At 39.2% G+C, this 63,072-nt stretch overlaps 1 protein-coding gene and 1 non-coding gene across 3 annotated transcripts; one reads left to right on the top strand and one right to left on the bottom strand.

Moving 5' to 3' along the window:
* Positions 1 to 2,599: 2,599 nt before the first annotated feature.
* Positions 2,600 to 39,033, bottom strand: CAPRIN1 (cell cycle associated protein 1). Of its 2 annotated transcripts, XM_036257951.1 has the most exons (19): positions 38,792 to 39,033; positions 38,003 to 38,218; positions 23,334 to 23,396; positions 23,138 to 23,224; positions 20,627 to 20,865; positions 20,452 to 20,534; positions 17,523 to 17,660; positions 16,861 to 16,913; positions 16,696 to 16,782; positions 15,040 to 15,195; positions 14,846 to 14,954; positions 12,235 to 12,296; positions 11,680 to 11,790; positions 11,134 to 11,283; positions 10,065 to 10,215; positions 6,374 to 6,568; positions 5,799 to 5,899; positions 5,333 to 5,396; positions 2,600 to 3,797 (listed from the first exon to the last, which is right to left on the bottom strand). In XM_036257951.1, exons 2-19 carry the CDS (start codon positions 38,216 to 38,218, stop codon positions 3,733 to 3,735), a joined length of 2,130 nt encoding a protein of 709 aa, XP_036113844.1. In that variant the 5' UTR covers positions 38,792 to 39,033; the 3' UTR covers positions 2,600 to 3,732. The 2 variants fall into 2 exon arrangements, with proteins under 2 accessions (XP_036113844.1, XP_036113845.1); XM_036257952.1 differs by lacking the exons at positions 2,600 to 3,797; positions 5,333 to 5,396; positions 5,799 to 5,899; positions 6,374 to 6,568 and adding an exon at positions 7,821 to 7,855 and having other exon boundaries at positions 38,792 to 38,920.
* Positions 39,034 to 50,998: 11,965 nt separating this feature from the next.
* On the top strand, positions 50,999 to 51,105 carry LOC118629220. Its single transcript, XR_004959441.1, has one exon. It is a non-coding gene; the product is annotated as a U6 spliceosomal RNA (small nuclear RNA).
* The last annotated feature ends 11,967 nt before the right edge of the window (positions 51,106 to 63,072 follow it).

The raw sequence follows: 63,072 nt of genomic DNA, 5'->3' as shown, positions 1-63,072 counted from the left end.
AATCTGCCATCAACTGTGTTACTCCATCATGGCATTTACTACATTTTAATGCCACCAACATCGTATCTTTAATGAGACCGTTTAGTGAAAGCAGGAGCACAGTAATTTTGTCACCACTGAATGCTCAGTGCTCGGCATGATGCCTAGCAAAGGCTACCCAAATTTTCTGAATGAAGATTTAGTTCAGTGGCTTAATACAATGGCTCCCTAATATAAACACCAGATTTAAAGAAAACTAGTACTTACAAATAATACGACACTAAAAATTGGCTTTAATAGATTAGGTGGCCTTTCACTACCTAAATTCAAAGAGCCAGTCTTCTGCATGGGACTGGATTAGGCTTCAAACCAGCTTGTAAAAGGTATTAAAAACCTGTTGAGAATACTATGGTCCAGCCCTCTTAGAAATCAAGGCTACCAAAGAGATTTTCTTTAAGCTTTTTCCTCTTGTAAGTATAAGGAGCATATCTTCTTTACTTAAAGCTTTGCTGAATGGTATATGCAACTAAAGCAGACTTCACTCAAGGACAATAAGGAACCAGATTTTAATATGATTTAATCTAATGTGATTGAAACATTCACTAATCTTTTCCAGTATTTTTGTAGAATTCAAAATTGGAAAAGGTAGAGATGAGCCTTACAATTTACTTTCATTTTCCTGAGGGTTTTCCTTCCCCGTTACCTCTTTAGAAGGGATAAGCTCAAGGGCAATACCGACTCTTTAAAATATAACTTAGTCAACAAAACTTAAGAGTGCTTAACAAGAACTCAAGTGAGTTGGGAATTCAGGAGCTTAAAGATCAAATGAAGGGTCTGAACTCAGTGCTTATCTGTGTCCCATTCACCCTAATTATATTATTAAAAATAAAATGAACAATACCAATTTCCTAAGACACTTAGAAGGCTGACTACTCAACTACCTTCTACATTTTATAAACTGGTTGTCAACAAAGCACCTCAGTTAATGAGCCTTCTGATAATAAACACATATTCTCATGTCTCCTATAACTGGGAAAGTCTCCCATGTTGCATATATAGGACAAAAGAACTACGGAAGCTAACTGATTGAAAAGTATTTAAAGGATACTTGTTTTAGTATCAAGATACAATGATCAGGAAAAACTCTCCCATATTCTGTAGGGCTATTAAGATGTGAAAATAAAACTGCCCTAACCAAGATAATCCATGACATTCTACCTTAAAGCTTTGTGAGATGACTGATAAATGTGCATTTACAAAAGTTCTTTATGTATGTGGTCTGGCTATACCAAGAAACTACAGTGACGCGTGTGACAATCATTTCCTTGCAACTCTGCTAACATATGCATTTGACCAAACAAAAGGCCTTCTGCAGACAGGACAAGTGTATTAGACAGAACACTTAGGACCAAGACTCAGATCTTAATGGAACTTTTTACAAAGTTCTCTGCCCCACAATGAGGCCCTCCTTTAAAAAATATAGTCTGAATTGAGGCATAAAAGCTTTACATTTACACTGCAATGGTAGAATGCCAAAAAAATATATAGTACTTCAAAAAGAAACAATTCTTTAAAAAACACACAGAAATAATCAAACTAACACCTTTACACATTCACATCTGCACTAATGCATAGAATTTTGAAATCTAGGAAGCATTTCTCCCCATCCCATCTCTGAAATGATTCATAGAGATTAGTGTATAAAGAACCTATTTACTTCAATTTTGATTGTAAATGTCATGAAATTATTTTCTACAAGATAGGATTGTAAGTATACATCTAGGGATTACCCAATAAACCACAAATATTTTATCTAATCCCTCTAAAATACACTTAACATATGGTTGTGGTACATCCCAGGCAGATGTCATTTAAAGCACACAAGGAAAGGTGCCAACAAAAGAAATACTTATTTGCAAATGTAAACAGATAAACCCTCCAATATGATGTACCACAACCACACATGAGAAAAGAACTTACTTTATTTTAAAATAAACATTGAAGATTCCCCCCCCCCCTTCCCCACCACCCTACAAAACTTTTGAATGTGGAATGTTCAACAGCCTATCTATTTTAGTAGGTTACAAAACCAGCAAAAACTCCAGTTGTCTAATGATGAATGTTTGAGAATAGTTTTGTGTTATGTTTTGTTTTTGTTTTGTTTTTAAGTAGCTGAGCACCTACTGGAAATTCCTTAGCTAAAGGCTGAAAACACAACTTAATTTCTACACAGAAAACACTATTAACTCAATAGCCTTTGCTTAATAGGTGGACTAAGTTCTCCATGAAGTCAAAGTGGGATACAACAAGCAGCATTAAGTTCATAGGCACACAGACTAGTGCTCAAACTGCTAGCACATATTCCAACATAGTACATAAATTACTAAACTGTCAATCTCCATCAAATTTGTGACTCTCCCTATGCATCTAAGGGAAGAAATCACCACTTTGAATATAAATACCTCCAGGAGAAAATGATAATTCAATCAAGGTTAGACAAAAGGTAAGTGCAAGTACTATAGTAACCGCTGCTGGAGATGACCATAAAATTTGTTAACACTAACAGTGCATGGGTGAACCACATAAGCTGCTAACTGCTGAACACCAGTGTTTCAAGATACAACTTTTATAAACATGTTTTATTTGTTTTGCTTATACCATCAGAACTGAAACTACTGACTGTCATTTCCCTAAAATAGGGAAATCAATCTAAAACACATACTGGTGCTTTTCAAAAGACAGCAATTTAAAAGGGTGGTAGCAGCAGGCATTTGGTATCTTTATCTTTTAAAAACCTTCAGGCTGCAAGAAAACATGTGACCGACCAAGAATGTTATGATTATTCATTTATAGATTTTCATCAGTACCTATACCAATTTAGGTGACAATACAGCAAGATCCAAGGATTAGTGACAATGATCATCATAAGGAATGATATATACAGTACCAATCCTTATAAAAGTCATTGTCAAAGAAAATGTTATGTGTTCAAAAGGTATCTAAATATTTCACATTAAGTACAGAAGCGGCCATCCAGATTATGTCCCATATTTGTTGCATATTTTTCAAAAAGTGCCAATCAAAGCCTAATTTTGCATTTTGGCTTTGTCTTATGCAGTATCAGCTGTTAAAAAGCAATTTACATGTGTTTTTAACCACAGTCATTTGGCCAGAGAATGAACAGTGCTGTGTCAAAGCTGGTAGCCAGCCTTATACATGTGATTAAGGGCCCATGCATAATTTGGTATGCACCTAAACTTCCAGTGCTCCAATTTAACTGGAAAAGCTGTGAAATGCAGTTTTTCTGCCAAACCACACTCCTCCTTCCATCTTCCTTTCAAGGGAAATATTTTTGTCAGTTACCACTGAATAATGCTAGGGCTGATGTGGAGATTTTATCCAATGTCAAAAGTCAATCTTGCTTTTTCCAAGCCATTTCGATTAACTATAGAGATATTATCACCCTGTAAAGTATATTATGTTTTACTCCTAAGCAAGGGTGAGGAATCTGAGTATCATGTGCAAGACTCAAGATGACGCTTAGGACAGAACATGCAGAGTAAAAATAGTTTCCTTCCATATCCAGGTAATATAAAGCTGACAATTGTAGTCCTGTCTTTATGGGATGAAAACAGTCCCTTTACAATAAGTTTCCTGAAAGGGAGAACAAATAGATAATAACTCTTCTGGTAACATATTATGGTACACTGGCCAGTGTGTTTTTGGCGATTAAACATAATCCTGTGAATCAGATTAATTCACTTGCTGAGTGTTCATTTGCGGCATCCCTCTGTTGGGTCTTGGGGGCCCTCCACGACCTAGAAGACAAAAATGGCATTTGGTTTTTCTTTCAAATACTATTTGTTTTGCCTTCAAGCAGATTTTCATCTGAAGTCAAGAAGCATGTGGGCAGCTTGTCACCACATTATTAGGTTTAAGAGGTCAATTCTTCAGTGTTCAAGTTTCACCTGTCCTGGAAGTTGTCATGCGCAAATTTGCTCATGTTCTCTAGCTAAAAGAAGAGTAGAGCTAATGGAGTATTCCACCAGTACTCATTCATTCATTCATTCAACAAGTATTTATTGAGTGCCTACTATGTGCCAGGCACTATCATCAGGCGTTGGAAATAGATACAGCAGTAAAGACAGACAAGGTACCTGCTCTCATGGAGCTTACATTCTAGTATACACTCTAGCTTACAGTTCAGTAGTAAGTAACATCATACTATCAAAATTAATAAAAGCACCAGAATGAAAAACAGACCTTATTACCTAAACTGTTAAAAAGAAACTACATAACATTGAAAATTGTATAATGACTTGTCACAGATAAAATAACTTTTTACATGCTGTTAAAACAGATTTTTAGCTACCAGTCAACTCAACTTTCATAGAATATGCTACAAGGTGAAAAAGAACATAACCCACATTCACATGCAAATATCCTTTGATATTTCAAGTCAATCATTTCCCAGTGATCCATTAAATTTTTTTTAATGCACCGCTTTGCTGGCCAGTTTCTACTACCATTAAAATCAAAGTACTTTTATTCCTCCTTAACATACATTTAATACATGTGATGGCCAATATCTAGAGGAAACCTATTCAATTTACTTCCTTCAAATAAGAGAACCATTTAGAACTTCAGGTCATATGAAATGCTACCTCTAATTGTTACATGGGCTGACTTCCTGCCCAAATAGTGTGAAATAGTTTTCTTATAGTAATATAGCAAACAAAAAACTCTTAAAACCTGTAATTTTTAAGTATAATTCAATTAGTTAGGAATTTGGAGGTTTTATTTAAAAGTCAGAAATAATGGGGTATCTACATAATAGTGGTCTAAAAGACACTGAAATTTCAATTAGTTCTATGACTTCTAAATGGTTCTCTAAGTGTATCCTATGGCTTATCTGGCCATTAAAGGGTCTCTGGCCCTAAAATATAATATGCATGTTTCAAAAATAAAAGAGGAATAATAAATTTATATAAATGTTCAATCTCATTCCAAAAATGTCTTACAAAATGTTTTAGTAAGTACTTCCTAAAAACATTTAGCAGGTTTTAGGACCTGAAAAATAATTTGCAGTTGGAAAAACATTTTTTTTTTCTGAGGAGGAGAAATGTTCTAGTTTGTGAGACAGTATATAGTAACAGGGAAAGTCATTCAAAAAATTAAATTTGGGTTCAAGATAAATTTTAGAAACAGAGCATTTCATTTAATCCCTAGCAACAAGTCTGGAAATGATAAATGTATTCCTAACATGTAACCTACATGCGGCTTATGAACAGCTCTTCCAAGGCCAGAACAGAAGCTCCACTTAGGAGCTAGGATCACCACCACAAAATATTACCTCGTGGGGCTCCCCGTGGTCCATTCTGCCCAGAGCCTCGCTTGAAATTCTGCTGATATCCATCCTAAAAGACAAGCTAGTTAGTACTGAAGAGAAAAAAAGGTAATTGTTAAATCCTTAGCCATCTATATTCTTAATCTAATACTTGTAAATTATAGAATCCTTATTCTTTTAGACATTTCAATATAACTAAGTATTATTCTGTAACTGTTGTACTCCTATTATTCTTAAGAACATTCAATATTTCTCTGCTCTAAAAAATCATTGTTTTTAACAGAATCTATTACATGAGTACCTATAAGTGAGTGCTAAGAAAAACAGAAGTCATCATTCCCCATAATGAAGTGTCATGTAGAAAGGTATAAAATCAGCCCCAAATTAGTTAATTAAGTCCATAAAGAAACTAATCAATCATTTTCATTGGTATATTTCAGTCAGGCTTATATTTCAAAACTGCTTTACCTACCCGCTGATAGCCAGAGTAGTCCCGGGGAGCACTGAACTGAGACTGTGTGTAACCACTGTTTGGAGTGTTAGAGAATGAAGGGCGGTAACCATCATATCCTCCTAAAATTTAGGAGAAGAAAATAATTTTCTTATCTTCACCAGGAATTTTTACTTTCTTACTACTGACCAAGGGAAGAATCGAAAAATATGAAGTCATGCTAGTTATTCAAATTAATTTCTAATTACCTATCCTGACCCAATCTGTTTATGTATTTCTATGAGCATTAATTTCCTTAGAAGATGACACTTTCACCCATTCATGCACATACACATACGAAAAACAAAAACCAAGAAATCTCCATATGGTCTGATAATATATAGAAAGCAATTATCTCTTAGAGGTCAGTGGTAGACATGGATTTGACACATACAAAAAAGCTCATTGTCAATTGAAATGACGGTATCAAAACATACTAAAAATGTTTCAATTGTACACAAGAGGCTAATGCAGAGAGACACATCTTTCCCAAAAACTATGACATATTTCCATATATTTTACAAATCAGAAAAGTACATGAACTTGTATGTTTTTACCTCTGAATCCATTGGCAGGGCCCCTGTATCCATTCATCAAGCCTCTAGCACCACGAGAGCCTCCACGAGACACACCACGACTGTTGTAATAGGGCTGACTGCTACGAGGAAATCCAGTGTTCTGCTGCGGAGGCTGCTGGTGGTTACCAGTCACTTGATGGGGCTGGTCCTGGGAACCATGATAAGTGCCTACCACTATAACAGAGAGAGAGGAAAAAAAAAACAAAAAACTATTATACACACACCACACACACAGTTCATTACAATTTGTTCTCCCACATGCTTTCTGGTTTAAGAAGTGTCTTATACAATCTCCTCAAAGTTTAATTCTGTCTTTAATTTTCATATTAACAATAGGGGGGTAAGTTCCTGTCTTTCACCTACAGTGGAATAAAAATCTCCAGTAATTACAAACCCTAGAAAGCATGCAATTGTGTGACAGTACACAATTCTATCTTTCCAAATGATTGGAAAGGCTATATTATTAAACATCTTCTGAGAGGCATCTGCCTATTAGCACAAGAGACCAAAATTAATTCAAAGTATCTCACACACTGTAACAGTACAATCACCATTTTATATACCATTTAATTATTTATTTTCATTATAAAGCTCCCTAGTAGTTGAAGCTTTCTTATTCTTTTAAATCTCCCTCAATATTTAGTGACAACACACAAAACCATACTTCCATAGTTAAGCAGCTGTATGGTGCAATATTCAGCCAATTACAAAGATAAATCAGCAGAGGCCTTCAACTTCAACCCCATTGATTCCGGATTCACTTTTGAGTACAGCCAATTTTGAAGACACTTAAATGGTATACTAGCATGCAGCCAGCTAAAGTGAAAGGAAGGTCCTAGAAGGCACATTACCTGTACCCACCCTCCTCCCTTACACGTGGGGAATTTAGAAGCCTTCAAAAATTAAATACCAAGGCACATATCTGGTATTACAACAATGTTCATAATTCATGGGGGGGGGGAGGGGTGGCAAAAAACAGGGTGCTAACAGTACCTTTGGGAGATGAGGAAGGAAGAGACCACAGGAAGGCCTACACCCCAGGAACAAAAACAGCATCCTCTAGCCAGCCCAAATCTCCCATGCTTGGGCAGAGAGAAAAGGTGGTATGACTCTTGAAAATCTTTACCTGATCTACTTTATATCCTCAAGAAACCTCAAGTACATTTTATTAATTCTTAGAGCTATTTTGCAATATAAAAGCTAGAGAACATGTAGGAAGAGAAGGGGTCATGATTCCCTTTTCAAATACATAATGGACCAAATACACTGTTTACAATGTGAGCCTCTCACATTGATTCCCTTTTACTATATTCCCCAAATTTTAAATTATAAGCAAATATCACAGTACAAGTAACATTTTCTATATAAAATGATTCATTTCTATGCATGTAGAAAGTAGTCAAAAGAACCGAATTTTCGACTCACTTTTTATCAATAAGAATTAATGTTGGTCAAATCTCACTGCAAGAAACTCAAAGCAAAACAATTAAAGTTTGATCTTTATTTTAAAATACCAAAATTCCTTTTCTCCTTTAATTCAAATTAAAACAAAATTTCTGGAATGACGGGACACACTGATTTGTTCAGCAATTATCAGAATGCCTTCAACATGACAAGTATGTCGTAGAAATCAGGGATTATATCAGTTACCAACACACAATCCTTGCCCAGATGGACATTTAAATAATAAGTAAATAAAATACATATACGAATGAAAACATCTATATTGTGGGGCACCAGCAGACCAGGCAGTAAATGTTAGCACGTTAAAAAAAAACAACATCTATATTGTACCAGATAATAAGTGATGAGGAATAACTCATAGTAGGATAAATGAATGACCACAAACCTAAAAGTCAAGAAACAAAGCCATGCAAATATTAGTGGAAGAACGTTTGTGGCAAAAAGGAAAAAAGTATAAAGGTCATGAGAGGGCAGGAAACCTGTGTTTGTGTTTGTGGCTGGTATGGAAGAAAATAGGATATAAATAGGATCAAGACAGGGACCAGATCATAAAGGATCTTGTAAAACCAAGTTAAGGACTTTGGATTTCTTTTCTAAATGGGAAGTCACTGGAAGGTTTTGAACAAGAGTGAGACATCTGACTTACATTTGAGAATAATCACTCTGGCTACTGTGTGAAGAACAGACTGGGCTAAAAGTCAAAAGAGCCCAGGCTGGTTTGGCTCAGCAGTCAGAGCGACAGCTCTCGAACTGAAGAGTCCTGGTCAAGGGCACATTAACTTGGTTGCAGGTTCCAGCCCAGGCCCTGGTCAGGGTCCTGCGGGAGGCAGCTGACCATTGTATCACTCTCACATCTATGTTTCTCTACCTCTCCTCTCTCTCTCTTCCACCCACTCTATCTAAAAATCAATGGGAAAATATCCTCAGGTGAAGATTTTAAAAAAAAGTCAAGAGAGACAACTGCAGTGGTCCAAATAAGAGATGATGGCTGCCTAGTTTAAAGTAATAGTGTACAGTTTAAGTTTAAATAAATGGGCTGATTTTGCTTTTTTTATTGAAAATATCTGTGAATGTTATGAAGTTAATCTTTATAAATAATGAATATTTTAAAATGGTAACAAAAGGTTATCTATCTAGCTCAACTGTTTCATAGACAATTAGTAAAATCAAGTAGAATTTAAGAGCAAGACAGTTTGAAATCAACTGGCACAAAGGGCAAAATTAACCAAGTCAAATGGTATATAGTAATCACTTCTAATTTCATCATGCCATCTGAAAAAAAAGGCAAAATAGCAAGCATGTCAGCACAATGTCTAAGGGCCCCAAATTTACCTGCTCCACAACCAACCTATGAGTACATGGCAATGAAATAATTAAAGGAGCCTGAGAGCAAGAAGCCCAGTTATTCAGAAGCTGAACACATACAGCATAACTGATCAATTTCTATCAGATCACAGCTGATTTAGCCTCTCGACTGATTAGTAATGCTGAGTACTACAGGGATATGTAAGAATTTGTTAATGAAAAATCTACAATGTGGATCCAGGTCTATCAAGAAAATTTCATAGTTACTTAAATCAGTATGATAAAATCAAAGTAATAAATCCTATGGTTTTAGCAGGGTTTGCTAGTTTGTTGTAGGAATCCAATTAAACTAGGAATTAAATAACCAAGGACCTAAAAAAGATATTTCATGTGTTATAAATTTAAGAAATCTAAAATATCTCTACTTTACTACTATGACAGGTGTGATAACTGCTCAAATTATGACCATACTTTTTAACAAGGACTTTTGTTTCAACCTAGTCCACCCAATGCAGCCACACCAACTCCTTACTGCTTCCTAACTTTGTATAGCTAAGTGCGGAGTATCGTATCAGCAGGCTTCAATAAATTAGCGATTAAAAGCAAAACTGATCATAATTTGAGTAACAAGTTCAATTCCACTAAAATCATATTTTTAAAAAGGTAGTATGAAAGCTCACTGACCAAAGGAAAATGAGTATAAGGCCACTAATAGCTGCATGTTGTTCACATATACAAAATACATACTCACTTAACTCAGGATCAGGAATGCAATATTTGTAAGGTCTAATACTGAAACAAAAACTCTTGGATATGGCCACTCTAAAATCTAAACTGTCTTAACGCTGTCAATAACTGCATTGGAAGCCAAGTAGCCAAGAAGTGACAGTGGTTATCCTACCTGTTTGAAGCTGTTCTTGCTGAAGTTCTGTTTGTTCTACTTGGTGAGGCTGACTGGAAAAGCTCTGGTTATAACTGGCCTGGTACTGATTTTGCTGTTTTAAAGTTTCTGGTTCATTAACAGGAGGAACTGGGGCATTCATATTAAACACCTGTAAGTAAATAAATGATTAGTACATCCAGTTATGCTAATTATTTCCCTACTTTTAACATGGCAGACTTCAATGCTGGTTTTACCTCAAATATAAAAAAGAGCTTTACAAAAGTCTCAAACATCACACACACACACACACACACTCTCAATTAATGCACTTCAATGTTGAAAAAAAAAACATATGCCATACAGCACTTAAAGCAGAGTATTTGAGTAGGAATTAAAAATATCTAGACACATAATCAGCAACCTTGGAAATACTATTATAAATGAGAAATCTTTATAAAAGATACAAACCCCTGATATAATATCACAGAAATTAATTTTATAAACTTGAACTTTGAGTTGAATATTTACTACAATTATTTATTGATTTTTTAAATCACAAATTAATATTTTTTAAGTATTTAACTCTATGAACTTTCCTGTGACACTGATTTAACTGTATGTATCCCACTGATTACAGTACTTCCTGTATCATAATTTTCTAGAAACTAGCCAATTTAGAGAACCAGGGTAAAGTATCATAATGTCTGAAATTTACTTTGAGATATATTCAGTAAAGTATATGATTAAGCAAACATAGCAAAATGTAAACAATTGTTAAATCTAGATAACAACATTTCTACATGGATATCATATTGGTCTACTTTTCTGTATGTTTAAAATTTTGTTAATCAAAATCAAAAGGGTACACCATAAAGCAAGAATATATGATTCCATAACTCCTAAGACTCGAATCTACCTCTGGAAGCAAAAAACAAACAAACAAGAGTTTAGGTTAAATTAAATATACACTACAGTTAAGGTAGATGCAGACTCAAGCACAAAGTTAAGTGAATACTTTTTGTTCAAACTCTTAGCATGATTATAGTACACACTAGGCACTCAATGTTAGCTGAATTAATTTGCCTACCGTTTGCATGGATTGGAATGGAGCTGCATTTACATTGATTCCACTGCTATGTAAAGGTTTGCTTGTCCCACTCTGGAATACTTGGGGCTGAGAAGCAGCAGGAAGGGATGATGAAGCTGTAGTCTGGTCTGCATTTAAAGAGATTGTTGCCTAAACACAAAGTGAACAGATGCACTTTAGTGATAAACTAAATTTAGTCAAGACTACTACCCACATGTGTATTAACAAACTCAACTATTCCATGAAATAAAAAATACTGCACTGCCCAACCGGTGTGGCTCAGTGGTTGAGCGTCCCAAGAGGTCACAGGCCAAATCCCCGGTGAGGGGCATGCAGGAGGCATCCAACCGATGTTCTCTTTCACTGATGTTTTTAACTCTCTCTCCCTTTCTCTCTCTCTAAAATCAATAAAGAAAAAAAAAAGAATACTGTACTACAATGCATTAGGTCCAAAAAGAAGAGTCACTATACTACCAGTAATTTACCTCTGCCCAATTCATGAATAAGCAACTCATCAAGTTTATATGACCTAGTAACAGAACTTGCCTGAATCTGATCAATTGGTTCCTTCTGTGGTCGTTGCTCTGTAGCATGAGAAGGCTGGTACAAGGGTTGAGATGCTGTATATCCCTCACTTGTGGATGAAACCAAAGGAACCTACACAGAAATAAAGAAATCAAAGCTTCTTTCTGTTATAAATCAACTCTAATACATACATGGCTAAGAATAATAGATGTACCTGTTAAACAGACCACAGAACCTAACTGCAAAAAATACACATTATTAAAGTTCAAAGTTAAATAAACCCTAACCCAGTTATAAAGTTCCCCCAGAATACTTCTAAAGTGATACTATCTGTACTAAATTTTAGACTTATGTCTAAATGCTTCTTCCTTCGATATAAAAAATTATTATAAAACACAAGAATTAAACAAATTTTAAAAACATCATAGGAAAAATACATGTAAACATGGAAATAAAGCTGCACATGCCAGATTTGGACACCAATCAAATCCATACCTAACTTTCATAAGCTAACTAAGAAAGTTACCCAAGAACTGACTAAAAGCAAACCTGCAAAAATATTTATATCACTCTTACCTGGGTAGCTTCTGGTTGTACGGGAACTTGATTAGGTTGAGCAAGTCTAGATTCAGAATGAACTGCAAAATTGACCAAAAAAATATTGTTATACAAACTCAAATTTCCTCAGAGATGTCTAAATACCTCTTACTTGGTAGCAAAAGGCAATTTTCTATAGCCAAATTCTAAATAAACTTTTTAGCAATCATGAAATACACTGCCCTGGCCGGTTTGGCTCAGCGGTTAGAGCGTCCGCCTGCGGTCCGGAGAGACCCGGGTTCGGTTCCCGCTAAGGGCATGTACCTCGGTTGCAGTTTGTCCCCGGCCCTGGTTGGTCGTGCGGGTGGCAGCCACTCGATGTGTCCCTTTCACGTCGATGTTTCCCTCTCTCTCTCTTGCTCTCTCTCCCTCCCACTCTGTCTGTACAAAAAAAGGAAAAGTGTCCTCGGATGAGGATAAAAAAAAAAAAAATCATGAAATACACTCTGAATTTTAGCTTTTAAATGTACATTGTGTTTACTGGTAGCCATTATTAATCAACTCTCACAATGGCTTTCATTTTGTTTTGCAATAGTAAAGTAAGACATTAGTGATAAAGTACTAACAAAGAGGTAGACAACAGAAAAGAATCAATGCCATTGTTATCCATGAAAAAGCCTTGTAAAGCAATAACTATAAAGTAACATTACTCTTCAGACTTTAGACAATATTCAGTAAAATTTTAACATGATCAAGTTTCAATATAATCTCAAATGTTCCCACAAAAAATTAAAAATGTAAATACACTTTTTAAAAGCCTATATTCAGTTCAGTATGTATATTTTTGCCAACTCCCACCATCCTTCCACTCCCCTCCCAACCACGGTTAGGACAATCAAAAATACAGGATCTTGCCCAGCCGGTGTGGCTCAGTGGTTGAGTGTCAACCCATACACCAAGAGGTCACCAGTTTGATTCCTGTTTAGGGCACGTGCCCAGGTTGTGGGCCAAATCCCTAGTAGGGGGCATCCAGGAGGTGGCCAATCGATGTTCTTTCTCATCAATGTTTCTCTCTCTCTCTTGCTCTCTCTCTAAAATCAATAAAGAAAATAAATAAAAATAAAAGCCCCCCACTGCACCCCTCAAATACAGGATCTTGCCCTGGCTGGTGTCACTCAGTTGGCTGAGCTTCATCCATGCACCCAAGATGTCGCTGGTTTGATATCCTGGTCAGGACACATGCCTGGGGCTGTGGGTTAGATCCCCAGGATGGGGTGTGCCGGAGGCAGCCAATCATGTTTCTTTCTCTTTCTCCCTCTCTAAAAAATAAAAACATATTTAAAAATAAGTAAATAATATAAAAAAATAGAGGATCGTTAGTCATTTAGAATTGCTCCTTTTTACTGGAGAGTCTAATGGACTCAACATTTACCTGAGTTACATCAGTGCTTTACCACAGCTTACCAGCTAAAAACACTTTTTATTTTCTTCCTCTGGTAGAGCTCAGAAAATGAATGCTAATTACTCTGATTCCTTTCTAGAAGGCCTAACCCTGATCTGTTTTCTAACTCTTGGTAGAGATGTGACGAAGATGAACTCCCTTTCCTTCAGAAACATCCTAACTACCTTACTAGAATACTGGCATTAAACATGCTTTTACTCAGCAAATCCTTTTATAACATTTAAAATTACACATTAAATATGTTACTTTACATACTTCCACTTTTGTGCCCTTAATGCTGACATGTTGTGGGGGAAAAGACAAGACTCAAAAATCCTAATGATCCACTTAACCCAATACAAGGCACCAACTCTACTTAGTGCTGCTATTTCAAATAATGGTAGAAGGCTAACAAGAATCTGAAACTTCAACTTTCTTCCTGCTTATCTCTTCCCCTTATCCAGTTGACTGCTAAATCTCATTTTTATTTAGGCAATACAGAAATCCTCCTAAAAAGCTGCAAGTATCCTTCAGATTATTTTTATTCCTAGATTAATTTTGACATTTAAAAAGCCAAGCAGGCCGGTGTGACTCAGTGGTTGAGTGTCAACCCATGTATCAAGAGGCCGCTGGTTTGATTCCGGGGTCAAGGCACATGCCCAGGCTGTGGGCCCGATCCCCAGTGGGGGGGCATGCAGGAGGCAGCAATAGATGTTCTCTCTCATCACTGTTTCCATCTCTCTCCCCTTCTGCCTTCATCTCTCTCTAAAATCAATAAAGAAAAAAAAATTTTAATAACTAAATAAAAAGCCAAGCAAAATTTCATTTATATAAATACAGAAACAGGAAAAACTGGTCTACAGTTTTAGAAGTCAGGAAGTAATTACCATGGGGCCAGGGAGAGGGTAAATAGTGACCGAAAGGCAAAAATAGGCTTCTGGGTACTGATAATGTTCCATTTATGAGTGGTGGTGTGTTCCGTTTGCATATACTTTTCTGTGTCTATATACTAATAAAAAGTAACAGAAAATTATAGAACTACAGTCATTTATATTATAGGAAAAGAAAATATTTCTCATCAAATTAAAAGGTAGAAGATCTAAAAGTTAAGCAAGCATTAAAAGGAAAAAATTAGTTTTACAAACTTTACAATACCTGAAAGCATTGATCCTATATGTATTTCTCAAAGAAAAATACACCATTACTAACCTGGAGGGCAAACCAGCTGGGGCATGTCCATGTTTTGTGTTGGATTCATAGGCTGTGCAGATACAATGGCAGGATCAAGTGTCTGGTTTTCAAAATCAAGCATTGAATCCTATAGGTTAGAATATAATAGAGTTAAGATAAATAATGTAAACATTTAAACATTCTGTTACAGTGTTTAATTAAACTGTACATACCTGTATGAAATTATAAGGCCCCTGCATTTGTGCCATAAGGTCCTGGACTCGCTGTCTTCTCACAATGGGATCTGCCTGAGCCACCGGCGGCAAAGAGTGGGGCTCTGGTACCGAGGGAGATGCAGCCTGAGGTTGCTGCTGCAGTGAATTTACCACCTGAAGTGGGAGAAGGGGAGGGGATGGATTGGTAGAATAAAAGAGCTCCATTCACTACATCATGACAGGTCCTCAAACTACATATGCTATTTGTACTATAAACAGAATAGACTTTGACCACAATTATGCCAAATTTAATATTCTGATCAATACTGTAATTCTAAAGTGTTATCAATTCCATGGGATCACCACATAGCATTTCAGAATTACTTTATAAAAGCTTACTCTCCCTCTCCCTATTTTTTCCCTAGCTCTAATAAGTTCTCCTGACAATCGTTTTTAATAACTCCCTGCTCTGCTGGAAAAACTCACCAATTTTTTTTTAATCCTCACCCAAGGATATTTTTCTATTTATCTTCAGATAGTGTGAGGAGGGAGAGAAGCATTGACATGAGAGGGGCACATTGACTGGTTGCCTCCAGCACAACCCTGATCAAGGCCAAGGACAAACAACATCTGAGGTATGTGCCCTTAACCAGAATCAAACCCAAGACTCACTGGTCCATGGGCCACCGCTCTAACCACTGAGCCAAACCGGCCAGGGCTCACCAATTTTTATTACATCAAATTTATATTCTGCCCTGGCCAGGTGACTCAACTGGTTGGAGCATCGTCCCAGGTACCAAAAGGTTGCAGGTTCAATTCCCCATCGAGGTACATACAAGAGGCAACCGATTAATATTTCTCACCTCTCTCTCTCTCTCTGCCCCCCGCCTCTCTTAACAAAAAAAAAAAAAAAAAAAAAAAATCAATATTAACATATACTCAGGTGAAGATAAAAAAAATGTTTTATATTCTTCTATTTGGCTTTTGAAGCCTTGGCAAATAAGTCATACCTGTTAAGCTTGAGCAAGTCATAATCATGTTTCCTTTATAAGGAATACTGAGATAATAGGGCCTGATAACCACACAGCCTCAGGGTAAAGGAGATGAGGAGTCTAAGACAACATTCCAATATAGCCCCTATAAGTGGCTATATTGGTTTTTTCTGAAGGCTATCCATGTGGAAGCCCAGATTTTTATACAGCAACCTAATAACAAATCATATACACTAATACAGTGGTTCTCAACCTTCCTAGTGCGCGACCCTTTACAGTTCCTATGTTGTGTGTGGGTGCATCTGTATGTGGGCAGAACCACCTGGAGACGATAGAGGAGCGGTGTCTCAGTTCCTAAGACCATCGGAAATATGTGTTTTCCGATTGTCTTGGGCGACCCCCAAAGTGGTCACAACCCACAGGTTTGAGAACCGCTGCTTTAATACATTAACCCTAAATTATACATGGTTATAATTTTTTTATTGATCAGCATCAGTGATTCTATTAAATCTCCACAGAAATAAACAAATCACCTTTTAAACCTAACAGTCTTGTGTAATAAGTTTATTATAATAAGTGTACTAATAATACAAAAGACTAACAATCTTAATTTGTTCTTAGGAGACATAAAAATTACTAATTAAAAACAAAAGACATCAACCTTGGAAGAGAGAACTCTTACCTCGACTGTTTCAACTGTCCACTCATCTACCTGTTCCTTTTCACCACTGCTGAACTGTGTTTCGGCCATAAATTGTCTATTTACATACTGCAAAGCAAAGTAAATGTTTGAGACCTCTGTTTGAAAGGAGAAAGGGAAAGCCAGCATTAAATAAAAAAATCATACCTCTGTTGATTCAACTTCACTTTGTTCAGTGTATTCCTCTGCTGGCTCAGGTTCTAAGAGGTTAAAAAACGATACAAAAGAGTGTAAGAAATCTTTTAAAACAGTTACCATCACACAGTCTGAATTATTTACGTTATAGTTAATAGCACGTTTATATATTTTATCATTCTTACAATTATATATTTAGAAAGTTTTCTTTACCATTTATTCCAAAATAAATTACTTCAGTTTCAATAGTTATTCTGGGTCAGGTGTAATGCCAATTAAGAGGTACTATGTTAGCCCTGGCCGGTTTGGCTCAGCGGTTAGAGCGTCCACCTGCGGTCTGGAGAGACCCGGGTTCGGTTCCCGCTAAGGGCATGTACCTTGGTTGCAGTTTGTCCCCGGCCCTGGTTGGTCGTGCGGGTGGCAGCCACTCGATGTGTCCCTTTCACATCGATGTTTCCCTCTCTCTCTCTTCCTCTCTCTCCCTCCCACTCTGTCTCTACAAAAAAATGGAAAAATGTCCTCGAATGAGGATTAAAAAAAAAAAGAGGTAGTATGTTAAAACTTCTCTCTATTCTTACAAATAATATTATAAAGCAGCACACAGATTATGCTGGTGGCAAAGGAAAGTAAAATCAGGACCATAAACTACGGCTTATTTCACCTAGGGTACTCACCAGCTTCAGCGACCTGGTCTTCAACAGTCGGTGCTGAGGCTGCCTCTTCCTCTTCACATAGCCCATTCTGGTGGTTGTGGGTGCTGTCAAAGTAGTTTGACTGGAAAACACGCTCAACAATTTCCTTTAGAGCTTTATCTTAAAACAGAACATGAATTATAATGTTAGACTATCCGAGGATACCTGACTTGAGTAAGATTCAACATCCTACAAAATATTGTAAGAAAAAAACCTCAACAGATACTAAACCATATTAAAAACATTAAATTCCACCAAGAACAGATATTTATTACAGAATAATAGAGAACAAAAAGAACCTATTTGTATTAAACTTTATACCTTTATGTATTTAAAGTAAATTAATTTTAAAAAAAGCGAGCTGACAATTTTCATTTATTCATTCAATATAGTACCTAACTGTTAGGCAATGTGCAATAAGACATGTAAAAGATACAGTATCTGCCCTCCTTAAGCTTACAGTCCAATAAAGAAGAGTTATCAAATACTCACAAAAACAGTAAAATTACATCTGTGAAAAGTACTACACAGAAGTACAATGGATTGGACCTAGTCAGGGAGAGACCACGAGAGGCTTTCCTGGTGTAAGTGCTGCAAGAGCTGAGATCTGGAAGATGAGTAGTAGAGAGAAAGGTTTCAAGGCAGAGGCAACAGCATTTACAAAGCCCTGTACAAAGAAGAAGGATGCCAAATACAAAAAAATGAACGTATGCACTGTGGCTGAAGCACCAGGAGTAAGAAATGGCATAAGGAAATTTGAGTCTGGAGAGGCTGGTAAAGGCTGAACCATGCAAGGTCATCAAATTAAAAACAAATGTATATAAAACATAATTAAAACAAAGCCAATAAAAAATTTTAATGAGGGACAGGTGGATTTAGTTAGAAGACTGCATTAAACAAGAGAAAGGCAGAAAAGTAGAAGAAAAAGAGAAGTAGACAGATACAAGATGTTTAAAAGGCAAATAAAATTGTCAGAATGCAGTACATTAGGGTATAAGGAGGGCAGGGCAGCAGGCAAATGTGTGTGTCAAGAATTACAATCTCAATTTCCTGGCCTTGTATAGTAAATGTAGAGTAAGGCTATTCCTTAATAGGTCACTCTACAGAAATAAAGCTTAAGGGACCATATTATATCAAATTTTATAATAATAAAACCAATCGTATTAACAATAACATTACTAACAACTTCATGAATTCTGAACACTTCATGTTTTCCTTCCCCTACACTTTAGAGAATCGTGACTCAGAACTATTTGTTTTAAATATAAATAAATAGCCCTGCCTGGTTTGATTCAGTTGTTACAGCTTTGGCCCTTAGACTGAAGGGTCTCAGGTTCAATTCTCAGTCAAGGGCATGTAACTGGGTTGCAGGTTCAATACCCAGCCACGGTCGGGGTTGTGCAACAGGCAACCAATCGATGCGTATCTCTCACATCAATGTTTCTCTCCCTCCCTCCCTCACTTCCACTCTATCTAAAAGTCAATGGAGAAATATCCTTGGGTGAAATTTTTTTAAAAAGCAAGAAAAATGAATGCATATAAAAACACGAATCCCTGGCCAGGTGGCTCAGCTGGTTAGAGCATCATCCTGTACACCAAAAGGCTGTGGGGTTTGATTCCCGGTCAGGGCACATACCTAGGTTGCCGGTTCAACCCCTAGGTCACATTTTCTCTCTCTCTCTCTCTCTCTCTCTCTCTCTCTCTCTCTCTCTCTCTCCCCCTTTCTCTCACTCTCACTCTCTCTCCCCCTTTCTCGCTCTAAGAAAAATAAAAAAACATATCCTCCAGTGAGGATTAAAAAAACCCCCACTAATGTTGAGTACATTAGTAGCTTTCAATTAGCTATAGATAAAGAGGGACATTCTTAAGATGCAGGAACAAGACCAGGTTGAAAGTAACACCAAAATAAGCTACAAGGCTAGATGCTTAACCCTTGTCACTCCTTAATAATGCTCATGAAAATTTGATCAGGCTTGACCTAAAACTACTTTTTTAAGCTAACAAGTTTTATGCACATATGTCAATTACTTTCCAAACTTCAAGTGGTCAATTCACAACATACTTATAGCAGAACTAAAGTCAAAAAGCCAAAAAGATTTTTTACAAAGAAATACAGACAACACAAGTTAACAAATCAAGAAAATTATTTCTTACATGAAAAGATATAAAGGGATTGATTCCTCATATATGATTTTACATATTTCCTTAAAGCAAATGCAGACCAAATTGTATCATACTGTTTTGCCAACTAAAACTTATAATCCAATTTAATGTCTTTTCAACCCAAATTAAGTTAGTGAAGCTTAAATGTCCTTAAAAAAAAAAAAAAATCAACATTTAATTGCATATTTCAGGTTAAGGAACTCACATATAGAAAACTGGATTAGATATCAACACCTTTTTTAAAATACAGAAAAAGGCCCTGGCCGGTTTGGTTCAGCGTTTAGAGCATCGGCCTGTAGACCAGAGAGTCCCCGGTTCGGTTCCCGCTAGGGGCACTTACAAGAAAAAAATAAATGTCCCTGAAGTAGCACAAAAGTCTAAGAAAAATTAAAGAGACTAATTAAGGCAATGACCATACAAGGTGCAGTAAATGTTTCTCACAAAATTTCAGCTATAAGGAAAAACGAGTCCCCACCTAATAACCAAAAACTGTAGTCAATTTGGTGTTAATCTGTCCACCTCAAGCAGAGTAAGTTATAAACAAAACATGTGAAGTTAGGACTTCCATCTTTATAGATTTTTGGTTGTTTCGACTTAAGGCACACAGAAAAAGATACAAACACAAAAAGTAAACAGTGGATGTTATTTATATGGTTCTAAAATTTCTTCAATTAACATTACTCTTAAGTAGGTAGCTAATTTTTAAAGATTCTTAGTTACAAAACAATCAAGTATTAGTGATACTCACAGGTTGTGCCACATACAGGTTTTTCTTTGCCTTCCAGCAAGTCCCACAGGTGAATGGAGGCATGTTCATACTGCTCATTCAACCTTACAATAACAATTAAATAGCTAATTAATTACCTTTCAATTGTCAACTTAAGGCAACATTTAGAAGTTTCTATTATCATATACCATTATACCTCAAGCTCATGTCCCGTTCAGGGTCTGCTAACTTGTAGAATTCATCCAACAATGACAATTCCTCTTCAGACAATATAGGCACGCCATTCAAACCCTGTTTCAGGTCAGTTCGCACTTCTTCATCTCCCAATTTGTCCAAAACAAATTGCAGCTCAAGTACAGTTTTTAAACGTTTTTGTTCAGCTTCTTCTCTCATAAGCTGCTCCCGCCGTGCTGTTTTCTTTATTGTTTTCTGAATCTGCATAAGAATATAAACATAAGACATCAAAATACGTTTTAAAAACTCTTCTAGTTCAATCAATTTCAGGTCCAATGTAAATAAAACATATTTTACTCAAATGAGCTAGCTGTGACCCCCAGTACACAAAAGAATGTTTCCCAACTTACAAAAGAGCAGTTGTTAGAAATTCAGGACACATCTTTCCCTAGAAAGTATTTTACTACTGAAATATTACCCATGAAATGATATATTTGGGATTTGCTTCATTACAATCCAACAGACAGGGGGTAGGGAAGTAGGTGTGGGTACACTATATCAAATATGATTACCCATGAAATGGTAAGTATAGAAGATAGATATGGGTACATGGGGGTTCACTATATTTTTGTTTTAAAATTTCCCATAATGAAAAGAAAAATTTAAATTTTTAATTAAGGCCCTGATTCAATTAAAAAACCTAACCACCACAGCAAAACATCTTAACTATATATATATATATATCTTCTGTATGGAAAAATGATTCCAAGTTCTAAGTACCTACTAATGATTCACAATAAATGTCAAAACCCACCACTGTTACCTCAACTCAAACGATCCACTGCTGGTAAAGGCATTTCAACATATTGAAAATAGTTACTAAAACTGACATTTTTATGAATAAGAAGATACTAGTGGGAAAAATGAAGGTGGCAGAAGACAGATAAAAGCTAAATATGAATGTATTTTTCCCACTATTTTCTTTCCACTACTCTTTTTCTTTGCTGAGGAAGTTAAAGGGAGAGCATCAGCCAAACTCAAATATTTCTCTCTTTTCTCATGTATAGCATCAGTATGGTGTCAAAGAAAAGTCATCTTTTCAAGAGCCATGACTGTGTTTTCCTTCCCACATTCTCCCCTTTCTCAAGCCTCACTAGGATAACTTGAAACAGAGAAAACCAAAATAAAGACATATAAAATACATAATAAAGGGAGAAATAGGGTAGACCTGGAAGGAATAATGAAAGTTTCAATAAGATAAATTTTTAATGGCAGCAAAGAGGGTAGTTGATTAAATGATATCTTAGCAATAGGTGGCAAGTATTTTCACTTACACAGTGATAACAGTTTTAGAAATAGATTATTTATTAAATTGTATAGTATCAGAAAAAGAAATTGGGCAGAGTTCGTCAAGCCTGAGGCTCTACCCTAAGCTAAGGGGAACAAATCCCTATTTAAATGTAAATTAAATTTCCTTTATTTTTGAAAGATATCAATATTTTCCTCCTTTAATCAAATTTAATGAGTAACAATATTAAGTGCATGAAATATATTAGTTCTGCACGAAATATATTAAGTTATGCATCAAATACTATTTTAAGAACAACCCTCTGATGAGGTAGGTAGTATTATTATCGCCATTTTACAGTTTAGAAAACAGAAGCAGAGTGATGACAGCCTCCGCCCTCTGCCTTCTGCTTCCCCTTGTCTCATCCTCTTTTTATCCTACTGGCTCTTTTTCTCTGGAAAACCCTGACTGATAAACGATTGAAGAAGTTAAGTAACTCATTCAAAGCCAGGCAATTATTAAGTAAAAATGGCAGAATCAAGATTCAAACCAGGCAGTCTGGTTCCAGAATCAGAACTGCTAATCTCTGGACTGCACTGTCTCTCATCACATAATAAATTGTTTATTCATTTCACCAAATCAGAGGTAATTTTTTATTTTATTGTTGTTAGCCTTTGTCCAAATAAGCTAACACTAATTCAGAAGGATATCGATTTTCTGGTCTCAACTCTGAACAAATTATTTGACTTTGTATTTAATTTTTGTCCTGTTCCCAAAGGTTTTTGTCACATCAAAAGATGTTTGGGAAAACCACTCCACTCTGTTGGATCAAGAGCAATGTATCAGTCTGCCACATCCCTTAAGACCCCTAATGGAAAGAATTGTTACCAATTATATAAACAAGCCTTTTTCTTTATAGTTAACAGAATTTTAAGATGGTCATTAAACATAAAGGAACATATAAAAAATAAATGCCTGCCATGTTTATATATATTTTAAACCAATGAGAACCTTAGAGTAACTACTACACGCTTGTCATATCTGAAAGTCATTCCTTTTAAAAGGCATCTTTGACATGTTCAACTTCACAGAATTAGAAAGCATCTTAGATATAACTGGATCCAAGCTTCTCACCTTGCAGAGCTTGTCAATGGTAATGCAACAGCTAAAATTAGAGAAACAAATAAGCTTTCTGACTTCCTTGTTTTTAATACTTCATAAACTTATATACCACCTCTTACTTACATCTTGACTTAATGCCATGAAACTCCTCTGTAATTCTTTCGCAAACTCCAAGTTATTTGTAACTTCCTGGTATTTAGACACGGCATCCTATTAAAATAACAAAGACAGGACACTATTTTACTGAAAAACACAAACACAAAATTTTCTTGTTAAAAAGAGTGAGCATAAAATCTTAAATAAAATGTAGCATCTTTACCAGCTGATCTTGATTAAGCCTTTCCCCTTTGTTCATTCGCTCCTGGTAATCATCAAGCTTGCCCTATATTTTAAAAAAAAAGAATTATATTCCATACTGAAAGCACGTAACAGTTTAAATAACAAAACCCACATAATCTCTAAGTTTGTCTCAAATCTCATCCTAAATATACTTTATAGATATATTCATTCGAGTTAGTACATAAAATAAGTTATTTTAATAGTGAGCTAAAAAACTAAATACTCCAGCCACTGATAAAGGAAACCAAATATTATAAGCCAATGATACAACATTGTTTACTCTTTAGGTTTCTTTAAAAAAAAGTATAGATCAAAAAACAATCAGAACAGCAAAAAGAAAAAAGAATCCAAAAAAATGAGGATAGTGTAAGGAGCCTCTGGGACAACTTCAAGGGTGCCAACATTCGCATCTTGGGGGTGCCCGAAGAAGAGAGAGAACAAGAAATCGAAAACCTGTTTGAAACAATAATGGCAGAAAACTTCCCTAACTTGGTGAAGGAAACAGACATACAAGTCCAGGAAGCACAGAGAGTCCCAAACAAGATGAACCCCAAGAGGCCCACACCAAGACACATCATCATCAAAATGCAAAAGGTTCAAGACAAGGATAGAATCTTAAAAGCAACAACAACAAAAAAGCAGTTAGTTACCTACAAGGGAGTTCCCATAAGACTGTCAGCTGATTTCTCAAAAGAAACTTTGCAGGCCAGAAGGAAGTGGCAAGAAATATTCAGAGAGATGAAAAGCAAGAACCTACAACCAAGATTACTCTATCCTGCAAAGCTGTCATTTAGAATCAATCAATGGCCATATAAAGTTTCCCAGACAAGAAACGTTAAAGTTCATCAGCACCAAACCATTATTATATGAAATGTTGAAGGGTCTTTTTGAAGAAAAAGATAAAATATATGAACAAACAAAATGGTAATGAATACATATCTATCGACAATGGAATCTACAAACAAAATGAACAGGCAAAACAGAAACATTCTCATAGATACAGAGCATTCTGTTGGTTGCCAGATGGGAGGAGGGTTGGGGGAATGGGTGAAAAAGGTGAAGGTATTAAGAAATACAAATTGGTTGCTAGACTGACAAACCTCAAAGAGAAGGGGGGCTGGGGGTGGGAAGAAATAAACCAAAGAACTTATATGCATAACCAATGGACACAGACAACAGTGTGGGGAAAAGGTGGGAGGGGGTCAATGGGGGAAAAATGAGGAACATCTGTAATACATTCAACAATAAAGATTTTTTAAAAAGATTAAAAAAAAAAAAGTATAGATCAGACAACCCAGGCACATGGTTCTTCCAACCCACATGGGTAAGGGCCACAATTTGGTTAGGATCCACTTATACTCAAGTGAGCCTATCAAACATTTTATTATTTTTTTTTATCCTCACCTGAGGATATTTTTCCATTTTTTGTACAGATAGAGTGGGAGGGAGAGTGAGGAAGAGAGAGAGAGAGATAAACATCGATGTGAAGGGACACATCGAGTGGCTGCCACCCGCACGACCAACCAGGGCCGGGGACAAACTGCAATCGAAGTACGTGCCCCTAGCGGGAACCGAACCCGGGTCTCTCCAGACCACAGGCCGACGCTCTAACCGCTGAGCCAAACTGGCCAGGGCTCAAACATTTTATAAGTGTTAAAAATCTTTGTCCCTCCATCCCCTGCCAAAGAAAATCACATGAATTAGTGATACAAAAGGTATATATTTTCCTGAATAAACCTATGTGCACACTGTCATTGATGTGCCTCATCCATTTCCCTTGAACATGAAATACTTCAAGCCATCACATCACCTATAGGCAGTACACTTGGTCAGTCAGTTTTCCTTTGTTATTTTCTCAAAAATGGAATTAAATGTGCAAGAGCAGGAACAGAAATTAACCTCTGGTCATCTTTTTTCTTTTTTCTAAGATGAGAACTCTGGAGGTTTCCCAGGCTACTACTATTAGATAAGATCCCAAAGAAAAGCTTTGGGTAATGCAACCCAGTCAAAAATTCAGTTATTGTTTTATGGGTCAAAGGAGAGGGAATAAGAAATCTAAATTAAGGGGGTAAATTTTTAAATAATCAAAATTATAAACATATGTAGTTCCTTACCCTTAGCAATAATAAAATTAATCAAGAAATAAAATACAAAGAAAGGTTCTGAAACAATGCATCCAGAGGCACAGAAACAAGTTTGAAAACAATGCTAATAAGTGGTTTTATACCAAATGATCCATTCTTTGTACCAGAAATATTAGTCAACTTGCATAACCATTCTACACCAAATTTAAAAGCCTATCATGATTCCTTAGTTATACTGGATGTAAATTAAACCAAGATAACCATCAAAACATTAAAGGCAGACAAAACTGTCCAATTTTATTATTCTGTGAGCTACTTCACACCATCAATAAGCCACCAGCTAATAAGTATATAAAATTCAAGTCTATTTGTTGAAAAAAATCATATTTTTTACACTGATCTGGCAGGCCTAACCCAAAGTGCAAAAGATATGCTCAACTACCTCAGAATACTCAAACAATTTAATATAAACAATTTAAATAAAAATTATTTTTAAAATTCTCCCCTTTAATCTAGGTTATTCTACTTAATCTAGTTATTCCTTTTCCTCTGACCCCTGAACTGTCTTTGTTCATCTATTTTTTTTTTTTAATCCTCACCTGAGGACATTTTAGCATTTATCTTCAGATAGAGGTGGAGGGAGGAAGAGAGAGAGAGAAACATCAATATGAGAGAGAAACATCAAGTGGCTGCCACCTACTTGACCCCAACCGGGGCCCGGGGACAAACTGCAACAGAGGTACATGCCCTTAGCGGAAACCGAACCCAGGACTCTCTGGTCCGCACGCCAAGGCTCTAACTGCTGAGCCAAACCGGCCAGGGTGTTTATCTACTTTTTTAAAAGGGTAGGCTACTTACTGCCCAGCCAGTGTGGCTCAGTGTTTCAACATCAACCCATGCGCCAAAAGGTCACAGGCTCGATTCTCTGTCAGGGCATATGCCCAGGTTGTGGGCCAAATCCCCAGTGGGGGGCCAATTGATGTTCTCTCTCATTGATGTTTCTCTTTCTCCCTCTCCCTTTCTCTCTCTAAAATCAATTTAAAAACAAAATGTTTTTAATTAAAAAATAATAATAAAAAAGGATAGGCTACTTTTCTTTTAAGAAATAAAAAGCTAGGAGGGAGCGGTCGCCACTTCTCCCCAGAGTCCTGGGAAGGAGTAAGATGACCACCGTCCTGCGTGGCAGCAACTCAGCAAAAGCTCTGAGTTCCCTCCAAATCCCAAGTGTCCCCAGACAGTTCCAGTCCAGTCCACCCTCCCTCTGCCGGAGCCCAAGTTGTAATTTCAGTTTGGTCCTGGGAGATGGTCTGAGTAGCTTCCATTCACTCCACTGCCATTTTGGAATACTCTGTACCTGTGATTTCAGCAGTAGGCAGGAGTTTAAAAAGATTTTCGTCATGAAATGGGGATTAAAGTATGCATCTTGTAGTTCTATCTTGGATCTTGAGATGCAGTAGTGAATAAAACAAATGAAGACCCCTGACCAGCCCATGGCCATGTGGACCCCACACGCAATGGACTAATCATGCTGTACTGGACCTAGCTAAAACAGGGAAGAGGGACAATGGCTCTGATTTAACTCTACTGAAACCCCAGCTATACTTCTTCTATGACTGGACTAAGGGAAATGGGACTTTGGAAATCCAGGGATGTAATTCTATGGAAATAAAGCTTTCTAATCAATCAATCAATAAATGAATAAATAAATAAACAGATTAAGATAATAGTGAGTCCAATAGAATGTAGAAATAAATTATTCTGAATCAAACATATGATATGAATTGTAAACCTAGAAACCATTATATAGCAGCCTAAATTTGGATACATGTTGCTTAAAAGTTCAATTTTAAACACAGAAAACTTGTTGAATGGTGGTTTACTAGACCGGCTTATATAGCTATTTAACCTTACTAATTATTAGCATAATAAAAGATCCATTTATGATCTGAACACTAAAGGGTTACCACCTTCCATGCGTAAGTAATACTTGTATTGAGCCAAAGCTCCAGAAGTTTAGAATACATTATGATTAAACTCAATGGTGAATGCCAAATTTTGTACTAGAAAGAGAGAGCCTCTTAGGACAGTCAATTGGTCTAATTTTCTACTTTTCAAAATAAGGGTAGCTTGTAATCCCAGCTCACTCCTAAGCAGCTTTGAAAGATAAAGGAAAGGATGTGGTATCTACACTGGTCCCAATACTATAATTTGCCAAATCTTTGAAAATGTAGACTACACCATCAAAACTGGATCATTCTGTTGTCACATTCTACTCAAATGGCTTAAATTAAGTCCAAGTAAAAAAATTGTCCATTCAGGGTTAAAATTTACAGTATGAACTAAATCAATATAAGTAAGGTCTTGATTATTACACTGGCTAATCCAAAATTAACTCCAACAAAAACAGGGACAAAGAAATGAGTAAAGTATTCCAAACACACAGCGTTTTTCTTCTCTAACACATAGTTACCTAACACAAAGTAGTATTAGACAAACTGATCAACTATTCATATCATCCATAAAAATATATATTAAGTCCTGGCCTGTTTGGCTCAGCAGTTAGAGCGTGGGCCCACAGACCAGAGAAACCTGGGCTCGGTTCCCACTATGGGCACGTACCTTGGTTGCAGCTTATACCCGGTCCCAGTTGGGGTTATGCGGGTGGCAGCCAGTCGATGTGTCTTTGTCACATCGAAGTTTCTCTCTCTCTCTCTCTCTCTCTCTCTCTCTCTCTCTCTCTTCCTCCCCCTCTATCTGAAGATAAATGCAAAAATGTCCTCAGGTGAGGATAAAAAAAATTAAAATATATATTAAGCATTTTTTCTGGAGAACAGAGCTGTTTTCCTAGCATAAAAAGATGATTTCAGCCCTGGCCGGTTTGGCTCAGCGGTTAGAGCGTCCGCCTGCGGTCCGGAGAGACCCGGGTTCGGTTCCTGCTAAGGGCATGTACCTCGGTTGCAGTTTGTCCCCGGCCCTGGTTGGTCGTGCGGGTGGCAGCCACTCGATGTGTCCCTTTCACATCGATGTTTCCCTCTCTCTCTCTTCCTCTCTCTCCCTCCTACTCTGTCTGTACAAAAAATGGAAAAATGTCCTCGGATGAGGATTAAAAAAAAAAAAAAAAGATGATTTCATCAGAAAAATATTGATAACAAAAACCTGCCCTCTTAGATTCTATCTTGAAATTCAATGTAGGGTTCTTTTTACAACTACTGAGTGCCCAGAGTGTATCAAAATTTCATTTATAGCACACCACATGTGAGCAAGATAAAATCAGGTCATTTCCCAAATTACCCAGAGACTCTGAAGGGGGAACCATTGGACAAAGGTGTGACAATATCCAGTAAATGTCAAAACATTATGTAGTCATGTGAAACTAAGAAATAATCACCCCAACAAGTGCTGCCCAGTCCCATTCTATCTTCCGTCTCTTCGTTAACTTGTAACAGATGACACTATGCGACAGATACTCAAATTTAAAGCACTAGTAGCTAACCCTATCAGGGGGCACGATTATCAATCATATTTCACCTAATTGGAAAGACAGAGCAATTAATTAACTTGCCTCAGGTCATAAATCCCAGAAATATCATTTGTGCTGCCACACTTCACTTCACCTCTATGTTATGCCACTCTGGATTCCAGCCGTTGCTACATTTCATTTGAGCCCTGCTGATGCTCTTTTCCTCCTTTCCCTTCTCTAAGAGGATACTTATGTTGCTGAATCACGGTACACCTAAATCTTCCACTCTTCCCAAAGATTTTTTTTTTCATTACCACCAAAGTTACTTTATTGAAATGTTTTTTAGAAATTCAGTGCCATGAGGCTGGCAAAAGATGAATATCCAAAATAGCTGTCTTCCTCCTGAGCTTTCCTTCCTTACTATTATATCCAACAAATTCCATAAATGAATAATTTAAGAAAACATTTTTTAAATTCTACAAAACAAAGAAATAGCAAAGAGATACCCTTGCCCCCCAAAAAATCATCAACTTGATAACTGTAAACAGTCATAACAAGAAAGATTAGGAGAGATAACTGAAAATTTGGCTATCCAGGAAACTATGTAAATCCTGTTCTCAATTAAGGAAAAGATCTCCAAATTGGAATAAACACCAACTTAAAAATAAAGTCTACAATAACAAAAGTAATAAATGCACTTAGCTATACTTTAAATTGTCTTCAAACAAATCATTTCTATAGTACTGAAAGAACCTATAGAAAGACAAATACAAAAACAAAAGATAGCTCTGGCAGATTTGGCTCAGCAGTTGGATAGAGCATCAGTTAAATAGAGCATCAGCCAGCTGACCCAAGGGTTCTATTCCTGGTCAAGGGCTGGTACCTGGGTTGCAATCAATGTGTATCTCACAATGATGTTTCTCTCTGTCTCTCTCCTTCCCGCATTCCCTCCCTTCCACTCTGTCTAAAAATCAACGGAAAAATATCCTCAGGTGAAGGTTAACAAAAAAAGACAAATAATTCATTTCCTCTCAATTTTCCATGTTCAGTGGCCTTTCTTGATACTGTTTTAAGTCCCCACTTCTTACATTTCCTATTCTTCACCTAGAAACATTAGTTCTGATTTTGCCCGCAAAGTGGTAGACAGCTGACTTCCTGCTAACTCTACACTAATTCAAGTGAGAATCAGTTGCTAGTAAAAATCATTACAAGTCAGGCCCTGGCCAGTTTGGCTCAGAGCTTAGAGCATCAGCCCACGGACCAGGGAGTCCCGGGTTCGGTTCCTGCTAAGGGCATGTACCTGGGTTACAGTTTGTCCCGTGTCCCAGTTGGGGTCATGTGGGTGGCAGCCCGTTGATGTGTCTCTCTCACATCAATGTTTCTCTCTCTCTCTTCCTCCTGCTCTGTCTGAAGATAAATGCAACAATGCCCTCATGTGAGGATTAAAAAGAAGGAAAAAAAAATCATTACAAGCCAGTAAAGATAAGAAGAAACAAATCTTTCCTCAAATTTTAAAAGGACAGTAGAGAGAGCATACAGTACAATCCATAGATGATCCATAATAGCTATTTTCAAATGCAGGAAGCCTTCTCATGTACAAGTCTGAGTTGTTCCAGAAAACAAAGTATATATTAAACAGTGGTGGTGTAATTCAAACATTGAGAACTTGTCCAAAAATGAAAGACTTCCACTGATAAATGAGCATTCTACCAGGCCCTAGAAGGCTGATTATTGCAGAAGCTGAATGAACACCTACCTATCCAGAATGCAGGATTTCTGAACATTAAGAACAGTAAAAGGATGCTAAATAAGATACTATCTGAGGTTCCACTCTAAGATAATTTTTCAAGCAGGTATGTAACAAGGAGTTTAATCTGACAAGACCTTTGCCCAACTGAAAAGGAAAATATGATAAAATATAATCCTGTAAAAATCCTTATTCCCTGTCCATGGCTGTAATTATGCAGTTAAGTCTGAATAAATGGAAGTAGTAGGAAAACAAAAATTATGTTAGAGTTTCAGCATCACTTATTTTGAATTATATTTTTTAAAAGTCTAAAGCTTGTGAATTAAAAAAAAAAAAGATCATTTATCACCTTAACAGGTATCTTTTGAATTATTAGTTGCTTTAACCCGCTACTTACTCATTAGGATAAGTTAGTACAACTGTATGATTTATATACTCTGTTGGGAGTTCAATGTAAAAAGGAGTGAATTAGAATTCATTTTAAAATGGAAAGCAAAAGGTTTTTTTCTTCAATGAATAAAGTATATTTCAGTTATTTCTGTTTGGATAACAGCATTAAGGGGAATACATTAAAATGTCTAATAATTTATAATTGTTCAAATACCAAGAATTGTCAATGTCCTCCTTCCTAAGACTATTTACATGTCTTGCTTACACTACCTTGTTTTTAAAATGTGTGTTCTACTTGCCTACTCATTAACGCTACTCACTTAAAAAAAAAAAAAAAATCCTTAAGGAAAATTTCTATTTTAATAAAAACACAAGTAAATAGCTCTACACAAAAGCATTCCCCTCAAGGATTAATCCACTTATACAGGGTTTTGCAGGTAATGCTACACACGTTTCGATGACTTAGTGAAACTAGCAAATATGTATTTAGCATATACCAAGCAGAACGCATGGTATGTTATTAATAGTTTCTTTCTAGAAGAAGCTTAATACCTATTTTGTTTATAAGAGCATAAGGCAATATAAAAATGTCAAAGTATACAGACAATAGGTAGTACAGGAAGTTAAAGGAAACAGATTACTTTAGCTGAACATGGTCAGGAAGCACACCTTCCCCTTTCCTCAGGAAATATGAAATTCTGAACTCTGCCCAATTAAGTCCTTTCATCTATGTTTTTATACTCATATTCTATCCAACAAAAGCACTGGTACAGCTAGTAGAAAAAATAAAGAAATATGCAGAAGCCCTCCAACTTTGGCTAAATTTCTCTTTGGCTACTCCTCACATTCTTCTCTACAACATACATTCTATTCATTTCCCCAAGAAAAAGGGACCAATGACTAAAATAATCCAGAAGCTTGGAATATAGGAATTAAGACAGAAAGGTTGACATACCTCCTACTCCTTTCTACTGGTAATGCTTTTCCCAAACTTTCTGGTCTACAACATACCACGCTTGAGCAGAGACTGGCAAATGTGCATTTGGGGATTACACATAAAAAGAAACTTCAGAGTTCAAACTTTAAAACTTCATTACAGCCCTGGCCAGTTAGGCTCAGCGGTTAGAGCATCAGCCTGCAGACCAGAGAGTCCTGGGTTTGGTTCCCGCTAAGGGCACGTACCTCGGTTGCAGTTTCTCCCCAGCCCCGGTTGGGGTCATGTGGGTGGTGACCAGTTGATGTGTCTCTCTCATGTCAATGTTTCTCTCTCTCTCTTCCCCCCCTCTCTCCCGCTCTATCTGAAGAGAAATGCAAAAATGTCCTCGGGTGAAGATTAAAAAAATGTCATTACAGCAACACGGATGTCCCAACAATATGGGATGTTACTTGTACCGCTACTCTAAGGACCCCATTATTTGGACAGCATACCAACACAAAATTAACAATGAGCCCTGGTTGGTTTGGTTCAGCGGTTAGAGCATCAGCCTGCGGACCAGTGTGTCCCGGGTTTGGTTCCCGCTGCGGGCACAAGCCTCGGTTGCAGTTTGTCCCTGGCCCCGGTGGGGGTTGAGTGGGTGGCAACCGGTCTGTGTGTTTCTCCAATGTTCCTCTCTCTCTTCCTCCCTCTCTCCCTCCCACTCTATTTGAAGATAAATGCAAAAATGTCCTCGGGTGAGGATTAAAAAAAAAAAAAAAATTAACAATGAGATGTTAATAAAGGTCTAACAATGAAGAAACGAGCTTTCCCTTTTGTTTTCAGCTTTTTAAAAACAAAAGAACTCTAAAATTGAAGGATTTAAAGTAAAAGGCTTTACTTTACTTCATTCTACAGGATCAGCTTAAACATAAAAAATTACACTTACATGTTGCTGAGCATTACAAATTCTAATTAGCCTAATAAAACATTACAAGAGACCTTGGGATTCACCCATTCCAAGCCAGGTCCTTTCACATGAGCATCTTAATTTCCTCTTCTGATTAAATTGTATTTTTTAAGAATTTTTAACAGAAGAAACAGTACTGTCTGGCCAATGTGGCTCAGTGGCTGAGCATCAACCATGCACCAAGAAGTTGCCAGTTCGATTCCTGGTCAAGACACATGCCCAGGTTGTGGGCCTGATCCCCAGTGAGGGGAACGCAGAAGGCAGCCAATCGATGTTCTCTCTCACTGATGTCTCTATCTCTCTCTCCCTCCCTTTCACTTCCTCTCTCTCTAAAATCAATAAAGGAAGAAAAAAAAAAAAACGATGACAGAGCACTAAACTTCATCTAATTCTAAATGTAAACTAAGAAATTATTACATAAAAGTATATGCTTAATCTCTAAATCACACAAAATGTATTTTTATACAAATATTTGTCACATGGTAATTATCCTACAGTAAAACAACTGGCCAGGTTAAAACAATCCATTCTCATTATAATACTTTTCTACCTTCATCCTAGAAAGTCACTCAAACTATCAGGGGAGGGAATTCACCTTTTCCTTTTCAAATTCAAATGTAAATACTTCCCTAACCACACCCAAGCAGGCAGAGAGGAACAAATTAAGCATTATAAACGCTTTTCTTTTCTGTGACAAGGTGAAGGTAAAACAAAGTAATCTTGCCCTCTGCATTGCAGAGGAATAGTTCATGAAATCAATGGAGAAGCTAACACATCAGAGACTTTAACTATCAAGAAAAACTTCAGATGTTAGCTCAAGAAAAGATTTTACTTATAAACTAGTTAAGAATGTTTTTACTTCAGCCCTGGCCCGTTTGCTCAGTGGTTAGAGCATCGGCACGCGGACCAGAGTCCTGGTTCGGTTCCCGCTAAGGGCATGTACCTCGGTCGCAGTTTGTCCCCGGCCCTGGTTAGGGTCGTGTGGATGGCAACCAGTCGATGTGTCTCTCACCATTGATGTTTCTTTTTCTCTCTCTCTCTCCCTCTCTCTCTCCCCCTCCCACTATATCTGAAGATGAATGCAAAAATGTCCTCAGGTGAGGATTTAAAAAAAAAAAAGGTTTTTACTTCAGGGCGGAAGGGGGGGAGGGTGTCTGGGGGGGGGGGAGAAATATCTGTACCAAAAATAAATAAATAAAAACTGAAAAATAAATAAACTTTTAAAAAGGCCCCCCAAAAAAGAATGTTTTTACTTCAAATACTTGAATTCTGTACAACAGTTGCACTGAAAATTCTAAGTAAAGGTACACTGCAATGCTTTGGAAAGAAATGTTATCTCCTCTATAATAACGAAAGCATCCTTTTTCTTAATAATATTAACTGCAGCCCTGACTGGTATGCTCAATGGCTAGAGTGTCAGCCCTTGCACCAAAGGGTCTCAGGTTCGATTCCCAAGCCTGGGTTGCAGGTTCCATCCCCCGCCCCAGTTGGGGTGCAAGGGGGAGGCAACCAATCAATGAGTCTCTCTCACATCAATGTTTCTGTCTCTCCCATCCCTCTTTACACTCTCTAAAATTCAATGGAAAAAATATCCTCAAGTGAGGATTAGCAAATAATAATAATAACTGCAGAAGAAGACTTTAGGGAGTAGTATGAAAAACTACACTTTGGCTAACACATCTGGTCTCATACTGGTTACAAATGTCAGGCTGTCTTGCAAGAGAACACTGGTTAACCTACCCAAGTCACTAATGTCTAAACCTACTATAGTTACAAGTGTATAACAACTGTAAACATCTATTAAAACATCCTTTATTCTATATCAAATCTGATTACATCTTACAATACAAATGTTACAACTCTCTTGTTACAACTAAGACTTAATTCCAAAATATCATCCTGCATAGCCTAGGGCCCAGTTTTACATTAACAAACTGGTAAAAACTAGGCAATCACTCAATTTATCATTATTTTATACTTTAATCAGTTAAAAGATTTATAAATGGAGTTTTATTATAGCTGCATTTCTTCTTTCTGCTAAACACTCATGTAGTCATAAATTTATAAGCCCAAATTTCAAAAACTACTAGGCCATTTGGTTGCATTACATAATAGGATCGTTCTTCATCAATGTTAAGCATGCATTCTCACTGAACAGATGCTTGCTTAGCTTTCTTCTAATGACTGGGCTTACTAGAAAATTAACAAATAACTTTCTTTTTTAAATAAAGTGAAATAAAATTATTACAACTCTACGTCTTAATATAAATGATACTACATATCAAGCAGTAATTTTTGTTAGGATCCTTGATTTTAGAACCCATGGAAAAAGGCACTTATCCAGAAGACAAAAATACAGCTCAAATATAAGTTGCTAAGTGAACTTAAGTAAAAATAAATCCAGTTATACATAGTATCTTATCCCCTAACAGCTTCTAAAAAAGTATCCCCTATCAGTTTCTAAAAAGGCTCAAAACCAATTTGTAAAGTAAATCCTATTTTAACTGTATTAGAAATGTCTACTCACTACTGAAAAATGAATCAAGTCCTTTTATACAACAAATCACCTATATCGAAAAAAAAGTCTTGGGTTTCTCAAAAAGTAAAACTTCAAGTTTTAATAGTAAGTCACATCAGTACTGCCAACTTAACCACTTCACAAATAGTAGCACAGTCTGTGAGTTATCAAAAAGCCTCACTTAACTGTAATCTGACCTTTCCGCTATGTAGCAACTAAAACACTTAAGACAGAAAAGATATGAAATACATTTGTTACTTTGTGTACTTTGTTAAAACTCCATCATTCAAGAGAATTTCTCAGTACTTACTAGCCTAGTCTATAATCTCTGTAATATTTACATTACCTTTTCCTCTGTAACTTGGGGGTTGGGGGCATAGAGGTAGGTAAGGACAGACAGCTAGGCAATGTATAACACATAGTACTATATAAACCTATGCAGGAGTGACCTGTCATGATTCAGGCACTCCTAAGGCTTCTAAACTAGATTTCTATGTTTTACCAATACACTTGAACACTAGACTGTCAGTCACCTCACAACTAAGTAACTGCTTATCTGCGCCTGTCTTTATATCAATACTTTTCAAGAATTATTTTTCAGTCATTAAAATATAAATGTCTATACTTAAAATACTACATCATTAATATTTGTCTTCTGATTCCTATCCTAAAAGAAAACAGATTTCCTAGGAATTCTGAAAATTAAACCATTCAACTATCAACCAGATTGACAGAACTGTTTATTGCTTTAAGAGATTTTTAAAAGATACCTAAGTCTCAATTTCAAATAAAGTATCAAAAACTAAATCGGATGGCAGACTCAGACCTATACTGGCCTTCGCCATGCTTATTCTATTACATATTTGAATGTAGCTACTTTACAATGAAAATACTTTTGTTGCCTTGTTGATATTCATAAACCTATCATTTCAATCATGTATAATAAACCAGTTGTTTAACAAAATAATCAGGAAAAAAGGTAGAAATCCAGAGCATCTCTCAATTGAAAAACTCAAGTCCGAGAAATTCAAGTAAAATACTCAATGCAGAAGATGAGACAGAGAAGTATCAAAACTAAAAATGTTTGTTTTAAAACCAAAAAAGTAATGGATCATTAAATGAGCCATTAAAATAAGACCTAAATATCACTCGTTTTCAAGTCATTTCCCATAGCCCAAATTTTAGCCAGAGATACTACCTCAACATCTTAAGTAACACTATTAGGTAGCCAGCTAAGCAAACATTTTTAAATGACTTCCTCAAAAATTCAGTATGTAAAAGTGTTTCACTGGAGGCAGACAAGAAAAAATTATCAAATGAAAGTTTACTATTTTTCTTTTAAGGTCGAAGACAAAGTTTGCATAATAGTTACTGATGTAATCATTCCCTTTTTTGTACTACTGATTTGTTTCTCCCGTTTCACCTCCAATCTTACAAAGATTGAATTATATTCATTCTACCTAGACCTTTCCTCTACACACACACAATACACACACGTGTATCCCTCTAAAACAGAGTTAACACACTGTCCTGGGCTGAAAGCATAAAACAAAAGGCCGACTTGAAGATAAATCTCATGGTGTGACCTAGAATGGCTAAATATTGAATTCAAAATATTGTGGGTGTGGCTCGATTTTTTTTCTGGAGGGGGCGAGGGAGGACAGTCGGGGCGGCTGCCTGGTCTCTGCCCTCCCCCTCTGCTTTCGCTTTGTGCTCACAATGCAGCTCCAGTAAAGCGCTTCCCTTCCCCGCAGCCGCCGCCATGTTAGTCGCTCTCTCCATGTGCCCAGAGACCTAACGATACCCTCGGTGTAACCCAGACCCACCCCACAACGAATCTCAATCGGTGGAGTCTCCCTCCCGTCCCTCTTTAGAGTCCCCAAGGGACAAAAAGGTGCTGCAGAAAATTTTCTCGGGATCCAGCTGAGCGTGAGGCTCAGGGGGCACCTAGACAATTGAAACAAAGAAGGAAGCGTAGGGGAGCCCATCAGCTGGGGGTGAGGGGAGCATATCGAAGACCCACTCAAAAGGGCTTGATGGAAAAGCAAATCTAGTTTAAGATCTTAAATACACTTCTCTCCCAAGGGAAAAGAGGGAACACTGAACAGGCCCCAAGTACACAGTAACGGAGCGGACAAACCCCAAGGCTAAAGGACGTAAGCCACCCCAACTCCATGAGGCAGTCGGTTAAGTCCTGAGTCCCCCCAAACCGGGATCTCGTTTCTCCCCGCTGGCCCTACTTAAAGAATTCGGGCCTTGGTAACGGGGGAAAGGGCATCACAGTTAAATCTGGCGACAGGACAGATCCCCACCCTTACATCCCACTCCCAAAGGCTCAAAGGCCTGACCCACAGCAGGGGGACAGTAATCAAGAATCCTGGGGGCAGCGCCGCGTCCGGGTCAGGTGACAAGCACCACCCCTACGAGCCCGTTGTCTGAGCACGAAGCTCCCATTTACTGTGGACACCGGGCGTGGGGGAGGGGAAGCACCGGAGACCCAAAGAGCGAAGGATACAGCAGTCAGGGTCGGAGCATCAAATCCTCCCTTCCCCACCAACTCTTGGCACCTTTTTCTTCTCCAGGTTCCTAAGTTTCTTGTCGATCACCCCGAGAATCTGTTTCATGGCCTCGGTCTGGACAGCGCCGGTGCCAGTTGCGGGGTGCTGAGAAGCCGGTGCAGCGGCCCCGGCCCCCGCCGCCGCCTCACTCCCGGAGGAACCCGACGGGGGTGGTGGTCCGGACGACTTGCTGCCGCTTCCGCTGTGGCTGGTGGCCGAGGGCATCTTTAGACCGTACCGGGAGAGAAGAAAAAGCGGGAGGAAGGACAGGAGCGGCGAGTCAGGCGGCGGACGGGGCGAGACGCGGGACAAAACGCGCAGCGGGCGGGAGCCTGCGCGAGCGGGTGGGGGTGGGAACGAGGCCGCGCGCGCCGCGAGGGCAGGAAGGGACGGCAGGCGCGCGCGCGACCCGCCAGCGGGGCGCCCGGCCCGGTCTCGCACCGCCCCCCGCCCCGCCCCTCCCCCGCGCAGGCCGCCTGCTCGGCCTACCCGCCCCGGGGCACCGAGGCTCGTGCTGGGGGCGGGGACTCGCAGCGCCAGCCAACGGCCAGGGCAACGGTCTCCGCTGGGGAGGGCCTGCCCGCACTGTCGCCTTCCGAGGAAGGGAGGGAAAAGAGAAGTCGGGGCTAGGAGGCTGAGAAGGGTGAAGGGCACTGGAAATGACCGGGGAGAGGGGATGGGGAGGAGACTTGAGGATCAAGCTCCTTGCGAAGGTCCAGCCGGTCCGGAGGTATAGGACACTCGGGGCAGCAGCCCTCTTCCCTTTCAGCGCCTCGCTCGGTCGGGGATGGCGCTCACCGTGCGCGCGCAGAGGCCGCTGGAGATCCCGAATGGGCGGCTAAGGGGGCAAGGATTGCGGTGCGTTCCGGGCAGTGTCGTGCGCTCCGTGGGCGCAGGCCGCTTCGCCCTGTCCCCGCAGCACCGAGATCCGCTGCTAGTGAGGCGGAGAGCCGGGAGCGGGAGGGACTTAGCCAGCCAGCCCTCTGGGCCAGAGGGGGCGGGGGAAACAGCAGGCGGGGTCCTTCACAGCCGCTCGGGCTGCCCAGCGCGAACGCCTGTGGGGAAGCCCCCGCCCCCTCCGCCCTCCCGGGCCGCCTACTTGCCCTGCCCGAGTCCCGGTTCTGGGGAGCGGCCGCTCCGCGCACGTCGGGTCGGCCCCGGGGAGGCTACGGGAGCGGTGCCTTGAGTTTTTAACGAAATCGAAACCAGGGTCCTTCAGGCGAAATCACTTGACGTCCAAACAGGGACAATAGGTGTCAAGCAGCTGGATCTGTAGCCGGGTACTGCCGTGTGTAAAGCCCTTATTTGGTGGGGGTGGGGTGGGGTGGCAAAGGTTTCTTCCACTCGGGTGCGTGGGGTGGATGGTGCAGTCCCAGCTCCTAGAATTCCTTCCGTATGCAGAGCAAGCAAACTTCCACATCCCAAAAGGTCTTGAAAAAAGACAACTTCGCCCACAAAACAATCACCCAGTAACCTAGGAATTATCTGTAGAACGCGTTGGAAATGAGCAACATGGGTGGCTTTTTAAGCCTCAAAATTCCATACTCATTAAAAATAATAGTCATCTATTATATGTTTCCATTAGGCCTGAGTATTGCGATTTAGACCTTTCCCTTGTTTTAGATGTACCTGAAACTTTTAATAGAATGTTTAATGAAATAATTTTTTGTCCCTTCCAAGAGAATTATTCCAGTCTTGTAATTAACCTAAGAGCAGGGTGGATGTGGGTGTGGACAGTAAACAGAAAATAAGCCAAGTGCTGGAAAGAAATGCATTATATGGAATATAAACAGTGGGAATTTAAGCAACATAATGTATGTCAGTGATAAATGACAAATTCCATGAAAAAAGGATTTAGACAGGATTCTACTAAACTCATTGTTCTTTGGAAACTGAAATGAATAATACTGGCTGGCAACAGTATATCCTGAGGGAGCCTAGAGAAACCACTGCAGCCTCCAGCCTCAAGATATTTCATTTAGCTGCAAAGTCTGTTACCCATTCAAATATTTATTGAGCACCTTACTTTGTGTTAAGAACTCTTTAGTGCTAGGAATTGTGAACAAAAGTATCTTCATGGAGCTTACTACGTGGGGAAAAGATAAGTAAATACATGTAAGATAACGAAGTGGTAGAGAAAACGGACAGTGGTCAGGAAAAGCCTTACTGAGTGACACTTGAGCTAAGACTGAAGGAAGTGAGGAAGGCCAAGCAGTTATCTTGGAGGAAGAATTTTCCAGGTAGAGGGAACACCAACTACCAAGGTCAGAGACCAGAGTGTATTTGGTGGGTTCAAGGAACAGCAAAGAGGCAACAATGGCTAGAACAGAGTAGGACATGAGATCAAAGACACAAAAGAGGACCCAAGCAGTGTTCAGTGGTTAGAGCATCAGCCCGTGCAGGGAAGGGTCGCAGGTTGGATACTAGTCAAGTGCACATACCTGGGTGTTCTGGTTCATTACCAGGCTCCTTTCAGGGGCATGAGGGAGGCAACCAATCAGCGTGTGTCACATCCATGCCCTCCCTCCCTTCCACTCTCAAAAAAAAAAAAATTAATGGAAAAAATATCCACGGGTGCGGATCTTTTGGTTAAAAAAAAAAACAGAGGGCCAGTCCTGTAAAGCCTGATAGGTCATTGTAAGGACTTTGGCTTTTGCTGAGTGAAGTGAGGAGTCACTGCATGCATAGTTCTTTGTGAGTTTTTTTTTCCTTTTTTTTTTTTAATCCACACCTGAGGATATTTTTCCATTGATTTAGATAGAGTGGAAGGAAGGGAGGGAAACATCTATGTGAGATAGACACATCCATTGGTTGCCTCCCACATACGCCCCAACCAGGGACCCAGAGATCCAACCTGCAATCCAGGTACATGCCTGGTGCCCTTGACCGGGAATCAAGGCTGCCGCCCTAACCACTGAGCAAAAACAGCCAGGGCTGCATGCATAGTTTTAGGTGGAGGAGTAGCATGATCAGCCTGTGTTTTAAAGACATTCTCTTGCTGCTGTATAAAGAATTTACAGTAAGTGTGTATTAGAGGTGAGAGGGAGGGTGGAGCAAGAGCAGACACCGGGAGCCCAATTTGGAGGCTGTTGAAATAATATAGCCCAGAGAGAGTTGTGGTCAGCATTACTGTGTTACTGTAAAGGTGGTTACAGGTGATTGGATGCTTTATACATTGTGAATGAAGAACCAACAGGGTTTGCTAATAAGTTGTATGTTAAGTATGAGAGAAGTCAAAGTTGACCTAAGGTTATTCACCATTTGAACATCTGAACTGTATGCAAACCTAGAGGCTAGAAAGAAGATCAAAATTCTTTTGCTCCTTGCAGATTTTAGTGTACTCACTGACCACTATGACTATCAAAATCTCAGACCCCACCCCAGACCTACTGGATCTGCATTTTAACAAGATCCCCAGCTGATTTATATGCACACTAAAGTTTTTTGGGGGAAATCACTTCTTTATTCCTCAACCAGTATCTTTCAGATCAGACATGAAATACACCAGCAGACAGATTCTCCCCAGATCTACAGAATCAAACTCGGGGGTGAAACCCACCAATCTTTGTTAACAAGCCTGCCACGTGCCTCTGATGCATACTAACATATGAGAACCATTGACTTGGACACCTCTGATGATTCAGGTTTGAATTGAGGGCCTGTGAGAAGGTGTGAGAAAAATCTCTTCTGCCCTTACTTGGCACTTTACGATTCAGCAGCAATTTACAAAGCATAAAGTTTAATGGTCAGCTAAATTGGGCTTTTCAAGGAAAAGAGATTGTTGAGAGGGAACAGGATAGATGAGAACACATATCCAAGAATCTCCTTTGGGGGTCCATCTCACAGCTCAATGTGTCAAGTAAGGATCTTGAAAGCACTATGACTTAAAACAGGGATTTGCAAACTATAGTCCCTGGGACGAGTGCCCTCCATCTGTTTTTGTAAATAAACGTTTTTGGGGACACAGCCATATCCATTTATGTACATATTGTGACTGTTTTTATACCACAGGAGAGCAGAGTTGAGTAGTTGTGACAGAAACAGTATGATGTCCAATACCTAAAATACTGTCTCATTCTTTTTTTTTTTTTTTTCTTCACCCAAGGATATTTTTCTATTTACCATCAGAGAGAGTAGGAGGGAGGGAGAGAGAGAGAGAGAGAGACAGAGAAACATCAGTGTTATAGAGCCACATCGCCTGGTTACCTCCCGCATGACCCGACCAGGGCGGAGGATGAATTGCAACCGAGGTACGTCCCCTTGCCTAGAATAGAACCTGCGACTCTTTGGTATGCAGGCCGATGCTCTAATTACTGAGCCAAATTGGTCAAAGCTACTGTCTCATTCTTTACAGTTTACCAATCCCTGGCTTAAAAACAAGTGATACATACAGTGATACATACATATCCATCATGGTTCAGCAGAGGACTCTGCTCATAGTGGTCACTCAGTACATTCAGGCTGTTGGAGAAACCATATCTCAAAGAACTCAAGAGTGTCTGGAGTGTCATATACTACAGACAGGTAGACTTGCCTCCTGTGTGCTCACACCTCAATAGCCAGGAAGAGTAACATAACTCCATTAAACAGAGAGATGCTGTTCTTTTTTTTTTTTTTTTTTTTTTTTTTTGCTAGACAGTTTATTTAGATGAGCCATTGATTTTTTTCTTTATTAACTTACTTACAGATGTTTCTGCTTTTTCCCTGAAGACACCCTCCTCCCTATCCCGCCCCCACCCCCAGGCATTATTGTCCATGTCCATTGGTTACGAATACATGCATATAAGTTCTTTGGTTTATCTCATTCCTCCCCTCAGCCCCCCTCCTCTGAGGTGGTCATTCTGAACCATACTCTTTTCTATGTCTCTGGGTCTGTCTGTCCATCAGCTTTTTTTGGTACATTATATTCCACAAATAAGTGAGATCATGTGGTATTTGTCTTTTTCTCATTGGTTTATTTCGCTTAGCATGATACTCTCCAGGTCCCTCCATGTCATCTCAAAGGATAAGAGATCTTTCTTTCTTACAGCTGCATAGTGTTCCATTGTGTACATGTACCACAGCTTCTTTATCCATTCATGTACTGATGGACACTTGGGCTGTTTCCAGATCTTAGCAGTGGTAAATAGTGCTGCTATGAACATGGAGGTACATATATATTCTTTGATTGGTGTTTCAGGCTTCTTAGGATATATTCCTAGAAGTGGAATCACTGTGTCAAATGACAGTTCAATTTTTGATTTTTTGAGGAAACACCATATTGTTTTCCATGGTGGCTGTACCAGTCTGTATTCCCACCAGCAGTGTACTCGAGTCCCCTTTTCTCCACAGCCTCACCAGTACTTGTTTGATGATTTGTTGATGGCAGCCTTTCTGGCAGGTGTGAGGTGATACCTCATAGTCATTTTAATTTGCATCTCTCTGATGATTAGTGACATTGAACATTTTTTTCATATGTCTCTTGGCCATTTATATGTCCTGTTTGGAGAGGTGTCTGTTTAGGTCCTCTGCCCATTTTATAATTGGGCTCTTTGTCTTCTTTTGTTGAGTTGTGTGAGCACTCTATATATTTTGGAAATGAACCCCTTATCTGATGTATTATGAGAGATGCTGTTCTAATCAGATGCCCATAGGAAGTCAACTGAACCAGAAATATCTGATGAACGTACATACCTGTCCTGTTCTCACTTCCTTCAGCATCCCAATCCCATTTCTTTGGTTTTTCTGACATTCTTGTAGTTGTTTGTACATGTCAGCTAGTCCAGGAAGACCAATAAACTTAAGGCAAAGCAGTGCCCTGCCCAGCCCAGTGCCATGGCCCCAGCAAACCAAATTTGTCTATTTCCTACCTGACAAAAATGGGACTAAAGCTATGTTTATGTAAATTTTTTTCTTTTTTTTTTTTTAACCTTTTTCCTAATCTAAAGCCATGTAGTTCTTGGGGTCATATCACTGAAGAAATAGAAAAATTAAAGAGTTTTCCCAGAAAACCAATGGGAGCACAGAATATGTCTGTAAACAAAAAATCCTTTCTGCATGATGGATACAGACAATAGTGTGGTGATGGCCGGAGGAGGAGGAGTGGGGAAGGGGGGGTCAATGGGAAGAAAAAAAGGGGGATATCTGTAATAGTTTCAACAATAAAGATTTTTTAAAAAACTTTCTCCAAAAACCTTAGTATTTAAATTATGTCCATTATTAATATATTTTAATAACACAAATCTCCAACTCTGACATCCACTTGTATAATTCATTAGACAACAGCTATCTAAAGTCTCCACAGTCAAATGAAGTGAATAATTGAACAACTTATCCTGATCATTTTGGCAAAATAGTTCAGCTGCTTCAACTTGAATCACCCAATAAGCCAATACCATGTTTATTTGTAGCAAAAGAGGGCAACTTTTCTCTGAATTACATTAACTACCTTACTGCATCAGATTGACAGAAACCTAGCCTAGATGTGAACTATGCTGTTCAAACAGCTAAGGCTCTTGTTTTTCAGTCATTTTACAACTCAGCAGTAGACATTTCTATCCTAATTTTTCCAGCACTGCCTTTTTATATGATAAATGTCATAATTATGTGTTCATGAGCCACCATTAGACTCTGATCTTTTCAAGGGAAGAAAGCAGTCGTTTTCACCTCTGTATCATCAGAAACAATACTATGCCTGGCAAAATGTTTTGTCAATAAATATTGCCTATATTAACATATTGGTGTGATGGTATTATTGTTTCATACTGCCTCTTTCCCATGTTACATTGTGGTTATCAGCTTGGGTAACATTTTATTCCACTCGCATTTTTAACAATTTTAATTTACTGATTTGAGAGAGAGAGAAACATCGATTTGTTGTTCCACTTACTTATTCATTAGTTGATTCTTGTATGTACCCTTACCTGGAATCAAACCTGCAACCTTGGCATATCTGGATGATGCTCTAACCAATTAAACTATCGGGCCAGGGCTCTGTTTGCATTTTCTTATGTCTACCTCTTCTTAATTGTAATATTATACTTAGAAATACTTTTCCTATTTTGTAGAGGTACAATATGTCCAGAATAGTTTTTTTCAGAATTCGCAAAATACTGTTGTTTCTTATTGAACACTCTTAGAAGCTATGCACTGTTATCAACATAAAAGCAAAAATAATTTGACCATAAGCATTAAAATGTTCCATATAGTTACTTATGTGAAGCGTACATACATTCTCAACTTCATGTTTCTGTTTCATCGGTTCTTAAATCTGTGGCAATTTTGCCCACCCCCACTCCCCAAAGACATTTGGCAATGTCTGAAGTTATTTTTAGGTTGTCACAACTTGGGGGTGGGGGGAGTTGCTATTGACGTCTTGTGGATAGAGGTGAAGGATGCTTGCAATGCACAAAACAACACAGAATAATCCAGGTCAAAATTCCAATAATGCTAAGGTTGGACAATTCTATTTTATGAGATAAAAAATGCAGTAATTTGTTCCATCATTTTACAAGTAAAAATATTGATATGACACTAGCAAAAAAAGTTTTTAGAGAGAAAAGATGCAACACATCTTTAACTGTAAGCAGATAATTATCTTGCATTTTGGCAACTGGTGTGTAATCGTGGTCTTTTCCAGGCAATATAGTATATAAATATATTTCTGCCACTGATACGTACAACCCACTGTGAACAATAATCTGAGAAAAGAATTTCTTTCACAGCGACAACTGCTCCACAAATTTTAGATGAAAAAAAACTATGTATCTTTATCTCAAAGTTACATATGAAAAAAGTTAAACATATAAAGGTAATTAGCTTATTCAGGATTGTTTCTGCAACTAGTCAGAATATGTATTATTTCAAAAATAACTTTCAGCCGGACTGGTGTGGCTCAGTGGTCGAGCACCGACCTGTGCACCAATAGGTTGCCAGTTCGATTCCCAGTCAGGGCACATGCCCAGATTGTGGGCCCGATCCTCAGTGAGGGGCATGTAGGAGGCGGCCAATCTATGTTCTCTCTCATCAATGTTTCTATCTCTCCCTCTCCCTTTCTCTCTCTCTCAAATCAATAAAGGAAAAAAATTTTTTGAAATAACTTTCACACCTAACAGCAACTCTCCCTACATTAATGATGTACCCTTTAGGTGTTAACATTTGCTTTATTATTATTATTATTATTATTATTTAATCCTTACCCAAGGACATTTTTCCATTTTTTGTTCAGATAGAGTGGGAGGGAGAGAGAGGAAGAGAGAGAGAGAGAAAAACATCGACATGAAAGGGACACATCGAGTGGCTGCCACCCACACGACCAACCAGGGCCAGGGACAAACTGCAACAGAGGTACGTGCCCTTAGCGGGAACCGAACCCAGGTCTCTCTGGACCGCAGGCCGAGGCTCCAACCGCTGAGCCAAACCGGCCAGTGCTGTTTTTTAATCTTTAAAGTCTAAGAACTTGATTTAAAAGTCTCCTGAGCACTAAATCGCTAAATTAAAGACGTGAAAAAAATGTTACAGAAAGATGTAGGTCCTGTGTTACTTATTATTTTCTCTTGTAGTATATAGATTTCGGGGAACACAGCTCACCACCTTCAAAATCACCTGGGGCACTTGGGAGAATGAAGATTCCTGGATTCCACCCCAGACATTATATCTACATCCCAGAATCTGAGACCTAGAAATATGCATTTTAAAAATCAAACGCCCCTTTGCACATTCAAGTTTGTGATACCCTGAGGCCCCACGGAAGTAGTGCACTTACTTTCACAAAAATAAGTGCTATAAACGTTCAAACAAAAATCCGCCCTTTCATGGTATCCTTTTTTCTTTCGTCCCAGGAAGTGTGGTGAGGACCTGTGAAGGAGGCATGTTGACAATCACCAGATAGGTAGGAAAGACCACAATCTGGAAGTGCTGATCCAGAAAGGAGCAATCAGATTCCAAACTGTTGAGAGAAATATGCTGAGTGAAGAATCCAGGCAGAGCGGTGAATGGAAGGTTAGGGGAAGGGAAAGGAAGGTGACTCAGCAAATCTGTTGCTCCTACTAATTAATGTACATTATACTTGAAAAGCTGATGGCTAAGAAAAAGGAGCAGGAATGAGAGTCAGTGGTGGTGCTGAAACTTGAGTGCACGTCAGAAGCACCTGGAGGACTTCTTAGGGCATGGCTGCCTAGGCCTTAACCCGACTGTGGGATTGTATGGATCTGGGGCAGGCCAATGATTTACATTTCTAACAAGTCCTCCAGTAATGTTGTTGCTAGTCTGGGAACCACATTCTAGGAAGCCTAGGATTAAAGGAATTTAAACAGATATATTTTTTTAAACCATTGGAGCAAGGAAAAAAAAAAAAAAACTAGGTAGAAGATATTTTAAAAAGTAATCAAATGTCAATAAAAAAAAATTTTTTAAAAAGTTCAGCCAGCGTGGCTCAGTGGTTGAACATTGACCCATGCACCAAGAGGTCACCAGTTCGATTTCCGGTCAGGACACATGCCCAGGTTGTGGGCCCAATCCCCAGTGAGGGGCATGCAGGAGGCAGCCAATCGATGTTCTCGCTCATCAATGTTTCTATCTCTCTCTCCCTCTCCCTTCCTCTCTCTGTAAAATCAATAAAGGAAAAAAATTTTTTTTTAAAAGTAATCAAATATGGCAGTAATAGAATATCATGTTTTATGCTGCTACGTTTTGTTTTGTATTTTTCTTTTTAAGAAGCCAGAAGAGGGCCCTGGCCGGTTTGGCTCAGCGGTTAGAGCATCGGCCTGTGGTCCAGAGAGACCTGGGTTCGGTTCCCGCTAAGGGCACATACCTCAGTTGCAGTTTGTCCCCGGCCCTGGTTGGGTCGTGCGGGTGGCAACCACTTCACGCCGATGTTTCTCTCTCTCTCTCTCTCTCTCCACCCCCGTCCCTCCCACTATCTGAACAACAACAACAACAAAAAAGCCAGAAGAAGGAATGAACAACCATTCTCTAGAACCATTCTCTGGACTCTTCTTGCCTAAACCAAATGCCTTTGGCAGCCCTATCATCCTGCAAGATTATATTCCTTGGCATTCTTTGGAGTTAGAGAGGGTACCACACTCTCCTGTCACGAACACGGTACTCACACCCACCGAAAGAAGAAAGGCCAGTGCAGGCAGAGAAAAAGAAGAAGTGATAATGTAACAAGAAATACGGCTGTGCCACCTTTTCACGGGAAAAAAATACAAACCATAATTATGTTTTTAAAACCTCTTTTTAATTGCAAGAGTGATATAATCTTATTGTAAAATAATTCAGATAAAAAGTAAATGCCCGGCCAGTGTGGCTCAGTGGTTGAGCATCGGCCCATGCACCAAGAGGTCACCAGTTCGATTTCCGGTCAGGGCACATGCCCAGGCTGTGGGCCCGATCCCCAGTGGGGGGCATGCAGGAGGCGGCCAGTCAGTGTTCTCTCTCATCGATATTTCTATCTCTCTTTTTCTCTCCCTTCTGTTCTCTCTAAAAATCAATAAAGAAAAAGAAAAATTTTTTTTTTTTTTTTTTTATCCTCACCCGAGGATATTTTTTCCATTTTTTGTACAGATAGAATGGGAGGGAGAGAGAGGAAGGGAGAGAGAGAGAGAAACATTGATGTGAAGGGACACATCGAGTGGCTGCCACCCACACGACCAACCAGGGCCGGGGACAAACTGCAACCCAGGTACGTGCCCTTAGCGGGAACCGAACCCGGGTCTCTCTGGACCACAGGCCCATGCTCTAACCGCTGAGCCAAACCGGTCAGGGCGAAAAAGAAAAATTTTTAAGTAAATTATTTTAAAAAGTGAGATTTAGCCCTGGCCGGTTTCCAGAGAATCCCGGGTTCGGTTCCCGCTGAGGACGTGTGCCTCGGTTGCAGTTTGTCTCCTCCCTGGTTGGCGGCCACTCGATGTCTCTTTCTCACGTCAATGTTTCTCTCTCTCTCTTCCCCCCTCTCTCCCTCCTGCTCTATCTGAAGATAAATGCAAAAAAAAAAAGAGTAAGATTTAGTTCAATTTGTTGTATAACAGCTTTATTGAGATATAATTTACATACCATAAAATTCACCCTTTTAAAGTGTACAGTTCAGTGGTTTTTAGTATATTCACAAAGTAATACAACCATCAGTCACCACTGTCTAATTTTAGTACATTTTTATCACTTCCTCAAATTAGCATGTACCCATTAACAGTCTCTCCCCATTTACTCCTTTCCTCAGCTCCTGGCTACCACTAATTTAGTTTCTGTCTCTATGGATTTTCCTATTCTGGACATTTTCTATAGATGGGACCATATTATATGTGGTCTTTGTATCTAGCTTATTTCCCTTAGCATAATATTTTCAAGGTTCATCCATGTTGTAGTATGTATTTCAATCCTTTTTATGGCAGAATACTGTTCCATTGTATGTCTATACGAGTTTGTTTATCCATTCATCAGCTGATAGACTTTTAGGTTATTTCCACCTTTTGGTTATTATTAATAATGCTGCTGTGGATATTCATGTATAAGTTTTTGTGTGAACATATGTTTTCAGCTCTCTATGTATATACCTAGAGCAGAATTCTGGGTCATATGGTAACTCTATGTTTAACTTTTTGAGCCTCTACCAAACTGTTTTCCAAAGCAGTTATACCATTTTAATCTCCTATCAGCTGTGTATGAGGCTTCCAATTTCTTCACACCCTCACCAACACTTGTTACTATCTGTCTCTTTTATTATGGCCATTCTTGTGACTGTATCTCAATAAGAAATGGCATCTCACTGTGGGTTTTATTTGCATCTCTGAGTATCATTAAACAGGAGTTAGCTTCTTACCTGCTTCGGGTGGTTTAGACATGATTTTGCTAGAAAGTAGGAGAAATATGATTATATTTCAATTTCACAATTTTAAGTTTATAATTAGAATTATCACAGCTCTGGTATATACATTCCTAGCTAGTGAGTCCTTAAGAACATACCAGAAGAATAATACTAGCCGCAGGTGGACACCCAAGGACTTAACTTAAATTTAGGCAAGGTATATAATCACTTACCTAAAAAACTGATGTTAGCATTAGGGAGACTTCTCAGCTCCTTATTACTTCCCCAACAGTCTGTTCATTCAATAAACACATCCTTAGCACCTCGGGTGTACTAGGCACTGCATATTTTGATAGGCAGTGCTGAATAAGACATCATTTTATGGCCTCAAGGAAATCAGTGTTCAGAAGTGTAGACAGATATATAAAAAAATAAAATTCAATGTCATGTACCTCCATGAGGTATTACTACACAGTCACCAAAGAGGCTAAAACTTAAAAGTAGAAATGGACAAGTAATGGTGACAATGCAGACCAACAGGAACTTTCATATACTATTGATGGGAGTATAAATTGGCCCAATCAATTTAGAACAGTATTTGACAGTGTTGCTTGATGCTAAATATTCACATACTCTATAATCCAGAAATGCTACTTTTAGATATATACCTAATACAAATGTATATATATAGTAACTGAAGGACATCTACAAGAATGTTCATAGCAACATGTTCTTTGTGGCCAAAAATGGAAACAATTCAAATGTCTATCAGTAGTAGAAAAGGATAAATAATGGATGTAGTCATACAGTGGAATACTATACAGCAGTGAAAATCAACAAACCACTGTTACTGCTAATAACATGAATGAGTCTAACACAGAGAATGTTAAACCAAAGAGGCTAGATACAGCTTATGAGAGTTTTAAAAATTGGCTAATTTATGGTAAAAAAAAAAATCAGAAAAGTGCTTACATTTGAGGTTCAGTAAAGACTGGCATGAAGCACAAGAGAGACTGTGAGGGTCCTGGCAATATTCTATTTCTTGATCTGACTGGTAGTTACACAGGCATATTTACTTTGTAGAAATCCTTGAGCTGCTGCACACTTATAGTTTGCACACTTCTGTTAGTATGCTATACTTCAATTAAAAACTGTCTCCTTTTGGTTTTTTTAGGGGCAAAAATATGGGCAAAACCAGAAGCCTGTACAAGAATAAGAGGTGGGTGCTCGCTTCGGCAGCACATATACTCAAATTGGAACGATACAGAGAAGATTAGCATGGCCCCTGCGCAAGGATGACACGCAAATTCGTGAAGCGCTCCATATTTTTCGACAAAATCCAGCATCCATTTCTGATAAAAACGCTCAGCAATGTAGGAATAGAGGGATCATATCTCGACATAATAAAGGCCATATATGAAAGACCTACTTCCAACATCATACTCAATGGACAGAAACTAAAAACATTTCCATTAAGAACAGGAACAAGACAGGGATGTCCACTTTCGCCACTCTTATTTAACATTGTACTGGAAGTCTTAGCCACAGCAATCAGACATGAAGAAAAAATAAAAGGGATCCAAATTGGAAAGGAGGAAGTGAAACTGTCATTATTTGCAGATGACATGATATTGTACATAGAAAACCCTAAAGACTCCATCAAAAATCTATTAGACTTAATAAATGAATTTGGCAAAGTAGCAGGATACAAAATTAACGTCAAGAAATCGACGGCATTCTTGTACATCAATGATGAACTCACAGAAAGAGAAACTGAAAAAACAATCCCATTTACCATCGCGCCAAAAAAATTACGATACCTAGGAATAAACTTAACCAAAGAAGTAAAGGACCTATTTGCAGAAGACTACAGGTCATTGAAAAAAGAAATAGAGGAAGATATAAAAAAGTGGAAGCACATACCCTGTTCATGGATTGGAAGAATTAACATAATTAAAATGTCCATACTACCCAAAGCAATCTATAGATTCAATGTAATCCCCATCAAAATACCAACGACATATTTCATAGAACTAGAACAAATACTTCAAAAGTTCACATGGAACCAAAAAAGACCCTGAATAGCCACAGCAATCTTGAAAAAGAAGAACAAAGTAGGTGGGATCACAATACCAGATATCAGGTTATACTACAAAGCGACTGTAACCAAAACAGCCTGATACTGGCACAAGAACAGGCATATAGACCAGTGGAACAGAACTGAAAACCCAGAAATGGACCCAAGGCAATACGCTCAATTAATATTTGACAAAGGTGGCAAGAGCATACAGTGGAGTAAAGACAGCCTCTTTAATAAATGGTGTTGGGAAAATTGGACAGCTACATGCAACAAAATGAAACTAGACCATCAACTTACACCATACACAAAAATAAACTCAAAATGGATAAAAGACTTAAATGTGACCCGTGAATCCATAAAAATTCTAGAAGAAAATGTAGGCAACAAAATTTCGGACATCATACGGAGCAGAATTTTCACTGATACATCACCTAAGGCAACAGAAATAAAGGAGAAAATGAACACATGGGACTACATCAAACTAAAAAGCTTCTGCACAGCAAAAGACACAATCATCAAAATGGAAAGGCAACCCACTGTATGGGAGAACATCATTGCCAATGATGTATCAGATAAGGAGTTAATCTCCAATATATATAGAGTGCTCATACAACTCCACAAAAGGAAGACAAAGAACCCAATTAAAAAATGGACAGAGGAGCTGAATAGAACCTCTCCAAACAGGACATACAAATGGCCAAAAGACATATGAAGAAATGCTCAACATCACTAATCATCAGAGAGATGCAAATTAAAACAACAATGAGGTATCACCTCACACCTGTCAGAATGGCCGCCATCAACAAATCATCAAACAAGTGTTGGCGAGGGTGTGGAGAAAAGGGGACTCTAATACACTGCTGGTGGGAATGCAGACTGGTGCAGCTGCTATGGAAAACAATATGGTGCTACCTCAAAAAATTAAAAATTGAACTTCCATTTGACCCAGTGATTTCGCTTCTAGGAATATACCCTAAGAAGCCTGAAACACCAATCAGGAAGAATATATGTACCCCCATGTTCATAGCAGCACTATTTACAATAGCTAAGATCTGGAAACAGCCCAAGTGTCCACCAGTAGACGAATGGATAAAAAAGCTGTGGTACATATATACAATGGAGTACTATGCAGCGGTAAGAAAGAAAGATCTCTTATCCTTTGAGACGACATGGAGGGACCTGGAAAGTATTATCCTAAGTGAAAGAAGCCAAGCAGAAAAAGACAAATACCACATGAGCTCACTTATATACAGAATATAATGAACATAACAGTCTGAGGAATACAGTAGACCCAGACACATGGAAGTAGGGCACAGACTGACATCCCTCAGAAGAGGGGATGGGGGGTGAGGGGGTGGGAAGAGATAAACCACAGAACTTATATGCATGTATGCATGACCAATGGACATGGACAACTAAGCCAGGGACAGGGTGGAGGGGGGGTGGGATGGGGGGTGCCAATGGGGTAAAAAGGTAAAATATCTGTAACAAAAAAATAAATAAAAATTCATAAAGAAAAAGAAAAAGAGGTGGCTCATAAGTGGGAGTGTTTAACTCTTTATGGGAGGGAATCAGGATGGCTCTCTGGAAATGTTGCCAGAGCTGGATTTTTTTATATATATTTTTTTCTTTATTGATTTTTAGAGAGCGAGGAAGGGAGAGGGAGAGAGAGATAGAAACATCGATGAGAGAGAACATCAATTGGCCACCTCCTGCACGTCCCCCACTGGGGATTTGGCCCACAACCTGAGCATGTGTGCTGACCAGGAATCGAACTGGCAACGTCTTGGTGCATGAGTGGACGCTCAACCACTGAGCCACAGCAGCCGGGCCAGAGCTGGCTTTTTAAAGATAATTTTTATAAGCAGACAAAGTGAATAAAGGAAAGAAGAAAGGACTTGCAAACAGAGGGAGCAGCATGACCCAAAGTACATGAAGGCATAAAACATATGGCACATTTTAAGAATCATAAGCCCAGCTGGTGTAGCTCAATGGGTGAGTGTTGACCCGTGCACCAGATTCCAGGTCAGAGCACAGGTTGTGGGCCCGATCCCTAGTGTGGGGCATGCAGGAGGTGGCCAGTCAATGTTCTCTCTCATCGATGTTTCTATCTCTCTCTCCCTCTTCCTTCCTCTCTCTATAAAAATCAATAAAGAAAAAATAATTTTTGCCCTGGCTGGTTGGCTCAGCGGTTAGAGCATCGGCCGGTGGACCGGAGTCCTGGGTTCGGTTTCCATTAAGGGCACATACCTCCATTACAGTTTGTCCCCAGCCCCGGTTGGGGTCGTGTGGGTGGCGACCACTCGATGTGTCTCTCTCATGTCAATGTTTCTCTCTCTCTCTCTTCTTCCCTCTCTCCCTCCCACTCTGTCTGAAGATAAATGCAAAAATGTCCTCGGGTGAGGATAAAAAAAAAATTTTTTTTTAATTAAAAATAAAAATCAGAAGCAGTTCTATGTTGTTGGTGTATTCATGGGAGAGGGATGGCAGGGTGGAGGATGCAGATGATGACTGGCCAGGTAAGCAGCAACCAGATCATGAAAATCCCTTTTATCCCAGCTAAACAGTTTGAGCTTGAACTATAGATTTTAGCCTTTCTATGGAAATGTATTCCCCTGAAGTTCAGATTTAAAATATGGGCCATCTCACTAGAAACATGCACATATAAAGTTCTGCATATGATTCACTATTCCTCGGATGCCCAGCCATTGATTCCTTCATGCGTCTCAGATTCAGAATCCTATCCCTGCAGTAGACAATGGGGATTAATTAAAGAGCTTTAAACAGGACACAAACAGGAGCAGATTTATATTTTAGATCAGTGAATGCAATATGGAAGTTGGATTAGAAGTTGAGCCAGGATGACCTTAGGAAATGATTAAAACAGTAAAAGAACAGATAAGGGCTTGAATTAAGACATTGTCAGAGCTGAACGCTAAGGATATTCATAAGTAGAGTCATCAGAATTGGTGGCTGATTAGATGTGAGGATTAAGGGAGAAGGTAGTTTCTGGGATTCTTCTGTTTCTAGCTTGAGTTAGTGGTCAGACCATCAGCCAAAGGCAGGAACTAGAAAGTGTCAGAAACGGTTTAGTTAAAAATTAACTTCTCAGAAAGAAGTAGACGACACCCTAGCTCCTCAGGTGGTAGGGGCATCCTGATTTGTGTTGGGGCCCAGGCTCCTGGCCTCCTTGCGTTTGGCCTTCTGTGCTGTAGGAGCAGACTTGGGCAGGAACAAATTGATTTGCGTGCACTAAGTCACAAGGCATTGTGGTCTTACCTTGGAAAGTGCAAGCAGACTCTTACACCTACCAGCTCTCCTTCCCATGTGTATGAACTAAAAGAGCCATGTAAGGGAAGAGCTTTAATTTGTATCCTAGACCTACCATGGCACTGAGCCATCATAACCAAATAGGACACTTGGAAAGTAAGGTTTTTTTTTTTCCTACTTCCAAAACTGACACACTGTTGGGTCTAGATTATCAAAACACTTTCAATGAATAAGGATTACCCAGGGCTCTTTGGTGGACGTTTGTGCCCAGTCACTGCAGATCATACAGCAATAAACAAGGACTACCCTGGTGAACATACAATGCAATACACAGGTGATGTATTGTAAAAATGTACACCTGAAACCTATATAATTTTATTAACCAATGTCACCCCAATAAATGTAATAAAATTATAAAATAAAAAAAGATAAGAGCTGCCCAGACACAGAGGACCAGTCGAGTCTGGTGTTTTACTGACAGTCACAGCAGTTAAAACAAATATGAGCAGATTTTCCATTTTCATTTATTAAGAAAATCTGAACCTTTGGAATCTGAAGTTATCACAGGAGGGAGACAAGTAGAAGGCTCCAAGCCATCTGATTTGAACATTAAAAGGAATGTGACCTCATTTTGAACCCCACAGGAGTGAAACAGGATATGTCGGTTTAATCAGATTTGCATTTTTAAAAGATCATTTTGGCTGCTTTATAGGAAATAGATTGGAGGGAGGCAAATATGCATGCAGGAATACAAGAGGCCACTGTAATCAGCGACAGTGGCTTGAACCAGACTCTTGCAAAGCTATGGAAGGAATTGAATGGGTTTAATATATATTTCACATATGTTAGAGGGACAATAAATAGAATGTAGTAATTGATGGAAGATGAGGGGGTGGTAAGGAAGGAAGAGGAGTCACAGTGACTCCTAGGTTTCTGACTTGTGCATCTCAGGGTATGGTAGAACCATCTCTGCAGAAGGACCAGATGGGAACTGGGAGATGGAAAGTTCAATTTTATACAAGTTACATTTGTAGACTTTATGAGACGTTCAAGTGATTTACTAAGAAGATATTTGAGTTAGGTCTAGAGTTCAGAGGAGAGGTCTTGGTTAAACATTGAATTTGGGATTCATTCCCATATATAGTAATTGAAGTCATGAGGTGAGAATAAGTGAGATCTGTTGAGATATTGAAGTAAAGAGAAGATGATTCAGGACAACACCAACATTAAAAGGTTATGTCAATGAGCCTGACCAGTGTGGCTCAGTGGATTGAGCACTGTCCCATGGACTGAGAGGTCCCGGTTTGATTCCCAGTCAAGGCTGGATCCCCAGTAAGGGGGTGTGCAGGAGGCAGCTAGTTGATGTTTCTCTCACATCGATGTTTCTATCTCTCTCCCTTCCTCTCTCTAAAAAATAAATCAATAAAGGTTATGTCAATGGGGAAGGTCAGTAGAAGAAACTGAAAAGTGCAGAAAGAAAACCAGGAAAGTGTATCATTACAAAAATCAAAAGAAGCCACTGTTCCAAATAGTTGACTATATTAAAAGATTCTGAACAGTCTAGATGGAGTTCAGAAAATCTGTTGATTTTAGTTGAGATGAGTTATACTAGAAATATTTAACAACTAGTACGTTGGGCACAAACCAATCAGAACGAATGTGAACCTGATATGGGAGTTGAGTGAGAGAGAAGATGTAGACAGCTCTTCAAAGGTGTTTGACTTTGGGACAGACAGATTGATGACTGGAGGTAGAAGTGGGGAAATTATTTATATTTTAACATGCTGGCAGAGACCTGAGCATACATGAATGGCAAGCACAGATAGAGGGAGAGGCCACAGTTAGCGTGAATAGACTGGAAGGAAATAATTTTATACATATGGCAGTCAGAAATGGAAGGAATTCTTACATGACAGATTTTTTCCCTGTGAAGTAGGCGATGAGAGTTATTTGCTGAGAATGAAGGGAGATGTAAGGGATTCTAAGTTTAATAAACGTAGGTAGATGAGTGATTGGGGTGGAGCCCGAAAATTTGTGTTAGATGTTTCCAGGTAATGTAGATGCTCCTGGTCCAGGGACCACACCTCCAGAGAAAAGTACAGAGGAAGTGCATGGTTACCTCCCTAATGGAACACCTTCATCTCCCAGCTGGACCACATCAGAATTCCCCTCACTGCATCTCAGCTCCATCTATGCCTTCCCCACAATATAATTTCTACACAGTACTCAGACTGTTGGTTTTTTTCTTTTAAAGAAAATCAGACTATTTCAATCAGCTGTTTAAAGCTTTTCAGTGGCTTCTTTGGAACAAGCAAAATCCCAAGCCCTCTTATGGGTCAATAAGGCCTTCATGATGTAGCCTCTGGATATCTTCTGAACCTCATCTTCTACCACTCTGTGCATTCTAGTCATGCTGTCACTTTGCTCTTCCTCAAAGCACACACCCACCCCAGGATCTTTGCACCTACTGTTCTCTGGAGTGTACTTTCATGCCTTGGTTCTCAGCTCATTTGGGTCTCTGCTCAAAAGTCACCTCTTCAGCCCGGCCAGTGTGGCTCAGTGACTGAGTGTCGATCCAGTCACCAAGAGGTCACTGGTTCAATTCCCAGTCAGGGCACATGCCCAGGTTGTGGGCCCAATCCCCAGTGGGGGTCATGCAGGAGGTGACCAGTCGATGTTCTCTCTCCCTGATGTTTCTATTTCTCTCTCCCTCTTCCCTCCTCTCTCTCTCAAAATCAACAAAGAAAAAAATTTTTTTTAAAGTCATCTCCTCAGATCATTACATCTAAAATAGCACCCCCCCTCACATTCCCATTACTTTTGGTCCCATTTCCTTGCATTTATTTTTTTCTCAAAGCACGTATGACCTGACATATACCAACTAACTATGTGCCCCTTTTCTGCCAATGCCACCAATCCCTGGGAGGATAGAAACTCCACAAAGCTAGGGCCATGATCTGACTTGTCCATTTTGTATCTTCAGTGCCTGTAGAAGCATCTGTCACAAAGTTGATGTACCTAATTTATTGATGGTTGATGTCTACTATGATAGGGTTTTGCCAGAATAGTAACAAAAGGTCAGAAGAACAAAGTAAATGAAGATATTTGCAAGACAAGTTGAAATGATAGACTATTCCTTCAAAGCTGGGTAAGGAACCGATGAGATGACTACATGAAGAGAGTTTAAGGGTAATTTTTGGAACTAGATATTTCAAAGAGGTTGGAGAATGATCATAACAGGAACAGCTAGTCAAGGAAACTTTATTGCAAGAATCTGTGGTCAGAAATGGGATGTTTGTATCTATGATTTTGGAGGTTAAGCTGTTTCAAAGGGCACAGGTTCTGTGTGTGAGAGTCAATGGTAGAGGACAAAGGAGGTCACTGGAGATAAAGTGGTGGAGAAATTGAGAGGTCAGGTGCTAGCCATCACTGTGGACTTCAAAGTGACTCTGGATGAGTGCGGTGCAAAAGATTTGAATAACGAGAAGGAGGAAGGGTGATATAATCACAAGGTGTGAGTCTCAAAGGAGTCGAGATTTTACAAGACAGTGGGAAAGAAGTAATGAAACGTCGATGGAGAGAAATGAGGACACAGAGTAAATAGTAAATAGATGTGAATACAGATCTGCCACCACAGAGGGCTGCCTTAGAAGAGGTTTCAGTTAATGCAAGAGGTATGGACAACATTCCCGGGAGATGTGGAGGATGCAGGGGCATATTTGCTTATCACAGAGCAGCTGCTCTATAGGGTGCATTGGAGAGCAGGGGTAAGGGAGGGGATGGTGCATTGGAAGAGAGGGGAACTGATTCAGGAACAAGGAAATATGGAATATTGTGGAAATGGTGCTCTAGTGCAGTCATTATCAAAATTTAATGTGCATCAGAATCACGGGGAGAGCTTGTTACAACACCAATTGCTAGACCCTACGCTCAGAGTTTTTTATTGAGTAGATCTGGGGTGGGGCCTGAGAATTTCCATTACAAGTTGCTAAGCGATGTGGATGCTCTGATCCAAGGACCACACTTTGAGATGGTGGACATAATGGAAGACCTGTGACTGGTGTGGCAATGAAAACAGGCAGGAGAGTGCGGAGTGAATTCATCCCAGCCATCTCCAGGAGGATGTCAGGTTCTGGGCTAATGGACAGAGGGCTTGGCTCCATTCACTCTAAGTGATATCAGCTTGACACCAGCAGCCTTAGTACATTCAGCTTGGGGGTGGTGTGAGGATCTCATCTTAATTTCAATGGTGTCAGCTTAGTCCCAGAGAATATGCATGGAGTCCAGAAATCTTTATAATGGGACCTAGCACAAAGCATGCTACCTTGTGAATTGAAGGATATATATACTAAGTCCAGTGGAATTAGAGGCTGGCCGAAAACTGCATCCCCATGGAATTGTTGGGGGTTGGATTGTGAAGTCTCAGCAGTGATATAATCAGGCGCCTGGCTCCACTAAAAAGTAGCGACAGTGCCTGAAACAACCAATGACAGACAACTTGATCAGAACACGATGACGTAGAGCTGCCAGCACAGCTTAGGTCTCAGACTTCACAAGCTGGATGATACAAACGAAGCCACAATACCCCAGTATGAACCCCTTCATATACCAACACCCCTAATCTCAATGCTCCAAGACTTTACCTAATTGACTAGCAGGAATTCAAATAGTTCCCAGGACTTTCCCTGAAAATATTTGGGAAAGGCTGGATAACTGAAATTTGGATTACTCATATAAGAGTAACCTTGTTGAAATTCAGCTGGAAATTTGAACCTTAACTCCAAAATCTCAAAACTTTAAGCCTTAACTTAGTTGATTTGAAGGTGAAACAGCATCGCTCCGATTTCTGTCTCTCCTAACATTGGTGAAGTTCCCAAGGAAAACTGCACATGTCCGTGAATTACCGCTGGCCATCATTTGCTGCTAGCCTGCTAATAGAGAAGTCACGTGTATCCTTTCAGGCAAAAATACTAGCGTACGAATCAGAATAAAGCTGGAATTCAGTCTGACCAGAATGCAGAAACTCACAGAAAAAGGAGTGGCATTTTCAGTTAGAGCCCAGCCAACTCTCTGGAGATCGCAGGTGGGACTCCCCCTCTGGCACCCATGATAAAGGGGTACAAAGATCTCTATAGGGTCTTCAGAGGAGGCCAATGACTCCAGTCACACTAACTTAGCCTATTAGTCCCCTTGAATAAAGCAAAAACGAATCTCACTTCTGTTATTTCTCAAGATGAGACTGGATTGGTTTGAGGTCTTTCCCTTTAATTGGCTGTGGGAACAGAGTGTGGCCACCCATAAACACCTGTGTGTACCCTGGCTCAGGGCAAGGGCAGGGCAAGCCCTTACAGAGCCAGGGACCTTCCAGGACATAAATATCTTTCTGGTAAGTCCTTAGAAGCTCTAAAAGTATTGTGCCATGTACTCTCTGGGCATGCTAAAGTTAACTGGAAATTAGGGCAAGTAAGCATGGCTTGGCAACAAAATTTGAACATGCTCCCGGAGGTTCTTCACTGTGGAGTTTAGGGGATTAAAAATCCATTCATTCAAATAAATATTTATGACACCACAGCAGAATCACCAGGGACACTTCCCCTCAAAGACACACATCTTTAAACATTTGCTGTGCACAGTCCTTGGGAGGTTATTTCTTTCTTTCTGTACACATGCTGAAATATAGATACCATAAAAAGATGAATGATGGCACCTGTATAGGACTACAGAGCAAACGGGATTGTTTCTCCCAAGTCCCAGGAAACCTACTCAAGTCAAACGTCCTCAATGACTTTTCTGTAGAAATCATTAATGAAGCAATTACTAATTTAGAGAAAATTAAGGAAATAAACCCTAAGTAGAGTACTTTCTTAAAGAAAAATTTAATAAAAAGTAACGCCAATCTAATTTTGATCGAAAGACCTAAGTATAAATAACTATGGCTGTCGTTTATTGACATAGTAAGTTACTATGTGCCAAGCACTTCATATATGTTCTCGTTTAATCTACACAATAATCCAGTGAGCTGGGTATTATTTTACCAGTAGGAAAGGATGGAGACTCAGAAAGTTTAGATGTCTTAGTTAAGATCTAGACCTATAATTTTGGTCAGAGTAACTGAGGCTTTGTCTGATGTTGGGCATAAAATTTAGAGGGCAAGAAAAACAGTTTTAAAAGACATTTTAAACCCCCTTCTTCCTTTAGGATACATTCTTTACCTTTATTTCCCAGGCTCTGGGTTTGGTGGCAAGCTCTCCCGCATGCTGGGGCACTAATTACCCTTTGGCAACCTAGCAAGATTTGTCTATGTGAGAAGCCTCACTTCTGTTTTAAGGATGAAAGCCATACCCTTGCAGTGGTGCTGGATTTGAACTCAACTTAATGTTGGTCTTTAAAGACCAAGGAAACTGTCTTTTTGTTTCTCCCCCACTTCCTCTTCTTTTCCTCTCCCCTCTTCCTTTCTAAAATTGCTACCTCTCTAGAAAACAATTCTCAACTGACACTAAAACTTGACTACAGCTTGGCTTCCAAAGCTTTGGAGCTGAAAGTCATGCTGAACTGCATGAGCCTGCAATTGGCTACATCCGCTTGCTGAAACCTTTCTGTATGAAGAGGAGTTTCTGCTTCTCTCTCTCTCTCTCTCTCTCTCTCTCTCTCTCTCTCGTTAATCCTCATCTGAGGATTTTTTTCCCCACTGATTTTTAGAAAGAGTGGAAGGGAAGGAGGGAGGGTGACAGAGAGAGAGAGAGAGAGAGAGAGAGAGAGAGAGAGAGAGAGAGAGAAACATAGATGTAAGAGAGACACAGTGATTGGTTGCCTCCTGCATGAGCCCCAACCAGGCCTGGGGATCAAACCTGCAACCCAGGCACATGCCCTTGACTGAAATGAAACCTGCAACCCTTTGGTCCACAGGCCGACACTCAAACCACTGAGCTACAACAGCCAGGGCAACACTATCTCTGTTGAAGTTCCCACTAAGTTCCTTGAGCATCCTTATAACCATTGTTTTGAACTCTATATCTGGTAAATTGCTTGCCTCTATTTCATTTAGCTCTTTTTTCTGGAGATTTCTCTTGTTTTTTCATTTGGGCATGTTTCTTTGCCCATTATGGTTGCCATTTTGTGTTTGTTTCTGTATATTAGGTAGATCCGCTAGTTAAGGTTTTAAGTCTTTCCCATAAGTTATTTGAAGTGCTTGGGAGGTGGAAAGAGATACTATGCAATAATATCTAATTATGCGATAATATTTAATTACTAAATTTGTACATTTGAGACTAGTTATTTGAGAGAATTTAATATTAAACTTTAAGAAATTGAACATCAAAGAACATTATTAGATTTATAACTAAAATGACGAGAATTATAAGTTAAACTTTAAAACCTAAAAAAAATGCCCTGGCCGATTTGGCTCAGCAGTTAGAGCGTCGGCCTGTGGTCCAGAGAGACCCGGGTTTGGTTCCGCTAAGGGCGCATACCTCGGTTGCAGTTTGTCCCCGGCCCTGGTTGGCTGTGTGGGTGGCGGCCACTCGATGTGTCCCTTTCACATCGATGTTTCTTTCTCTCTCTCTCTCTCTTCCTCTCTCTCCCTCCCACTCTATCTGAACAAAAGATGGAAAAATGTCCTCGGGTGAGGATAAATAAATAAATAAATAAATAAAACCTAAAAAAAATGGCCCAGCCAGTGTGGCTGGGTGGTTGAGCGTTGACCCATGCACCAAGAGGTCGCCAGTTCGATTCCAGGTCAGGGCACATGCCCAGGTTGTGGGCCTGATTCCCAGTGGGGGGCATGCACGAGGCAGCCAATCAATGTCCTTTCTCATCGATGTTTCTCTCTCTCTATCCCTCTCCCTTCCTCTCTCTAAAATCAATAATGAAAATAAATAAATAAATAAATAAACCTAAGCCCTGGCCGGTTTTGCTCAGTGGTTAGAGCATTGCCCTGTGGACCAGAGG

Source organism: Molossus molossus, unplaced genomic scaffold (genome assembly GCF_014108415.1).
Source record: "Molossus molossus isolate mMolMol1 unplaced genomic scaffold, mMolMol1.p scaffold_m16_p_13, whole genome shotgun sequence".
In the NCBI taxonomy this organism is placed as follows: domain Eukaryota; kingdom Metazoa; phylum Chordata; class Mammalia; order Chiroptera; family Molossidae; genus Molossus; species Molossus molossus.
Note: the sequence above shows the minus strand (reverse complement) of the source record. Positions and strands in the feature narration are given on the sequence as shown.

What these genes read in the sequence shown, in the direction of transcription:
- CAPRIN1 (XM_036257951.1), bottom strand. Translation starts at nt 38,218, where the DNA reads ATGCCCTCGGCCACCAGCCACAGCGGAAGCGGCAGCAAGTCGTCCGGA. An exon ending in GGCTTAATCAAGATCAGCTG is followed by an intron (nt 23,225 to 23,333) that starts GTAAAGATGCTA and finishes TTATTTTAATAG; the next exon opens with GATGCCGTGTCTAAATACCA. An exon ending in CATTCCAATCCATGCAAACG is followed by an intron (nt 10,216 to 11,133) that starts GTAGGCAAATTA and finishes ATTTACTTACAG; the next exon opens with GTGTTTAATATGAATGCCCC.